At 37.6% G+C, this 72,089-nt stretch overlaps 4 protein-coding genes and 4 pseudogenes across 10 annotated transcripts; 4 read left to right on the top strand and 4 right to left on the bottom strand.

Annotated features, from left to right (window-relative positions):
• Positions 1 to 7,590: 7,590 nt before the first annotated feature.
• On the top strand, positions 7,591 to 8,344 carry LOC147479391 (50S ribosomal-like protein). The gene has a single exon (XM_086577192.1). The coding sequence runs from the start codon at positions 7,704 to 7,706 to the stop codon at positions 8,193 to 8,195; it is 492 nt and encodes a 163-aa protein (XP_086433318.1). The 5' UTR covers positions 7,591 to 7,703; the 3' UTR covers positions 8,196 to 8,344.
• A 1,499-nt stretch (positions 8,345 to 9,843) lies between these two features.
• Positions 9,844 to 14,985, bottom strand: LOC147479390 (uncharacterized; annotated as a pseudogene).
• A 5,759-nt stretch (positions 14,986 to 20,744) lies between these two features.
• LOC147479389 (heat shock 70 kDa protein, mitochondrial pseudogene) lies at positions 20,745 to 21,305 on the bottom strand (annotated as a pseudogene).
• Positions 21,306 to 21,330: 25 nt separating this feature from the next.
• LOC147479388 (heat shock 70 kDa protein, mitochondrial pseudogene) lies at positions 21,331 to 21,711 on the bottom strand (annotated as a pseudogene).
• Positions 21,712 to 22,249: 538 nt separating this feature from the next.
• LOC147479387 (uncharacterized) lies at positions 22,250 to 26,882 on the bottom strand. 7 transcript variants are annotated; one of them, XM_086580946.1, is made up of 8 exons: positions 26,216 to 26,331; positions 26,033 to 26,130; positions 25,901 to 25,952; positions 25,677 to 25,801; positions 24,709 to 24,817; positions 22,922 to 23,019; positions 22,541 to 22,666; positions 22,250 to 22,444 (listed from the first exon to the last, which is right to left on the bottom strand). In XM_086580946.1, the coding sequence occupies exons 4-7, from the start codon at positions 25,700 to 25,702 to the stop codon at positions 22,630 to 22,632; spliced, it is 270 nt and encodes an 89-aa protein (XP_086437072.1). In that variant the 5' UTR covers positions 25,703 to 25,801; positions 25,901 to 25,952; positions 26,033 to 26,130; positions 26,216 to 26,331; the 3' UTR covers positions 22,250 to 22,444; positions 22,541 to 22,629. The 7 variants fall into 7 exon arrangements, with proteins under 7 accessions (XP_086437072.1, XP_086437073.1, XP_086437074.1 ...); XM_086580947.1 differs by having other exon boundaries at positions 25,677 to 25,780; XM_086580948.1 differs by having other exon boundaries at positions 25,677 to 25,780; positions 26,056 to 26,130.
• Positions 26,883 to 43,818: 16,936 nt separating this feature from the next.
• Positions 43,819 to 55,143, top strand: LOC147479386 (uncharacterized; annotated as a pseudogene).
• A 10,174-nt stretch (positions 55,144 to 65,317) lies between these two features.
• LOC147479385 (uncharacterized) lies at positions 65,318 to 66,162 on the top strand. Its single transcript, XM_086578407.1, has 2 exons — positions 65,318 to 65,517; positions 65,718 to 66,162. Exons 1-2 carry the CDS (start codon positions 65,318 to 65,320, stop codon positions 66,160 to 66,162), a joined length of 645 nt encoding a protein of 214 aa, XP_086434533.1.
• Positions 66,163 to 66,279: 117 nt separating this feature from the next.
• On the top strand, positions 66,280 to 66,906 carry LOC147479384 (uncharacterized). Its single transcript, XM_086578406.1, has one exon. It carries the CDS (start codon positions 66,280 to 66,282, stop codon positions 66,904 to 66,906), a length of 627 nt encoding a protein of 208 aa, XP_086434532.1.
• Positions 66,907 to 72,089: the final 5,183 nt, after the last annotated feature.

The raw sequence follows: 72,089 nt of genomic DNA, 5'->3' as shown, positions 1-72,089 counted from the left end.
GATGAAAGGTAATTTAGATCTGAAGCAAACAATAGATAAAGAGGCATTGAATTAGTGAATGGTGATGTTTATATCTTGATGTTTCGTGGCTGTCCTTTGTCGAAATTAGATAATTAACATCCTTATTGTTGGTGGAAAGTTAGTATTCGATAATCAAGAGAGCGAATCTTGAAGGAATAAATGTTATACCACTAGTGTGATTCTATTTTCCATTTAGAGCACATAATTTCTAAGGTTGGAAAAAATGACTCCATAATCAATGGAGTAGTTGTGATGGGAGAGAATAAATAGCTAGAGGTTAGCATATGAGGCCATGATCACCAGAGGCACACTCAACTGATTTTTTCCATGGACTCCTTGAAATTGCTTTAGAGCATATATCTTTTTTAGTTCTTCAAATCGGCCTTTGTAATATATGGTTCGCACTCATAAATAAACTAACGGATAAATGTTGCTTCTTGATTGTTCGTGGTTTCAATAATATGAAATTACTTGAGACACATAAGTAGAAAGTTTGCTTAAAAAATTAGAGGAAAACAACTATGTTAACAACTTATGATACACAAAAATTGAATGAACAGGGGTCCTAAAAATATTGAAAGACAACAATAATATACGAGAAGTTACGACATTCCTGTGTGAAGTTCTCATAATAGGTTTGTGAAGTCGTGACATTATCAATGCGATATACTGGAACACCCAAACAAGTGTTCTAAACATTATGCAAGATGAACTTATACTCTTAGGAGCATTACGTGAAAGAGCCATATAACTTACATATTCTCCATCAAACCACACAAAAATTGATTTATCCAAGTGAGTAGTGTTGGTGTCTCAACGTCAAGACATGAACTATAATCAAGTTGGTGTTATTTGATTGAATTAATGATCATTCACCAAGAATTTCATCATGTGAAACTGCTAGCTTGAATGACACCTCGATTTCAAAAGTGCTTCGGAAGGGGACACATACTACATTGCTAGAGTATACGCATTGAAGTATAGAACACACTTGATCTTAATAAATACATAAATGCGTGGTTTTCTAATAGAAGAAAGTTCAATCTGCTCTGTGCTGCCCACGTGGCACATGAGAAGGAAACATGGTTTTGGAGTCTAACTATAAGAGAAAACCTTTTTTTTTCAAAGAGTTGTATGTTATTTAATAGAAAGTGTTTTAGTACATAAACAATGTTTGGATATTGCAATTTTAATACGCAAAGTACCTAAAAAACCCCGGGCGTATGCCCGGATCCAAAATCTAGTTAGATACCTATAATAGAGTCCATGGTATTGGACAATGATAGTACACTAGAAAATATCTTTATCTTAACAAGGGCTCCTAATAAGTGATTAAAGAGGATAATGGAAGGTAAGGGTTGAACCTTAATAAGATTATTGAACAAACATAATGCCTCGTCAACCTTAAGGGTCCCTGACTTGCAACGTTCTATTATTAAATTATCGTCCACGTCTTCATGTTATTGGGTTGTTCTAGTGGTGCTAGTACTAAGAGCATCTTTAGGTGAGACACTATCCTAGTATCAAATACCAAATTTTCAATAATTTGGTGTTTTTTCTTTTTCAGGAGAGACACATGTTGATGAAAACACCAAAAAAATACTAAAGCAAATACCAATTCAGCCAAAATTTGGTGTTTATTTTGGTACTGTTTCAAATCTCTCTCGCGGTTTTTTGAACACCGTATGAGCTTGGGCTAGAGTGTGGGCTTCAATCACGTGGTTTTGTGAAAACCACGCTAGAGATTTGAAAAGAGAAGAAAAAAGAAAGTTGATGTGCGACACATCGTGCGGTTTCTGGAAAACTGCGTGGGCTTGAGCTTCTATGGTGGGCTTCGTGGCGGGGTTTTGTGAAAGCTGCGTAGGCTATACGGCGCGGTTTATCCAAAACCGCGTGATTTGATGTCAACTATTTGATATCGCTCCTGAAATTGGTTTGTGTTTTTTTGGTTTGGTATTTAGTTTGGTTCAAATATTTAGTGTTTTCTTGGTTTTGTTGGAGTTATCCCTCACATGAGGAGAGAGGCAGCGAGAGAAACGGAATTCGGCCGGATTCGATTCGGCTGAAAGGCCAGCTCGAGTTCCAATACATTAGGCGCGACCACGCTCGGACTCGATATGTTGAAGCGACCAGCTCTCGAAGGCGGGCAGTCTATTTTTCGTGGGCTTCGCTACAGTAACCGCGAAATTTGGTTTTTTGGAGATAAAAACCAAAATCAAGGTTTTGGAAAACCTAACCTAACCAAGTCAGAAAGACTAAGAACCAGACAAAAACAAAGGGAGAGAAACCCAATCTTGAAAGCTATCAAGATTGAGAGATAACCTTTACAGAGATACAACCCTCAGAAAGAGATAAAGAGTGATCTAGTAAGGTGAGACTGTAAGGGAGATTGTAATCTTCCTTCCCACTTTATTAAGAACGGCTCTTGTGGAAGTAGACATCATTAGCGAACCACGGTAAATCTTTGTGTTGTGGTTTTGCTTTTCTTTTTTTACATTATTATCACATTTGTTAATAGTTGTTTAACGAAGTTGGGCATGTTAGTATAGGCTTGTAGTTGATATTTAGATTTTGTCCGGAGTTGAATTGTGTTCAAATACAAGTTATCTGTGTAGTGGGGAACCGATTGGTATTGGTATAATACCCAACAGATTTCTCTCATAAAGATGCTCTAATACTAATTAGTTGTTGTTAGCTTTGGGAGGAGAACACCAGCTTGCTGCAGCTACTATTGTTTTTCTCAACATCCTCAAAAAAGAAAACGGAATTGCAGCGAGTGATGTGTGTGTGACTGACTTCAGTAAAAGTGAATTCAACTAGGGTGCAAAATGAATTATGGTACGTGGACCGACGGGCTAAACTATGAAATTTTGTGATGGGCCTTTTTAATTACTAGGTCCGGTATGTGCCCAAAAGTACTAAGACTATAGCCTATAATCCTATATGTGCATCGTGGCCGGTTCAGTTTTGGACAAACCAATATCCGAACCGATCTTATCAGTTTAGCTGGTATAAAAACCGATCCGAACTGTCACTCTATAGTTAACTGATCCGAACCACTAATTTTTCAATTAACCGACCTTAATCATAACCAAACCAAAAATTATTAAAGAAGAGTACATTCGAAAAAGTTTTAAGTAAAAATAATAATTTTAATAATTTTAGTAGTAATATGATTAATATGATTCGGTTAATTTATATTTGGGTTTTAGTTCTAAAAACCATTAACCAAACAAACCCTATCAGTTTCTAATTTTACTAGTAATATGATTCGGTTAATTTATATTTGGTTTTTAATTCCAAAAACCATTAACCAAACAAACTCTATCGGTTTCTAATTTTTTAAACCGAACCGAATTGATTGAAATAGAATAACCAACCCAACTCACTTAATTCGATTCGGTTGGGTCACGGTTTAGATGGTTTTCTGCACACCCCCAAGTCCCCGACTAAGACTAGCTAAGTAGCTCTATAATCCAAAATCGAAACCAAAACCGAAACCGAAACCAAGCAATGATGTATGAGTTTTTCTACAACAACACGCAATACTGCACGTACACAAAATGAACCGAAATTTCTAAACAAACTGACGTGGCTAAGTGAATCACGTGCAATCCCTTTTCTTTTCTTTTCCTTCTAGTAACACTCGCCTTTTCCTTTTCTCTCAGGTAGAACTTAATTCTCTCCATACTTTTTCTCTAAGAGGTGAGAACACCATGTTTGCTTCGATCTTGTCACGCCCCGAGACCCAACACACATCCCGAAGACGAGGAATGAATCTCGAGGCTGACACTATCCCAATTCTAACGAAATTTCGGCAGAGTTTCCTTTGTTTAATCGACATTTCGTATACAAAAACCTGTCATAACCCCTGGACATCGCATAATTCATCCTTCCAATCATATATATATCCAACAACCATATATACTACTCTTAACTTTAGATACTACAGGGATATGACTGTATATCTACAAAACAAGGAAAACCATTGCCAAATACATCGATTATTACATCAAAATGACCTAGCTCTCTATATATACAACAAAAGAAACTAGTCTCTCTCTATACAACCAAAATCACTTGACTCTGTCTCTCGTCAAGCATAAGGGAAACCACCCAAATCCCCATAACCATCATCCTCGGTGGTAGGGAAAGTCTCCTCTGCAACTGAATCGGTTGAAATGTTAATGTAGGATGATAAAAACAACTATGCCCAGTAGAAACGCACATAACCAATAAATAGTATACTTATAGAAAACATTTAAAACATGCAGGGTTTCCATAATAATATCCAAATATCGTGACTATATAATACATCACTAACTAGTAGAAATCATTTAGACATGCTTCGTTAATATTCAAAATATAGTTTTTCACAATCATCATACAACTATTGTGGCCGCTGCATCCTATTAGAATGGTGAGGTGCGACCGGTACTTCGACCCGATCACATGCATATCTCGGTTCGAAGACTTTCAGGTGTGAACCATGCACCGTTGTTTTCCTGATTTTACTGGCAGGGAGCTGAAATGTCGTTGTTGTGTTTGTACACACAAAATCCCCAAAGCTTTTAGGGCTCAGGTGGGCCCTGTGACCACGACCCCCATACAAAAATCCACCTAACTTACGGTGGTCAACCGTTCGACGACTATTCCAGATCCCGGATCGACACACATCGGGAGTGGACTAAAACTCTCACTCTTCGCGTCTAAACCTCATCGAGATAACATGTAACCTCACACAAGCTAATTAAGCACCATACAGCGTGACACGTACAAGCATGGTTATCTAGAAAAGTAGAAAGGGAATTCCCGGACTACATCCTGTGATGCATCCCTTTAAAGATGGCCCACCACCTCGAAAGGTGTACACCACAGTTGGAATTCTAGAGCAAATTGCCGTCTCTGGTAATGCGACAACAATTCCTTCTTTATAGGAATTTACAATTCCTTTTCTAAATCCCCTCGTGATAAGCATAGTAATATATATATATATATATACTCGTATTACCGGTCATTTCCAAATACTATAAATATATATTTACTTTTTCTTTTAAAACTGTTGGTTCTGTATGTGTGAGTTCCTAGATTTCCAACAATCGAGTAATACAACCTATGACTCCCAAACGGGCCAGTCATAGTAAATGACAACCGATGATTCCCAAACAGCGAATCATCGTAAATAATAACAAATTATATCCATGGAACAATTCAGAACCTCACACATATTTACAAACAACCGGGTAATCCTTACCCACAATACAAAATCCATCTCTCTGTCTCCTTACTGAGACAAGAGACGAGAACCCTTCCCAAAACCAGTTTTACTCTTTTAACAAAGAAAACAATCCCAACTACCCCGATTTCACAAACTCATTTCTGTTCACACAAAAGCTATCCATATACTTAGTTTATATCGAGGAAAACTACAATGCAAAACATGAATATCATATATATATATACATGGTTGACACACAAACAATCTATTACTAATTTAAACAAATCAAATCAAATCAAATCATGCATGAAAATAAGCATGCTATATATTGGTATGTAGGTTCCTACCTTAGCAAGCTCCGTTCTCCTCAAGCCCACTTAACTGAATCGAGCCCACTTAACCGAATTCACTCGTATTTACTCCTATAACATCATATATACACGTTAGTCATTAGAATTTATAACTAACGAGAACTCTTATCTAACTTAAGCCGAGAAGAATCTCAACGCTCTTAATTTGGTCTCGATAAATGTTTTCCTCTAACCATCATCACAAATGGCTTCTGAGGCCATTTCTAGCATCATTACTCAAGGCGGTCTCCGCGGCCTTTATGTCAATACCACTCTTATCAATTCCACTAACGATTAAGATTTTTCCCAACTCCAACTACAAACAAATTCCACTCTTCAATTCACCTTAAATCTAGAAATAATTACGGGGTTGTTCCTTATCAATCATTCATCAATCGACCTAATGCTAAACAAATATATAACTAACATAAACTTCTCTAAAATAGAGTGAATATATATAATTCTTACTGAAATCGGAAGAAACGACTCCTAGCTAGTCAGCTCCACCGATATCGCTAAACTCAATCTTCTCCAAACAAGCTATTGCCGACATTCAACAACCAATTTCAATTATTTTTTTTTCAATACATCACAATCCCATCGAAATCGAGTTTAAACTATTTAATTGAGGCGAAAATAACTCACCTTTCACTTTGATTTTGCTTGGTACGCTGGAATTTCAAGGAGATTCGAATTCTCCCACTTTAGTTTAGTGTTTCTAGGGATTGGGTGTTTGAATTTTGGGTTTGGATCGATTGAATTTGGGCGAATTGACTCTCTCTCTCTTAGGGTTTAAGTGGTTGCGAAATTGGGAAAGAATTTGGGTTTGTGCGATTTTGTTTTACTATTGGTTTGGTTTTTGGTTTGTGCGATATGTTTTTGTCTTTACTTGTTTTGCTAATTAAGTCCCAAGCCCAATATGCCCAAATTAGGCTTAAAGTCCTAATTAAGTTCTAACCACCTACTAATTCGACTTAGCGTCTTAATTAATTTTCCGGCCCAACCAGTTTAATTAATTTCCTACATTCTATCCCAATCAGAGGTATAACAATAACCCAAATGCGTGTAAAATTTGTTAACTTCGTGTCGACCTTGAGAAAAGCCGTAACCAACATTTTTGTCAAATTTTCGTATGTGAGTTATTTACCTAACGTGGCTTATGAGTCGGAGTTAAGTTTCATTAATTTATGTACGTTTGAAATGTAAACCCGACCGACCAATTACATAAATGTCCCTAGATTTGCTATGTAATTTACAAAAATACCCTTAACGAGAATTTGAGTCTTTACAGATCTCCTCTCAAAAGGTGCTAATTCTTGCAATGTTATTAAATGGGGTTACTATTTCTGAGCTTATGTTAGTTGGGTTTTTCTATTTCGTTCCTCTAACTCTTGTGTTATTTCTTATAATCATATTTACTTGGATGAAATTGGTCTCTTTTTTTGCGAACTCTTATTTTCAAAATATGAATAAGAAATCGTTTTTGTTTCAACCCTAGAATTCTAATCATCCATACATAGCCTTAAACTGTAATTGAAATTTTGTTAGGATCCCCTAAAAACTTCTAGCACCAACAACTATATCAATTTCAACAACGATGACTATAAAAATGATGATGTTTTATAAATTGTAACTTCCGATGATAGAGAGATGAAAATAGATTGGGAGGTTCAGGCTTGAAAATTTTAGCAAAGTGAGATTGTGAAAGGGATAACAAGGGACGTGAGTTTTCCATGCCACGTCATTATGTTTGGCCTTCCATCCATGCTATGTGTTACTATTGAATTTTTGATGATTCATTGGATCAAACTTAGGGTAGCCGTCCTAGAACAAGATTGGGTCCAACTATAAAACCTTTCTTTCATATAAGGCATCATCATATGCTGCCACGTGAAAACACGACAAAATCCTCTAAAACAATAATAATTAAAACCCATTCCCCTTCGATATTCACAAAATGCCGTCCTTTCTTTCTTTCGAATATATAAAGCAAACCACACATTATTCCTTTCTTGCCATTTGTGGCTTTACAAAAACAAATGCAAGAAAACCGACACGGCCTTCAAAAGACTCGAAGAAATTGAGATCTAGCTGAAACTGCAGTTTCAACAACTATGGCAACATTACAGAAGTTCAAGCTGTTAGCAACACAATGTGCAATTGCAACAAGTCCAACAAGAATTAGTCCAACTACCAGTCCAGTTTTCCAACTTCGCCCACGTCGAAAAACGTTACGCATGCTTCTATCTAGATCAGGAACTACTCGTCGTATAAATCGACATCAAGAGGAGGAAGTAAATGTTGTTGATGATGATGATTCATTAGAAGAGGAGAAGAAAAGTTTGATTAGTAATAAATTGAAAGACTTGTTTCTTTCTTCGTCTTCGCCGCCTTCGGGGAATGGTAATGGTAATAATAAGGTGGCAGAGAAGATAATTAGAGATAATGGAGAAGTGTTAATTGATCGTGTACGTAAATCGATTGTGAGGAGACATAATGGTAGCGGTTCGTATAGAGGTTTATCGGCTGCGTTTCGGTATCGATTACTTAGAAGACCTTGGAGACCTGTTCTTTTTACTATTCCTGAGTGTAAAGAATCGGTTTGAAATAGAAAAAATATATTTTTATTATAATTCTTTTGAAGGGAATGTTACTTTTATTTTTGAGCTTTTACGATGTATGTATACGGAGTTTTCTTATAGTGAAATCAAATATATTGTTTGTCGGCAGAGAAACTGTTGACAATTATGAATTATGTGCATCAAGTTGTCGATATCATAACATTATTACTTACTAAGATTTCTGGGATCTAAATTTTGAACTTTGGCTAGTGATAATACGGAACTCAATTTTAGGCCATGAGTCAACTGTTAACACTTACAAACGTTCACAGCACACAAAAATGGAAATGAACATGGTGCAACTCATCTAACCAATTGAGACAAACGAGCAACATTATTGTTAAGCGTTCACTGAACGAACTGCATAGCGCATAGTGCAACTTTTTAGATGAGTGAGTTGCTTATTAGCATCTATCTTCCAAATTGCAACAATAACATGGGCTAGCGGTGTATAATGTATACGACTCTACGCTTTAGTGGAACTAAAGGTGTACTCTTCCGTGAATGGAAATTATTCCTTCAACTTTTTGTCGGGTGGTCAAATTTTCTCTTTGTGAATTGAACCTTGGATCCCACCAAAGAAGAAACAGGAAGCTGTTGCTTTCATGACCTTTGATATGGTTTGGTGGTGCAGTTGTGTGGCGGGAAGTGGTGCTGGTGGGTCCAATGGTCCCATTATTAGTGCAGGTTAATAGGTGGTGAGGGTACTAGGGGATACTGGAAGTTTGTTATGCTCGTGCTAGGAAACTCTCAATAGTCAATACCATCCCTAAGGCTTTGGTAGGGTTGTATACTTGTATTGTCTTTATAGAACAAGTGGGAGACATGGATTTTTTTTTTAATAATGAAGATGCTCTAATAATCCTGTTCCCGTCTTCAAGCTAGCTAAACTGCAGATATTCTGATACTGTGCTTTCTATACGATGAAAACATTGTTAAAGAAAATCTATAAATTAAAGAAGAACAATGAATGTAAATTTTTGTTCGCCATAGATGGGAGGTATACATTATTGGGACAAGTTTACAACGTCTAGGCGTCTAGCACAGTTCAGAGTTGTGAAATTTACAATTAGAAAAAACTAAAATAAAATAAATACTGGATAATATTCTAGCATCTTGCTTTTTCTACATCAATGAAACATTTTAAACTAGATTTTGGGTTTAATCTTCTGGTTGATACATAACCAGCATAAAAGCCTCCTCATTATGTACTAACCCATAAAAAATCCCTATTTTTTTTAAAATACCCAAACAGACCAAAATACCCTTGTAAAAACCGGACTGACGTCATCCTATGTAAATTTGTATTTACATATAACAATATAAAATTACACAGTCTTCTTAACCTATTTAAATTTAGATTTTCATATAAAAAAATTTTTCATAAGAAAATTTAAATTTATATTTACATATGAAAATTCATATTTACATAACACGTGTCACTGTCGGTTGTCGGGAAAAAATCTATGAAATTTCATATTTGCATATGTAAATTTGTATGCACATATGTAACTTCATATTTGCATATGTAAATTCATATTTCCATAACCAGCGTCACAGGTTAGAACTCAAATGTCAAAAAAGCGTCTATAAAAATTCGATTAATACGTAAATATAGTTTTACAAAATGTGTCTATATAACATCAAAATGAGCAATCAATGGAGCAGCGCCACCAAGGCCAGCCGGACGACGAGAAAGAGGAGCTTGAACAGGTTCTACAGCAGGTAGAATTTCAGGATTCCTATTTAAACCAGAATCGCGCAATTCCCCAATTGAAGGTGACTCTTTTTTCTTTTGTTTATCCTAAATTTCCAGCACTTCAGGCTCCTTGACCACATTCTGACTACTAGAGCCTTCATCAATGTTCACACTGGCGTCGGGAACATGTAAGTTACGAGAATCTTTTTCTTCGATTCACTACATCGAAGTATCGGGTTGTCCATTCTTAATTTCTCTCTCTATCTCTTCATCAGTGAGAAAAATAGATAGCATTGGTTACATTTTACGTTTTTTAAGAGTCTGAATCTCTTCATTAACAAAGGTATCCACATGAAGCGTGATGCGTCTCAGTTCACATGAGACTAAATGTGCAAGTCTCATGAGCATGAAAGTTGTAGCAACTCACGAACAAGATCTTCCAGGTTTTGTTACATTCGAAAGTTAAACACATTCCTAAATCCTAATGAAATGCACTCTGTCTCGAGAGGGGCGACCATACACCAACGAGCTAATCCTCTATCTATACTATTGCTTGTAAAACAAAATCTTCTTGGGCAATAAACGACTCGACTTGATTGACTCTATCTCAATATAGTTTACATCACACATATTTTCTAGCAAAAAATGTAACGTAGTCACTTGAGACTAGTGATGCATTGCAAGAGTAAAGAAAAAAATTGTTGAAGCGCTAAGAAGCGCATGGAGATTTCAAAAGCTTCAAATTACATCAATGAAGCAACATATTATTAGAAAACAAGAAGTATCCTGAAAAACAAGCTCCATTCTACAACTCTCCAATTATGCTATCATTGAGTTTTGAGGGCATGCCATTATTTCTAAATTAACACGAAAAAGTACATAATAACAAAATTTAACAAAGGCGGAACATGTATAAAATGCCTCGGTAGTACTCACCTCCAATTATTATCAATCTTTGAAACAATGCTCTAAAATCAATTATCCAAGCGACCCAAAGAGCTTCTCTTGAGAATGGGGTTTGCACAAATCCTTCCACCTTAAAATCCTTTGGACAAACTTCGACACTTTGCAAAGCTGCGCCGTCTCTTCATTCCGATCAAACAAGCTATAAATCACAAACTGATAAAAATAAGGTTAGGTGAGTCGTTGAGATCCTCTTTTGCAAGCTCTTCATAACTACTCAAGCGCCTCATCAACATTCTTCAAAGATACTTAATTTGCTTCACATAATCAAGCGAACATTTCTCGCATCATTCTCATACGCTCTTCACGAGCAAGTACCAATTTCTTTCAAGCAATGCAATGCGACTTGTCCTTCTCCACATTGGTCCATCAACAATGCATTTTTGAAACAAAGGCGTCGAAACACAAAGGGTCTTGAACTAATATCTCTTCATAAACCTTCCTCGCTCCGTCCTTTTTGCCCATTTCATTATACAACCTCGCCATTAAAAATTTCCATTCTAACTCCAACGGTTGGGCTGAAATAAAACGTTTCAAAATCTGCAACGCTTCTTTGTGTTCTCCGTCTTCTAGTTTACGTTATAGTAAAGACTTCAATGCATCAATTGCCTCTGAATGTGATTCAAGAAACTCAGAAAGTGGGGATTTCTCGTTTTTCACTTCTTCTTCCAAAAAAGGCTGATCCCCATTTCTTGGTTCTTCTTGGTCGAAATTACAATGAATATGGAAAAAGGGTAAAACGAGTAATAAAATAAAATAGGAAATAGAAATCGGATTGGAATTTCGCTTTATTGGAAAGCAGGGAGTTTTTGTGATATAGGCCGATAAATAGGGAGGTTATGTGGTATGGGCCGATAGGAAGGGATTTACACTCAATTCAAACCAAGGGGCTGAGCCCCATTTCTTGCATTTTAAACAGTCTATACGTGCATTTAACATTTCATAGAGATATGCCGCTGTAGGGCGTTCTTTTGGATTCCCTTTGGTACACTGGTGGAACAGATCAACCAGGAATCTCAAAGTTCCGGTTTCAGCTTCCACTCCAACTGAATCCTTGCAAATTCCACCGTTGCAGACTCATCTCATAAAACTAATCCCTCCCGTTTATTTGTGAGTGGCGGTCTATGTCCCTACTGAAGTAGAGTATCGATATCTAGAGGAGGTAATCCTGCATAAGGGACTTCTAATGTGAGCAGTTCTAGAAGTAGGCACCCATATGACCAGATATCAACTTCTAGCCCATACATCTTCTTTTGTTGTAAGGCCTGAAATACCTCTGGAGCCATCCAGCGAGGCGTTCCAGCACACTCATCAGGGTGAGGTATCCCAAGATGAGCAATGCAGCAAGTATGTGAAGAAGAATGAAGAGGTATTGCTCTGTCAAAATCACAGAGCTTGACAAGAGGAGTTCCATCAGCTCTTTTCTCATCCAAATCGAACAATATATTTTCACTTTTGATATCTCGATGAATGATGAACCAGCGCACACTCAATGTCTCTTGGGCAATAAACAAGGCCAACTCCAACTGGACATGCTTCTCGCCATTTTCAGATACCTTCTTTATGTAACTCTTTAAAGAACCTCCTTTAACATACTCCATCCAGATTGCTGACTCTAATATAAGATGCTCTTTATTTTCATCTCGAGCAGGAACCATCTTAGAAGATATTTGGTGCCCATAAACATCTACAATACAGGAGCTGTTCCTCAATGCCCCTAACATTCTCACTTCTCCTAAACAGGTGTATTCAAAATTCTTGATTTCCTTGTCTGAGATTCCATTTGTATTTAAAGTACGGACCTTTGCCACAGCTTCAACAGATCCAAAAGTATGCCGCATGAGAGAACTCGACGTTGTATCAACTTTCTCAGACAATGATAAAGAAGGAAAGGAATAAGTTGGCTTCTCAATGTTTTCACTTGTAATGGGAACGTTAATCCTATTCGAAGGGATATACCTGCAGAAATACTCTGGATCTCTCTCTTCTCTTATATCAGTTGGACAACAAACATCAACAACCATGCATACACATGAGCCATCCTTCTTGACAGGTATAACGTTCCAGGCATGGGTGTGAAATCATGATATCCCCTTACAAGCTCACAAGGAATTGGAGGAACCATCCTATTACATAGATACTTCATTAGAATTGCTCTGTGCCTACACACACCCCATTGCAAAGTCCCAATTGGTCCAACACTAGAGTTCCTTGCTTGTTTGATAATCCTCAGGGATTTCTCACAGAGATTGTTGAAGTCGAAATTCTCAGCAAAACTTAAAGCCTTCTCAGTGGGCGACGAGCCATGATTATCATTTCCAGTTTCGCAATTACACACAGAAGGCTTCTGATAATTTGAACCAGACCAAGCTTTGTGTGAATTCAGAGAAACGTAACTTCTATCACTGCCTCCAAACCAATTTGATACAAATAGAGCAAGCATAGATGCCCTCTGGAAATCATCGTGAGCCAACTGTTCACCTTGTTTCATTGAAATACTTGGCTGGTTGATACGGGACAGAGACACTTTAGCAGAAGACACAACAACATCCAGTTCAACATCTCTTTCTCTGTCTACAAGGATTACCTCAAGCGAGTCAAGACATAGATTCTGCTCATAACTCTCTAAAGGCATAAACGGATGAAAACGTCCAGCATCGTAGAAGCCATCTGGTAAATGATCGTCTATGCCACAAAATGACTCACGGTTGTACTTCTTAGATATATATGAGTGACCGTCAAATGGCTTCTGTGCTTTTCTCGGTCTCAGATTTTCATTATCTTCGTCAATTTGCCTTTTGGATTTTGTATGACTTTCAGAGGCACTCGTGGATGAGTACCCGTCCTCTTGCTCACGACTCTTACTCAAAGAACTGCCCAAGGAAGCATCAAGCACACTATAACATTCATCGTCACAGCCTTTATTAGCAGTGCTAACAGAACCAGGAAGTGTGCGTTCATCCTTGTCGTCAAGAAAATCTATACTGCTCGATCCACATGACTCCCTTGGAGATTCAGGATCACCATTAGGTACCTGGTGTTTTGCATCCACATTCATATCTTGGTTATAATCAGTACTTTCGTTACTGATGATATTCAACGGCTTGTGACAAACTCTCTTTTCGCGTCGCTTCCACCCCTTTCGTATCCTCATCTCTGCTGCAGAACATCCTTTTGCTAAGGTATCCAATACAACACAGGGTTCAACGCAATCAGAAGCTTTTTCAATGTCCACATCTATTGAAGAGCTGATGCATTCATCACCCAGTTCATCCTTGTCATTTCCTTCCAATTTACAGCTTATCCATGAAGGAATGTCACCAAAATCACCAAGCTTGTTAAACTGAAGATTCAACTTCTTCAATGCTGTCATGGACACGAGATCAATAGCCTATTTTTCAAAAGATCCAAAGTTTCCAACTTCTTTAAACTAGACAAACCTTCAGGTAGTTCTACCAACTTATTATTAGCTACTAGCAACAATCTCAAATCCACCAACGACGCAACCTCATTCGGCAAACACTTCAACTTATTAAATGACAAATCCAACTCCTCCAACATATTCAAACACCCTATTTCCGCAGGAACACATCTAATCTTAAGGTGACAATGCGAGAGTTTCTTCAAACACTTAAGGTTTGCAACATCACTTAATATCGAAATTCGAAAACGAAGAAGATGGCCTCTGGGGCACTTTAAATAATTCCAATTCTTTCAGCCCATTCAACTTTTTCAATGGTAATGCCGAAATACTCGGCGACAGACGATACTTTTACTTGCAAACACTCAAGTTCAACTAACTTCTCTGTTTCTAAAGGAAACAAATTCACTTCGTTTCCAAAAAACTTCAAAGTTTTTAACTGTGAAAATTCTCCAACTGATGATGGGATTAAATTGAATGTGTTCTTGTATATATATAGTCCATTAACCGAATTTTCTGAATTGTTTTCCAAAACAGAAAAGTCCCATATATGTTTTATTTGACACATCTTTAATTGCCTTAAGCTCTTCTTCTACGTCCATAATGTCCTGTACTAGGACTGCAACAATAGAAACCTAATCTAAATACACTATCTTAATCAAACAACCTCTCTGATTAACAGAATACAGAACCTCTTTTCTTTTTTGATATTTTTCTTCTTATATTTTCTATTCCTCTCTTTGTTTTTATACCAGTTTCTCTACATCATATCCAAGAGATTTCCGGTGCTCTATACTATCTACACGTAGCTCTTACTAACAACTCTTGGCCACTCCATACCTAATATAAGTAAAATACTAAAGTACCCATAAACTAAAGAGATCTCCAACCCTAAACCCTACATAACACATAACTTCTTCTATGGACTCACTTTTCTCAAGAACGGGAACAACTTCCATTGTTTTTGTTTCTTGCACACGAAAAGAGACTATGAATAATAATGTATGTGAATTGTGAAACAAGTTTTTAGATGTAAGATTTCAAAGTCGGTTCGGAAAAATTTCGGTACACGGAAAGTCCGTGACAAGTCGATATTTGCGTTCTCACTTACTTGGTAGCGAAGTTACTAACTGTTTCTAAATTGGACGTGGCAAAACTTCAATAAACTGCAAAACTGATATATTCAAAACTTTGGGCACGGAAAAATTCATAAGCGAAGTGCTTCAGGGCAACGGTCATACTTCTGGAGAGAATGAAAAGAAAAGGCATCATATTTGCAACTTAGTAAGCATCGTCACAAAAATCTCTCTTATACAAAAGATTGTAATGTGTCTTAGCCTGATCGAGCGCAGACTTCACTTCATTATGACTATTCTAGTATATGTCTATTTTGGAAGTTTTATTTGTACCAAGTACCGAAAATGAAGCTTTGAAAATCGACATGTGTTAACATAATTAAGGGTAGTTAAATCACAATTAATTAACATATAACTAAGTAAATTCTATTCAATAAGTTCCATTAGTGAGATATCTACTTCAAATTGAAAAATGCCAAAATATTACAGTTCTTCATGTCAGTGGGTGTGTAAGACTGATCATTCTAAGATTCAACTACTACTACAGACCTACAGTACACAACATCAGATTCAAAGCTGAAGCAACAAAAATTTCAGGCACACATGCAACCCTTTTCATCTATATATCTCTATCTAAGTCGTGTAATAAAAAAATCTGAACATACCTGCAACTACTGCAATCCTTCTGTGACTTGAAAGTCCTGGATCTGCACAAGATGTCTGACAGGTTATATTGAGTAAACTATCTGTGAGAAAGAGTAGAATGCCTATGACCATAAATCAGAGCTCTATATTGATGCAATAAAACTATTAGAATATGTCATTATTAGAACATGTCATGTATGTAAAGTCCCACGTTTCTATAAGTGTGGATATCCATATCTAGTAGTTTTTATTATCATGTTTTGGGTTACTTCAGACCTAAGGTAGGTTAATATAAATATATAACTCTAGGTAAAGACTATAACTCTCAAACTCTAACCCTAATCAATCACTCTCTCTCAATCGATCAATCTCTATTATTCTTCATTATTCTTATCCTTGGTTTCTCTCAATATATCAATGTCACAACTCTCCTAGCATCACCACTAACATGCAATTTAATATTCTGGGTCTCATCAATCAAACAATATACTCCTACGTTTATGATAGCCTAATGAAGTAAATAAATATTTATTTAATATTTTAATTAGTACAAAAACAACTGTGCAACTCGGCCTGAATGAAGGCCACATGTTCCTTTTAATTTTTCTGTCTGGAATGGAAAATTTTATTATTAGGATTTTATCTCAACATGTCCTTAATAAATATGGACCTCCACAGCTGTCATCAATGCCTAAAGGAAACTTAATTGAGATACAAATTTTGCAAAGTCTCGATTTGTTAAATTCTATGTTAGTGGTGATGCTAGGAGAGTTGTGACATTGATTGATATATTGAGAGAAACCAAAAAGAAGAACAATGGAGAAGAATAGAGATTGATTAATTGAGAGAGAGAGATTGATTAGGGCTAGAGAGTTCTTGGTTATTGTTCTCTATCCAGAGTTATATATTTATACTAACCTAAAACATGATAATAGAAACTACTAAATATGGATGTCCACACTTATAGAAATGTAGGACTTTACATATATGACATATTCTAATACTCCCCCTCAAGCTGTAATAATGCTGCAAACTTGCAAATTACAACTTAAATAACAGAAAGAAAAGATAAGAATACAACTCCCCCTTTCGCATAGGCCTTTAGTTGAAGAACTCAAACAACTGTTGAGACGAGACGTTCTGGAAAGTAAAACTATCGGTGTAGATAATGGCCTAACCTGAAAACTGAATTTGTACCATAGGCACAAACTGGAAACAAAACACCTGTGTAATGACTACAACCTGAGAGATAAATCTGAATAGTGCAGTGATGACAACCTGAGAGATTAATATTGAGTACACACCACCATGCATAAAAAGGAATCAAAACACGAAAAGAACCATCAACGACAACATATGAGAAGCTCATCAATAAGAAGGCGAAAACATAAATCTGGTGAAACATCATAGAACTCAGAACCATGACATGAAAGAGAGTCAAACCCTTATAAAGGAAAGAACTTATCAACCAACCAATAATTAGGAATTCTACCAAATCATATTAGTTAAGACAAGGAGAAACTGCTGAAGAATACAAAAAATTGGACTTGAGATACAGAGACGAACACCCCAGAGCGCGTGCGCGCCTAGCAGAAGGCTGAAACCGCGCACGTGCACGCCTTCCACTAGACGAACTTTGAATACTGAAGAGGACGTGCGCGCTTGTACGAAGACAATCTTGAGCGCGTGTGCGCCTTGATCAATATGGAGACAGAGAGATTACCTGACTTTTGAACCATGGAGAATAATGAGACAGAGAGATTGCAGAACCTTGAAAAGTGCCTTGAACATGACGATGAACAGTAACGATGAATAGTAGTTATAAACAGTGACATTGAACAACACCGTGAACAGGAACGATGAACAATACTGGTGAATAGTGCCAGTGAACAGTAAATCCATCCAGAGAAAGATTGAAACTTGAATTGAATACTGAAAATTGAAAAAAATTGATTTTGATTTTGATTTTTTGGATATTGATTTTGAGAGATTCCTCTCCTAGTATACCACTTAACTTTGATTTGAACTGGCCACTCACGATACCATGTTAAATTCTATGTTAGTGGTGATGCTATGAGAGTTGTGACATTGATATATTGAGAGAAACCAAGAAGAAGAACAATGGAGAATAATAGAGATTGATTAATTGAGAGAGAGATTGATTAGGGTTAGAGAGTTCTTGGTTATTGTTCTCTACCCAGAGTTACATATTTATACTAACCTAAAATATGATAATAGAAACTACTATATATGGATGTCCACACTTATAGAAATGTGGGACTTTACATATATGACATATTCTAATATTGGCATATTCTAATACGATTGTGTAGTTATGAAGTTGAAGGAAGGAAGGAAGGAAAGAAAGATAAAGATACAGTAATATAATAAATTAATAATAAGAAAAGGACACATCTCGCAAAGAGGGAGCATGGTATTTCCAACTTGAGTAGTTGTTAAAATGTGAACTCGTTGTTGAAGCTTCAGCGAGTGATCATTATGATTTCACAAAGAACAATTTAAGGAGCTGAAAAGTTTCTAGAATTTGAAAGTAATTCAAGGCGAAAAGGAAACTTACATATTAGACACCTAAAGCCTCCCAAATATCTCCACCACCAAAACAACCAGCTTCAGGACGTGACACCCATGTAGCAAGTGCTTCATCGAGTTTACCCTTTGCTAATTGGACTCTTCCCAAATATCTCAGTAACAACTTTTTGTATTTTGGGAACCCTTGCCATCCCTCCAACTAGAAGAACCTCATCCACATCCATGGAAGTTATAGCAGCTTCTTGTAAACAATTTTCACATAGGTATCTGATCCTCTCAATTATATTAATTAAGTAGTTTACCTGACACTCAAATTCGTGTTAATGGTGATGCTAGGAGAGTTGTGATATTGATATATTGAGAAAAACTAAGAAAAAGAATAATGGAGAAGAATATAGATTGATTAATTGATTAAGAGAGAGAGTTAGGTTGGAGATTGATTAGGGTCAGAGAGTTATTGTTCTCTACCCAGAGTTACATATTTATACTAACCTACCTTAAGTGTGAAGTAACCCAAAACATGAGAATGATAACTACTAGATACGGATGAGTTTGACTTATAGTCTACACTTATAGAAACATGGGACTTTACATATGTCCACTACGTATAGGGGAGCGCACACCCTCAAACCAAGAGAAAACAAGGGGAGCACGCCCTCATATTCTAATACTCCCCCTCAAGATGTAATGCCGCAATCTATGCAAATTACAGCTTGTATTGCAGAAAGAAAAGATAAGAATACATCTCCCCCTTTCGTAGAGAACTATTTTTAGTTGAAGAACGCGAACAACTGTTGAGACGTTCGGGAAAGTAGAACTGTCGGCGTAAGCAATGACCTAACTTGAATACTGAAGTTATACCACAAACATAAACTGAAAACATAACACCTGTTTGATGAATACGTAGTACAGTGATGATATGACTGTAACCTAAGAGATTAATACTAGCTGAATAGTGTAGTTATGATGTGATTGCAACCTGAGAGATTAATATTAAATAGTGTAGTGATGATGTGACTGCAACCTGAGAGATGAATAGAAATCTCATGCTTTCCAGCCAAAGAGCTCAACAAGAGATAGTAAGAGTTAATGAAACACCTGAGTAACGGGCACCACTGAGCATAAAAAGAATCAAAACCTGAAAAGCTGAACCATCAATGATAATAGCATATAATAAGCTTCTCAATAAGAGGCTAAAACATAAAGCCGGTGAAACACCATAGAACTCAGAACCATGACATTAAAGGGAGTCAAACCCTTACAAACGAAAGAACTTATCAACCAACCAATAATCAAGAATTTGACCAAATCATATTAGTTGAGACGAGGAGAAATTGTTGCAGAATATACAAAAACTGGACTGGTAGTACTGAAGGGGGGGGGCAGCCCTCGACTTGCCTTTTAGGAAGAACACCCCTCGGATTAGAACTAGCGGTTGAATTATGTGAAAAGTACCAGTGAACAATCACGATGAAGCGATCTTGGTGAATAGTCCGGTGAAACGATTGCCATGAAACGATGCGATTAATAGTAACGATGAGCGATCTTGGTGAGCAAGACGATGAACAATGCTTGTGAACAGTAAACCCTAGAACATAAGAATAGAATCAACAAGAACACCACCAGATCTGCTCACCGAAAAAGAAAATCTCCAACAGAGAAAGAAAAGACTAGATCAACAAACATCAGTAGAAACAAACTTTTTCATACAGATGAATGCAACCTATGATTCAAAACAGAAGAACTTCTTCTTGTGAAAATTATTGAAACTTGAATTAAATATTGAAAATTGAAAAAGAATTGATTTTGATTTTTCTTGGATATTGAATTTGAGAGATTCCTCTCTTAGCATACCATTAAACTTTGATTTGAACCTGATGCTCTGATACCATGTTAAATTCGTGTTAATGGTGATATAAGAGAGTTGTGACATTGATATATTGAGAGAACCCAAGAAGAAGAACAATGGAAAAGAATAGAGATTGATTAATTGATTGAGTGATTTGGGTTGGAAATTGATTAGGGTTAGAGAGTTATTGTTCTCTACCCAGAGTTACATATTTATACTAACCTACCTTGGGTGTGAAGTAACCCAAAACATGAGAATAGAAACTACTAGATACGGATGAGTTTGACTTATAGTCTACAATTATAGAAACGTGGGACTTTACATATGTCAACTACGTATAGGGGGAGCACGCCCTCAAACCAAGAGCAAACAAGGGGCGCACGCCATCATATTCTAATACTTCTTGTAAACAGTTTTCATATAGGTATATGATCCTCTCAATTAAGTGGTTTACCAGACACTCAAACTTGGATCTAGTAAGGGTGATATTTAAATCTTTTGTGCATGATGCATCAGAGGTAATAGAAGGCAGGTTGATCTCAGTTTCACATGAAGATGAGAGTTCAATCTTAGCCTTCTCAGCTGCTTCACGAAGCCTAGAAAGGGCTAACCTGTCCTTTGTAAGATCGATCTCATCAGTTTTTATGAATTCGCTCATCAAATAGTCTAGTAAGGCGTTGTCAAAGTCCTCCCCACCCAAGAAAATGTCATCTTTGCTTGCCTTTACTTTGGAAATAAGGTAGGAGTCGAAGAGTTCCAGTATGCTGACCTCGAAAGTCCTAGCACCAAAAATTACGACTGCAAGAGGACCTTTGTTGTTAATCAACCCAGAGGAAACCTGCAGCAACCGCGTACTCTTGATTCCTACAAGAAAAAAATCTACACTTGCCATGGTTTTCGCCGTTGCTAACAAGCGATCACCATGAGAACAACATTATAAACAAGGCTCTAGAAAGCGGCATTTTGATGTAAGCCTCCACCATCTTCTTGGCGTTAGTCACAATGAACTCCAAAAATTCGGATGGGGAATAAAACTGTCCATAAGAAGTTTTAACCCATGCATCACCATTGGGGGCCCTGACTATGTCGTATGGAACCATTTTCATTAATTTCTGCATCTGGGGATCATCAAACTTTGAGCATATCAGACGGTGGATCCCAAAAAATGCATTTGTTGGATCTTTCAGCGCCCAGCTCCTAGCAGTAGTTCCCAAAAAATGATTACAAGTTTCATTGACCTTGTTGAAGGCAACCAGTGATGGAGAGTTGTCAATAACCTTTACACTCGCTCCCTCCATAATTGCAATACGTGTATTGGCATTGCCAATATGGATACTGATGTAATGCTTTGAGTTTGAGCAGGTAATTCTTGCCACTCTATGAGAAGATGATGAGAAACCTTGATCATGGTGGTCCCCGCACCTTATATGAACCCTCCTAGGAAGTATTGTAAGATGATCTTGTTAGGAATTAGAGATCATAGTAATCCCGACTATCGATAATTATCCTCAAGATCTTGGAATCAATGACAAAACAAAAGCACCAATACAACCACTAAAGCAATAATGAAATAACAAAGAATAAATGAACACAAAGAACTTATGTGGTTTGGTAATTGCCTACATCCACATGCACACCAAAATCCACTATAATCAAAGAGTTGTTTACAATGTCACGAGCCTCACACAAACACCAATCTCTCTCTCACCGCTTTTATACTTTTGGCACTCACAAATTTATGCTATTACACTATCATAATGCACTCTCACAAATTTGGCTATTGCCTTAGGTTTTACAAAACCTTCTAAAAAACAAAGTGAAAAACAAACAGGGAATCTCAAATTTTGGCAATTTTGGGACGCTACGTTTGGGATATATGAATATATCGATATACCTTGTCCCTTAGCCCATATGGCTAATCCATTGGCATGCTATAAAACATAGAGTAGAGCACATTACACAGACTATTTGGAAGAGACATCCACCAGCATAAGTGTAATTGTCCAGACACATCACCATTCTCTTGCCCATCTGTTCACAAAACAACTAGTGATAAGTGTCTCTTTAACTCTATAGTACGTCTATTTATCTTAATAAAATCTGAAGTTTATATAGACGATCTTTTACCATCCAAGTGATACTAGAAGCTAACATAGATCAAAGTTGTAGATAGAAGATCCTCAGAGTGCTCCTTCTTCCCTATCTATCAATACCCGTCAAGGCAGAACAAGCAAATTGGACCTTTTTTGAGACCTGCAGAAGGTGAAACAGAAACTTCAGATACCACATGGGGAGATGTTGAACATTTATTTGAAGGATATGATGACCAGCAGAAAGCTGCTATCCAAAGAGAGAGGGCTAGGAGGATAGAAGAACAGAACACACTTCTTAATTTCTGCGCTAATCATTAAAAGCTGCACGTCGGGTATTTTCAGTGCGCAGGTATCAGGAACTAGTATAGATGCAAAATAAAACAATGTGACTTGTAACAAAGTAACTGGGACTTACTCATCCTTCAATTTCTGGATCTTCTCTGGATCTGTCTCGTGCATGTGTTTTTTAAATTGCTGCCTCACCATATCCACTACAAGCTCCGTATTGTGTTGCTACATATTTTGAAAACAACGTCATCACTCAATTTGCTGCATAGTTTACATAAGTTAATAGAAAATTGAATGAGTAACTGATAATATTTGTGACTACGTACATAAAAATGGAAAGCTAGATGATAGTTTGATGCTGATCAAAACATATCAACTCAAGGAATTTATAAGTCCATGCAAGCCAAGGAACTCCAACTTTGTATAAAGCCAACTAATATGGAAAGTAAGAAAATGAAACCACAAAATTGTTGGAATAGAAAGATGAGAATGGAGAACAACACAATACATTTATTAATCAAAGATCTTCAAAATGCATGCATAGTCTGACATAGCAGAGAAACTTAGTTCTCTACAACCAGAATGAACTTCTATTAACTGAACAAGCATAGTGGGCACTCCCGCTATCTTAATTAGTACCTGAACCCATACACCTAGACACACTAACTACTCTAACCACGCAGCAATAGGTCTTTTCACAATGAGATCTACAACTGAGTCAACACATTAAACTAAAGAGGGACACATGGCTGTACGACCCAGCCTAAATACTAGACAATAACATAGCGTATGCATTTGTATCATATCTCATCCCTCCCCCATGATGCAAAATTGCAAATATAAGAAACACCAAGACAGGATCTGAACTTCACAAACTTGCGAAATGAAAGAACCTTAGTAAACCCATCTGCAACTTGGTCATTGAAATCGCTGACTTGCTGTCACAGTAGATTACGGTAGCATCTCTGAGTCTGGTGCACATCTTCTAAAAACCTTCGCATCCTATTAGCCTGACAGCTGCTGATAAAGCTGTAACATATTGAGCATCAGAGGACGACATTTCAACAGTGTCCTGGTTCTTTGAACACCATGAGATTGGTCCCAAACCAAGGCTAAAAACAAATCCATACTCTTCCTGTCGTCTACAAAACCAGCCCAATCGCTATCAGTATAACCAAGCAGACTAAAATCAGAAACTGGTTTATACCAAATTTCATAATGACCAGTCCCTTGGATGTGGCGCAAAATTCGCTTTGCAGCTCCAAGATGATGAATAGAAGAATTGTGCATGATGAACAGAACACACTTCTTAATTATGTTAATTCTGCTAAGGTATTATGATTTAACTATCCAGAGAAAAGAAATGGAAAACCATTTATTATTCTAGTCAAAAGGTAGTGCTTGCTATATAAGATTAGTTTTTTATATAAGAACATAAACAAGCTAACGATAATCTTATTCTAATACCCTGAACAAGATTTTTACCCGATTAGCTAGTGCCTTATCAAAATAAAGAAAAGGAAAAAAAAAAAGGTGAAAGTTAGCTTGTGCATGACTGCTAGAGGGTAGTAGAACTTAAAGGCTAAAGTGATGTAAGGACCAACTATCTTTTCTATTCATCTTCCTGGCATAAATAATTGCGAGTTTGATTGCTCAAAAAATGATTTCCAGAAATAAATTGAACAAATGAGAATGCAATCTATATTTTATTATCCCACCTAAAAAAAGAAAAGAAAAATCTGAACCAGAATTTTCCCATCAACTATAAAAAGTTAAAAACCATAAAGGTTATTGTTGGGAAAATGGTGCAGAGGTGTCTTGACGAGTTTTCTCTTTTTCTTAATTTATTTTATTTGTCCATGAGGAGTTAAACTGAGCTAGATGGAAAAGGAAAACACATCGACGCAGCCTGACCTGTTCATCCAAAAAGTAGAATGCATTATAAGCTGAGAATCTGGTGCAGCTTTTCAACTCAGAATCTCCACATGTGGCAAACAAGCACAACTTGGCAAGTCCTGCTGCCCTGATGCAAGTAATCCACAAATAAAATGGAGAAACTACTATTAGTATGTGATGAAGTACAACTTTTATCATAAACAATTGGAATTTAATCCTAAACTCATTCGACCTTGAATGCCGCAGTTAACATGCTATCTATGGCATAAAAATAAGAAATCTAAGTTCAACAAAGAATCATATGAGTGTCCTCCCACTAAGTTTTCTTATGAGATGGAGGAAAATGATCTACAAATTATATGAAGAAGGCCCTGCTAGTCCACTAGTGAATCCCACATGAGAAAACAACAAGGAAAAACAAAAAACCACGGAAGAAAAAAGAAAAACCATGGGTATGTGGACGAAGCCAGGAATTTGAACTTTCCTAGAGAAAGTAATTTTCAATAAGCGGTAATTGTTGTTTAGTATCAGTTTCTATTGGACACTAAGTTTCTTTTTGTTTCCTGTTACTTTACCTTAGGCTAGCAAGCTTTATGAGCTCCATCTTTATACAATGGGGAACAAGCTGTATGCCACAAAGATGGCAGAAGTGCTTGACCCCTCTGGGGTGTGGTTTGCTAGGCGAGTTATTTCAAAGGGAGATGATGGGAACCCTTTTGATGGCGACGAAAAGATACCAAAGAGTAAGGACTTGGAAGGGGTTATGGTATGGAATCATCAGTAGTGATCGTAGATGATTCTGTAAAAGTATGGCCACACAACAAACTAAATTTGATACTTGTAGAAAGGTAACAGGCTCAACACCTCCTTGTAGATTTTCCATTTTCTTTTAGTGTATTACAACTTTGGTGTATTTCAACTAGAGTATGAGATGCACAAATACAAGTAGGCAAAAGATAGAAGATCTATTTCAAATGTAGACAGACCTGTCCATTAAGTTTTTCCTTCCCATGATCTCGCCACCGGTTTGGTTTGTAAATGAGGTTTCTCCAAGAGCTCTCCACAGACTCTCTATCTTTCACCCCATTCACTGAAAAAACAAATAGAACTTCTGCTCGGTGTAAGTCACTAAGTCATTCGAGAAGAGTATAAGTTGAATTAAAATGATAAACAGCGTAGGTTAATTTGTCCTAGAAAGCTATAACTCTACCACTTTTCTGACTCTTCTGCACTATCCCACTCATCCAGCCATAACTTTTCCCCTGTAATGAAGCAAATAGCACAGTTTTGAGTTAGAGGAGGAGAGGAAGAGATATTAGGGGAATAATGCTGCTTACTGTACCAAAGTAACCAATAACCCATAACTTCTTCTTCCTCCCTTAGCTTCCGCTTCGTGCAACAGCGCATCCAGTAATCCCCAATACTGTTGTAATCCACCACCTCGATGCCAACCAAACTTTACTTAGTGAACTTGAAATTTTAAAAAGAGTGAGATGTAAATATTTCAAAGTAGAATAGCGCATACCTATGTTTCAACATTCCTTCAAGTCGCCACCCTTTTCCCCCCTCCTTTATTCGGGCTTGGGACCAACAATGCAAATAAATTGGCGGAGTTAAAAAGGGGTTAGTACAATTGAGTAGAGTCCACCACCTAAATATCAAACACATACATACATATGCAAGTTCCACAATGAAAAAATAAAAATAAATAGATGAATAAGATAAACTATTCTATCTAACAAAATTATCCATAGAAAGACAAAGTCTGCACAAAATGAAGCTTACATGTCTAATAAAGTACCTTAAGCTAATTACATGGAACTCAAAATGAACCTTACATGTCTAATAAAGTACTTAAGCTTACATGGAACTCAAAATGAAGCTTACATGTCTAATACAAGTTAAAACTAGTTCAAGTTTGCTTCCTAACAACGAGGAGGGAGAAAATTGAGAAATGCTTTAGGCCATATAACATTTCCCTGCCCAATTTGTCCAAGGGTTTGAAAGTGGTTATATGGTTCAGGTATCTCACATGAGCTTTCGATAATAGCTTCAATGCAGACCAGGAAATTGCCCTCCCCTATGGTTCTTCTATCAATTTTATGTCCCGGATCAACATTTATCACCCTCCCAGATGCAACTGTTCTCAAAGGCCAATGAGCTCTAACATCCACTTCAACATTAATGTAATTGCTTTCCTGAAAAAACAGTGCAAGAAACATTACTAGCCGAAGTCGGTTTGTTTCATTAAGAACATAAAAAAGATTAAATAGATTCATACATTGGAAACCTAGCGTTATGTGAAGAGAATCCGTAAGAAGATGGTCCATGGGAAGATGGTCCATTAGGGGTACTAGGCGGATTGGTATCATACGGGAGAGAATCCAGACTTTGTTTGAGTCACCGATCTACTTGTCCTTGAAATTTGTTAGTCACGATCAAGTTTCTTTTCAAACAAGGTAGCTAAGTCCTAAGTCGCCTTTCACTTGTTTCGATTCCTCTTGACATAAGGAGACGAAGTTCTTCAATTTTGATTTTGGAGCAACCCGATCCCATCAACCGCATCGTCCCTCTACCATCCTTGCCAAGAACCTATTTAATTGGAAAATTTTAATTTATGTTTATAACTAATATTCTAGACTAATTTACCTTTTGAAATTAAAAAATAAAAAAATAAAAAATTTCAAACCTCTGCCACAACATCACAAGTCGGGTCTGATTGAGGATTGGAGGCAGAATGTGCACCAATCTTATTCTATTGACAGATAAACATACCAACTCCGGGTATCAATACCATATATGTATACAAATCAAAAAATCACAAAAGGTACCATATAAAGACTTACCACCAAATCTTGTCTTTGCGGAAGTTTGTTTTTCCCATGGCTATGCATGCCTAGGTACAGGTCACCACGGAAAACTTCTACATCTGGCACACCTCTTTCCTTTGCAATCTCATGGCGAACAAGTTGCGCCGATGTCCTTCCCCGAAAGCAATTGGTTACGCTTTGCTTCAGCGATTAATTTTATTTTTCACACTTTTTGCCTACATGTCATTGATAAAATATTATCAGACAACATATTATCAAATAGGTAATGTAAAATGATTGGATATTTCTAATTGAATTTCTAAGTTTGCCCCTACATATGAATTTCTAGTTGAATTATTTAGCAACCAAGGAAGCAATAAGCTCAAGTGCAAGACAAGTATATGTGGATATATACCATGTCAAGCCATGATACATTGTAAATAATAAACAAACGCATCTCCGACCAATTGGACCCCAAACAATATGTGAGCTTCGAAAACACTAGGCTTCATGGAGCAAAAGACAGTGAGGACTTAGTGCACTTGGCTTGGCTCGAGCTGAATTAGAAAGCAAAGAATTCACCATTTTGACTCGACACGTGGCAATCTTTCAGCCTTTAAACTTTCAAGATCCTGTGGTTGTCTGGATAAGTGATTTTGTATGTCAAACATATATGTCCCTAGAATCCGTTAAAGTGTAAAAAATCCTCGGTAAATAGATATAACTTTGAGTTATCAATTAATCAAAAGTTTTGTATGCATGCAATATTTTCTAACAAGCAAACACACCTAACATGCAGAGTTTGGTAAAAAATAAATAAAAAATAAAAATAAAAATGAAAAATGAAAGGGCAAAAGGGGCTGCAAATGATGCAACTTTCATCTGAACCATGCATATGGTAATAACTAAACTAGTGCACAGGGAAGCTCATGAACAGGAAATGAGAATCTCTAGTAGCATTGCCGAATCAGATAACAATTTAACAATTCTTTTCAGACTTCCCAAAACATATCAATTGTCTTCCATGACAATAACTTAGGCAGTAAAATGTTGAATATAAAACAGACATTGGTTATACCTTTTGGAAAGCTTTGCGGCTTCTTCACATTTAAGTAACTCTGCATACAAGCTATCGATGGCAAATAGTTCCTCATGGGTACCCATTTCAACAAGCTGTCCTTCCTCCATCACGGCTATATAGTCAGCATTTCTTATTAGGCTAAGACGTCGAGCTATGATAATAGTTGATCGCCCCAACCTGAGAATATCTAGAGGCTCGGAACGCTTCAAAGTCAAGGCCACCAACACCTCATCAAGAAGAAGAATAAATGTATTTGAAAGCACTGCTTTCCGGGCAATGTAAAGTTTAATCTTTTGTTCTTCCGTTAATGCCAACCCAGACTATGCCCACCTAAAATGCATAAAAATAGAGGAATATCAACAAAAGAATAATTCTTCCATTAATAACTTAATACCAAGCATTAAGATACATGACTTTGCTATGATAATAGTCATTGTTTAAGAGCTCCCCACTCTCGGAGGTTCCGGGGTATTCTTTAAGCAGAGTTTTCGAAGTTTTTGGATTGCACTCTTAAATCGAGACGGGAATATCTATAATTCTAGGACTTCACAAGTTGATACTTTGTATATTGTCAAGATGAAAAATGAGTCGTGGGTTGCATCTTTACTTTTCAAATATAGTTATACAAGAATTCAATGAATGCCTTTACTTGTATAATTTTCACCAAGGTTGAAAAAAATTTGAACAGAAGAAAATATCACATATATTCTACCTGTGTTTCATTGCCCTTCTCAAAGGAGTTGATAAATGTATGTGCATGCATTGTTTTAGCAGCTTCCTCGATCTGATTGGGCATGGCACATCGTCCGTACGCAATGTTATCTCTAATGCTCAAACTAAGTAAAGCAGGTTCATGTGTGACCAGTCCTATTTGGCTTCTTAACCATTCAAAGACTCTTAATATTCTCACCATCCAACAGGACTTCTCCTGAAAGCAGGCCAAAATGCATTCAATATCAAGTCTGACAGATGATATCGATGAAACATAACTAAAAATTCATAATAATAAAAATTAAATATTAAATCAATAAAAAAAAAAAACATACCAACAGTGTATGAGAAAATGTTCATCCAAATATCCCTAATATAGGATCATAAAAGTTCTCCATGAGAGGAATTATACTGCTTTTTCCTTAACCATTGTGACCAACTAGTGCTACAATTTTTTTAGCAGGCACAGTCAAGTAAAACCCATTTAAGATGGGAATTTCAGGATGAGAGAGGTATAAAAACTCAAGTGTAGATGAAAACATTAAAAGTAACAGGCCAGCGAGACTTCCAACTCACTCGACATATCTTTTAATATTATTTGCACAAGACATCTTCTGACCACTCATTCTCAACTAGATCTTGCACACATTTATAGACAAAAAAAAAAAGGACACCTAAAATGGAAAATAAAAGGTCAGATCATATGAAGTGTTTATAAGAAAATAAGGAAAATTTCACAGCTACTCCATCAAGATATAATAACAATGTACTAAAGAGTCACTCATGCAGATGAATAATTTTCTTTTACTCATAAGAATTTCTAAATGCTTGAGGAGAGATTTTATGTTATATTTTTCTTGTTATTTTTAACTTTGGGTCATTATTTTTTTTCGACTTTTAATTTTCTTGATAACACAAAGACAAACATGCAACCAACTTGAAGTATATGAATGACTAATTCTAGTAAATATGGTCTTGACATTCAAGAGGTAGAAGTTAAGGTTGAGAAAGAATCGCTGCTGTGTTTCTGTGTTACCCTTTTCCCCCCTATGTGAGAAACTTATTCACCCGTTCATGTTATTAAACATGAGTGGCTGAGAATCCTATGCACTGATACACCCCGCGCACCATAGCTTTTCTATTGGTATATAATAGAATACTTTGTTTTGAATGAAAAGACTCTACTAGTACTAAAGCTATTCTATGAGACGAAGTTTTAATGTAATACACTGCTAACATTTGTCTATAAAATGCAGAGAGCTCAGAGCTAAAGTTGGAGTGTGGAACAAAGTGTGGAACCACCATATTCATCACAAATATGCTTTTACTACCTAGAAGTATAAAAATCAGACAGAACATGCAAATCTTGCGGCTAAAAGCATAAGTGTCATTGTGTCAAAATAGCATTGAGCTGAAATGTCCTTGTTGCTAGCAAGATATGGAGCCTCTTATGGGAATGTAAATTTGCTAATAAAATATGGGATGGCTATTGAAATGGTTCAAGAATCTGGCAATACTTCACCAATTTCAACGAGGCATCCTGAACTAAACAAATTATGAAAAGCAGTTGTCTTCCATTCAATGGTGGTGCGATGGAAACGTAAGAATTCAATTATTTTTTCAGTAAGAAATTAAATGTTCAATTGAGTTTTGCCAGAGAATGATTTAATCTCTGCTAATGAGTAGAGTTTTCCTAGTTAAGGGGCATTCCTACAACTTGCTTATACACCGAGTTATAAGTCAAAGCTTGAGTGATATTAGGACAACTAGTAGAGCACCTATGCCCACAAATACTATCGGTGACCTCCAATCCAATGATAAGTTAAGTTTAAACTTTGACGGCGTATTGAGAAAAATTATTGAATTATTGGTTAAGGTATATATTAGTTTAAGATTATAATATAATTTCATATTGGTTATCCAAACAAAAATTAAAGAGATAGTAAATTCGTTCAAGCATCTTAAACATTCAAAAAGGATGATCCTTGTAATATAACCTATTACAAATCCATACTTAAAACAATAGAAACCACCAACAGGCATTTCGAATGCAGTTTCTCTATATCAGTGCAAAGCACATTAAATAAGCTTGATCAATAATAATTACAAATCAACTCACTCAACATATCCTCTATTCTACTATATTCATTTTTTTGGGTGTGTATACACTCATTTGTTAAAGCTTTTCCAAATATTCATTATTTTTATTTAATTATGCATCAAATAGTCGCATTCTAAATAGTCGAAGTTTCGAATAATTAATCAAATTAATACTGACTAGCCATACCAATTCAAAAAAAAAAAAGATGAAATCAACTAACCTGAAACACTAAATCACGAAATACTCCATAGTTCTTCCAACCATCCAATAGTTCTACCATCTAAAGAAGAAGAGGAAGAAGAAATTTCTGCATTACTTTACCAGACGCAAATCAAAGAGAAAATTCCCACTATAACATTGTTATTCTCCTTGTATGATTTTCTGAAGTCATCCTGCGATAAGAAAGGGCAAAGTTTAGGAAGTGGGACGTGGGAGTATATCATATCTAATTCTTTCTTTTTTTGGGCTAATAATAATCCGGAGTGATATACCATTTTTACCCCTTCAATGGACACCTAAACAACCGGTTGCAAGTGGTAAAATGAGTGGCCCAAAAACGTGCGTAGCAATACATCTCGCGCACTGAAGAAGCCCTCATAATTAATTGCTTTCTTTATCGGGTTTTCTTTCCATATCTTTGTTTAATCGATTTTGATGCATAAGCTCTACTAGCTACATATAAGATTTCAACAAAATTTTGTTTTGTGCTTAATTTTATTTGACAATATGAGTATTCTAAGCTTAAATACTAAAAAATTAGTATTCTAAGGTTGGTTCCCTTTTGTAGTTTTTTAGAATAAGGGAAAAACAAACTTAGATTAAAACCAATTGTGGCTTCTCATATATGAAAATCTCATTTTAATATGTCGTTTACAAGTATAAGTGGAAGCAAAGAGGTATAATTAATTGGTTTCTTTAGTGAGTCTAAATGTTGCCGTTATTGGGGTTAGAAGCAGCAAATGCTATAAGGAAATGCCACTGGAGCTCCTTTGTGCCAGTCTTCCCCACACTGATGACCAATAGCGCAAGTTTTTACTTTTTAATGGATTTTCAGCTATTGGGGTTAGAAGCAGCAAGTGCTATAAGGAAATGCCAGTGGAGCTTAATTTACTGTATGAGTTTCAATATAGTTTGGAAGTAAAATTTTTGATACATAATAATAAAATGAAAAATATTATATAAAAACGGTCCCTGTTTGTTGAACAGGTCCAAAAATCTAGTCTCAAACAAATAACACAGACTTTCAAATTTGTGTGAAAAAACAATTTTGCACAACAAAATAACTTTGTAGAAAAATCATTGTGTAAATAAATTTTCATAGAAAAACAATATGTAAAAATAACTTTGCATGGTAAAATTTCTATGATTTTTTTTTACATAGTGATCGGATTTGTAGTAAAAATTACTGTGAAAAAATAAATTTGCACAATAAACTTTTATGCTAAAACAAATTTTCATAGCGACGAAAACTAGATTTTTTCAAAATAGGATAAGTAGAAGAAGAATAGATAAATAAAAAATCACAATGTTAATAAACTTTTATAGGAAAATCACTGTTTTAAAATTAACTATGTAAAACTAAACTTGCATACAAAAGTCATTATGTAAAGTTAAATTTGCGTAGTGGAATTGCTATGCAAAAACAAATAGTGATGGGAACCTTATTTGTTAAAAGCAGAACAACAAGAAGAAAAAGAAATACAACACCACTGATGATTAAGAACAGTTGAGGGAGTAATAAAATTTTCATGGTACAATCTTATTTCTTCATGAAACTTTGTTTCTTCATTGTTAAACATAATTTTTTCATCTTCGAACCTTATTTTCTTGTTGTCAAACCTTATTCCTTCAATTTCCATGTTGAATCATTTTATCGAGACTGAATCAACATTATTTTTGGTTGAAAGGAGTCAAAGGATGATGAATCTGGCATTTTAGGTGGGGAGACCCTAATTTCCCATTTAGAGGGGGAAAGGAATCCTAATTGACTCATCTGGGGGGTAATACTTGTTAACCTAAAAATATATGCAAAATATTGTTTAAGAATAACGAACAAAGCTACAACTGGTAACTAATAAATCGTGCATAAAACTAGGTTCAAAACCCTGATTCCGGTCTTTATTAGCCTAAAACCCATTGACTTTATGAATTATAGCTAAAGCTCACCCAGTTTTTCAAAATATGAAATAAAGGTTCCAGTTTCGGTAAGTTTAGAGTTGAAGTCTTTTATTTGTGTTTCATTTGTTCAGAATACCCATTTTAACCTTTTTGGGTTTTTTCTCACAAACACCTCCCCTTTCAAAATACATCTTCCTCATCGCACTCCAACGCACACTAGATGCCGACCTTCGCATCTCCCACAATCAAAGTAATCTCCTTGCCTCTTCATCTTCTTTTCTCTCCATTCTTTTTTCCCCTCTAATCATTCCAAAAAATGGGTGTTTTTATTATTAGTTTTATTATTTATTATTTTTGTTTTCAAAATAACCTTTGAAATTTGGCATTGATTGACCTTTATTTGGATTTCATATTTTGAATTTCATATGTGATCTGTGTCCACACGGGATCTGTGTAGTAACAATTCAAATGAAACACTCATGAGATTATAGAACAACCTTTGAGTTTTGTAATGTTTCTTTTGTCTTCTAGGAGCTAAATGAGTGGAGAATATGAGATCGAGTTCATGGCTGGTCTTGTCTAGCCGCAAAAAAATTCCAGACAAAGGTCCTTCGTTGCCCCTTGCCCCCCTCCCCTCTGTTAAAAACTCTGTATAGATTATAGATATGTTTGTTTTTTGGTAAATTATAGACACGGATTGGAAATAAGTATATGAGACTTCATTAGTTCATTCATGAACGACCAGAATGCTTGGTACTTCTTGTTCATGAAAAGGACTTGCATTGGTTTGATCAAAAGCTATTTCCCAAAATAGTTAGAATGTCTCATGTTTGGATCCATTAATAGTGCAACTAATTCTATCGTTGTTTTAATCAATATCTTTGCAACTAATTTGTCTACTCATTATATATGCTCATTAGTGCGTGAGTATAATAAAATGATCCATATGCTCAAAATGGAAGAACACTCATTAAGTTTGAGGGTGATGGTTCGAATCCATCTGGATCAAATTACTATTAGTTCTGGATTAATAAGAAATATGGTTTTGATGGTAGTATATATATGTACAATTGATAACATTTGTACAACACTTGGGTGAGTCTAATTGATTTTGTATCTAGTGTAGTTATGTTTGAGAACCAAGTAAGTTGATGGAGGAAAGGGAGAGCCTTTGGAGGAAGGTGATTGTGTCTAGGTTTGGAGAACATGGTTTGGGGTGGAAGAGTGGTCATATGGCCATACCTTATGGCTGTGGTATTTGGAAAGGTGTTCAGAGAGTGGGAGAGGCATTCTACAAACATATTAGATTTGCTTTAGGCAAAGGTGATAGCATCCGATCCGCTTTTAGGAGGATATATGGCTAGACGAGAGGCCTCTGTCACACGTTTTCCCTAGATTATATGATGTTTCTGACTTAAGAAACCTGCCAGTTCGATCATTCTTGAGGGAACACAATGGTTGTATTGTTTGGGACCTGGGTATTCATATTGCTCTCTCTGATAGGGATATAGTGAGTGTGGCTTCTTTCACGATGATGTTAGACTCTATTCCTTCCGTGAGACCGGACAAAGAAAAGAGGTTTTGGTCTATTGACAAGAAAGGGAGATTTTCTTCTAGATCTTTTTACTTTAAGTTTCGTTCACTAATCTCTCGTCATGATCTTAATGCCCTTCCTAAATTTCCTAGTCATATTATCTGGGGTTCTAAAGTTTCATCAAAAGTTGCCCTTTTTTTTTGGTGTGCATCTCTTTGTAAAATCTTGACTATTGACAATCTCAGAAAAAGACGTGTCAAAGAAGTTCTTGTTAACTTTTGTCCGTTGTGTTTAAGGGATGTGGAGTTTATGAATCATATTCTTTTGCTTTGTCCTTTTTCATGGCGGGTTTAGTGTCATTTTATTCTTGAGTCGGGGGTTTCTTGGATTTGTCCGGTTTCGGTGACGATGTTATTAGCCTCATGGGACTTGAAAGTCCACTATGAGAAGGGGAGACGACTTTGGAGCATGTTGCCTTTTGCGATTCTATGTGGGGCATTTGGTTGGAGAGCAATCATAGACACTTTGAGGGAGCAACAATGCCTATGGAGAAAGTTGTGTTGGCAACCAAAGCGATTTTATGTTTCTGGTCAAATTAAAGGTGCATATTGAGACACGAGACATACCTTTTGAGGCGTTTGTGTTTTGATGGGAGTCCATAATGAGATGATCGGGCTAAGAGACTTGTCACTTTATGTTTTTTCATTTCTTTTCTTTTTCTATATGTATGTAATTGAGGATATCTCATCCTTATATATCTATCTTTAATTATGCTAATAAAATTATACTTTACCGATAAAAAAAAAATCTCATGCATAGTTCTTGTTTAATATCGCCCTGCAACATGAATGTTACACTGTGAATTGCGACTGCAACATGGATGTTGCACTGTGAACTCTACTGTTGCACTATGAATTACGACTGCAACATGACTGCAACATGAATGTTGCATTGTCAACTTTACTGCAACATGGATGTTGCACCATCAATTACTACTTACCCGCAAACATTTGTACAATACTTGCATATGTTTAACTGGGCATGATTTTGTATTTAGTGCAGTTATGTTTGAGAACAAGTTAAGTCTCATGCATAGTTCTTGTCTAATATCACACTTTACTGACATGGACGTTGCCTTTGTGGTTACGACGCAAACATGGATCTTTGCATTGTCAACTCAACTTTATTTAACATGGATGTTGCACTGTCAATTACTACTTACCCAAGCATTTGTAGAACACTTGTGTAAGTCTAACTGATTTTGTATCTTAGTGTAATTATGTTTGAGAACAAGGTAAGTTGATCTTATACATAGTTCTTGTCTAATATCCCACTACAACATGTATGAATGTTGCACTGTGAATTACTACTGCAACATGAATATTGCACAGTCAACTCTACTGCAACATAAATGTTGCACTGTGGTTTACTATTGCAACACAACATCCATGTTACAATGTCAATTACTACTGCAAGTATGCAACAACCATTGTTAACTCCCACTGATTGTAAGCACACAGTACACCTGATAAACAATATTACAACAATAATACTATATACACATATAAAAGAATCTTAGTGGATTTGAACCACCATCCTCTTGGGATTCTTCTCCCAAGTGCTCTACCTTTTTGAGCAAAAGATCCATTCTTTTTATGTTAACTTCATCACGACAATACTTAGAGTACATTTGAATCAAAAGTAAAAAGTGCACTTTCTATTGTGTATAACCATTAAGTTCTTTAACATTCATATATGAGTGCATGTAATCTCAATTATTTGATGTCAATGTAACAGTGCAACATCCATGTTGCAGTAGAGGTGACAGTGCAACATCCATATTGCAGTGGTAATTGACAGTGTAACATTCATGTTGCAGTGGTAATTGACAGCGCAATATTCATGTTACAGTAGGAGTTGACAATGGTTGTTGCAGTAGTAATTGACTATGCAACATCCATGTTGTAGTGGTAATTGACAGTGCAACATCCATGTTGCAATAGGAGTTGACTGTGGTTGTTGGAATGGTAATTGATTGTGGTACATCCATGTTGCAATGGTAATTGACATATAATGCAACACCTATGTTGCAGTAGGAGTTGACAATTGAAAACAATATGTAAAATCAAACAACAAGCATCAACATTTAAGCTTCATATTCATCTAAGCAAAAAGCAAGTTCATTCAACCAAAACACAAAATAAAACTGAAATTAAACATATATATGGAGATTTTAAATTTAGTTTCTCACTTTTGTAGTAGTTGGTTGTTTTTTGTTTCTAGTAGATCTCGGTTTTTATTGTACAAAATCGGTGGAATCGCCATTAATTCGAATTTCGAATTTCCATGTTACACTTTTCAGACTTTCAGTTCAATTTGGGGGAACTAGGGTTTGTTTTTTTGTTTTCAAACTATTTAGATTTCTGTTTGGGGAAGATGGGGTGAGGGACAAATTTGTAATATTACCAAAAAATTGACTGGGTGGGCTTTTGACATAATTACAAAAGTCTATGTCTTTTATCCGAAATTAAATTAGAATGGTGGGCTTCATGCCCAATCTCAGTAAATCTTGATTACTTTTCATCTAAATCCCTCAAGCAGAGGCATTGCTTTGCATTGGCATTGGAACCTCGAAAAGTTTTTCAGATGCTTCATTAGGCAGCATGTTGAAAACTTCAGCAGACGTATTATTACTTTGCATTGGCAAATTATTAAGCTCTTGGGGTGCAACATCTTTCCAAATTTACGTCTCATGGACCATTGGACCTTATTAGGCAAAGATGACCTTGGCTTCACTAAGTGCATGAGTTCGTTCTTCTTCAAAATTTCTTCTTGATGATATTCATTCCTTCCGCCAAACCCGAATAAAATCCCAAGTCCTAGTGCCGACTTGAAAGCGGCCTTGCCAGCTTCACTCCGCCATCCACATAAGTCTAACTGTAGCTGCAGAAGTGATAATTGAATTCCACAGGTTTTCTTTCTGCTAGATATAGACGGTATAACAGTCGCAAACGGAGAAAACACCGGCCCACATGGCAAATCTGCCTGCTGTACCAGGAGCATTCATGTGCAGAATTTTGAATAGTTTACGCATGAAAGCTTTAAGTTTTCTTCTTGTCATTTTGTTTGGGCTGATGATATGGCATTCGATTCAAGTACTAGGTGTCTAGGATCTTGTTCCTTTAGATCCAACTAGATTTTGGACCCGGGCATACGCCCGGGATCTATTAAATATTTTGTGTGCTGAAAAGGCTTTACGAAATGTCTCGCACAAATTATCGAATCAGAATATATTTTTATTGAAAATAAATCGAAATACGTTAATGACCAATGATTATGGTATATAAGAACTTGGAAACTAAGGGATCAAATTGAGATAGCATCTTCACTTTGTGGTTTAGGATATTAATCCGTAATTTTCAAATAGAATTATCTTAAACTTCGATCTAGCTTATATAATAGTTTTCTTAGATTTATGGTGATTTAGCGACAAATTTTCGAATCGAGAATATATTTTTATTGAAAATAAACCGAAATATGTTAATGAGCAGCGATTATGGTGCATAAGTACTTGGAAACTAAGAGATCAAATTGAGATAGCCTATTCACTTTGTGGTTTAGGATATTAATCCATAATTTTCAAATAGAATTATCTTAAACTCGATCTAGCTTGTATAATAGTTTTCTTAGATTTATGGTGATTTAGCGGCAAATTTTTGAATAAGAATATATTTTTATTGAAAATAAACCGAAATACGTTAATGAGCAACAATTATGGTGCATAAGTACTTGGAAACTAAGGGATCAAATTGAGATACCCTCTTCACTTTGTGGTTTATAATATTAATCCATAATTTTCAAATTATCTTAAACTCGATCTAGCTTGTATAATAGTTTTATTAGATTTATAGTGATTTAGCGGTAAATCATCACCGTTCGGCTTACTAATGTGTACAAATCACTGAAACAGATTGATTATTTTCATATCCTCAAAGAATACACTACTCTCACTTAAAAAGATTATCACATGAACGTGTCCTACGAACGGGTGCCGTTATATTAAATTATTCTAAAAAATATTAGTAACTATGCATAGCTATGAGATATGAAAATTATATTAATTACTCATTTAAATTTCTTGCACCACTCTCTATAAAAAAGAAGCACCAAAACTTGATAAAACTCATCGACTTCTTTTTATTGTTAGGTTTAATAATAGAAGTTTGATTGAAGTTTTGTGAGAATACCTAATGTGGCGAAGATAATATTGAAGCTACTTGAATAGCAAGGCATTCCCAATCACAATAAAAGAATTATAATAAACACTACTTAAAATGCAAAAATATATTTGTTGAGACATTTATTCCCCTTACATATAATACAAATATGTTTTAGGGTTATTAGTTCAATGCATTTGCATCAAGTTTCTGATTTTCCATTAATTATTATTTGAGGTTAGTTTAATGTAGTATACGTTGCATCCAGTTTCAATTTCTCATTAATTATTCTTTGAGATTAGTTCAATGCAGTTTGCATCAAGTTTATAATTTCTCATTAATTATTATTTGAAGTTAATTCATGCAATTGTATCCACTTTATGATTTCCCCGTTAGTTATTCATTAAGGTTAATTCAAGATGCTGATTGCATCCAGGTTTTCGATGTTTCGTTAATTAGTCTTTGAGATTAGTTCATAGCATTTGCATCCAGATTCCAATCACCCGTTAATTACTTTTTGAGGTTAGTTCAATACATCTGCATCCAGTTTCTGATTTTTCGTTAATTGTTGGTTAGTTCGATAGTTTACAATTTCTATACAATTTGTATACATGTAAGAGTCTGTTTTTATAAACTCACTTTCGTTTTTGGTTCATAATTATTCGTAATTACTCATGTGAGAAGGCTAAAAAAGTGGACATTTATGCTTTGATCGAGGTCAATGCGATGTAGTTACATCCGACTTCCGATTTCTAGTTAACTATTTTTTTAAGTTATTTCAATGCATTTGCATCCAATTTCTGATTTCCCACTACTTAATCTCTGATTTTAGTTTAATGCAGTTGCATCCAGTTTTTGGTTTTCCGTTAATTATTCTTTGAGGTTAGTTCAATGCAGTTGCATCCAACTTCCGATTTTATGTTAATTGTTCTCTGAGGTTAGTTCAATGCATTTGCATCAAGTTTCTGATTTACCGTTAATTATTTTTTTAGGTTAGTTCAATGCAGTTACATCAAATTTATATTTTCCCGTTAATTATTAATTTAGGTTAGTTCAGTGCAATTTCATCCATTTTTCAATGTTTCGTTAATGAGTCTTTGAGATTAGTTCATTGCATTTGGATCCAGTTTTCGATTTCCCATTAATAAATCTTTAAAGTTAGTTCAATACATCTGCATCTAGTTTCTGATTATTTATACTTCGAGGTTAGTTCGATACAATTCTATCCGGTTTCTGATTTCCCGCTAACTATTCTTTGAGGTTTTTCAATGCATTTGCATTTAATTTTTTGATTTCCACCAATTATTCTATGAGGTTAGTTCAATCGCAGTTGCATTCGGTTTTTGATTTTATGTTAATTATTTTTTGAGTAAAGTTCAATGCATTTGCATCCAGTTTCCGGTTTCCCATTAATTATTATTTGAGATTTGTTTGATGTATTTGCATACCGTTTCCGATTTTCCGTTAAATATTTTTCAATGATTTGCATCCAATTCATAATTTCCCGTTAATTATTATTTGTCGTTAGTTTAATGCAATTTATATAAAGTTTCCGATTTCCCGTTAATCACTCTTTGAGCTCAGTTATGTATTTGAATCCAATTTCTAATTTCATTATAATTATCCAATATGGTATGTAATACCAATTTCTACTTATTCATCTGTAGTGTCATTACAAACATGACATAAAAAGTAAATTATGCTTAATTTACTATGTGAGATCATCGAAGATTATCCAGTTCCCAATTTCTCACTAATTATTCTTTAAATTATGCATGACTCACTATGTGGAATCTTCAAAGATTATCTACGAACGGGTGTTGTTATATTAATTATTCTGAAAAATATTTGCAAATATGCAGAACTATTATATATATTAACATTATATTAATCACTCAACCAGATTTCTTATAACGTGAAAACCTCACTCTCCATTAAAAAAAAATGAACTCACCTTTGATAAAACTCTTCAACTTCATTTTGTTGTTTAATAATAGAAATTTGATTGAAGTTTTGTGATATTGCCTAATAAGGTGAAGTTCATATATATTGGACTACTTTGAAATTTGAATAGCAAGGAGTTCCCAATCATACGGAAAGAGATAAGATAAACACCATTTTAAGTGTAAAACTATACTTATCGAGACATTCCCACAACATATAACCCAACTATGTTTTGAGGTTAGTTCAACGTATTTGCATCCAATTTCTGATTTTCCGTTATTTATATTTTGAGGTTAGTTCAATGCAGTTGCATCTAATTTCCAATTCCCGTTATTTATTTTTTGATATCAGTTCAATGCAGTTGCATCCAGTTTATGATTTCTCGTTAATTATTCTTTTCGGTAGTTCAATACATTTGCATCCAATTTCCAATTTCTTGGTAATTGTTCTTCGAGGTTAGTTCAATGCATTTGCATCCCTGTTTTACGATTTCCGTTAATTATTATGTGAGATTAGTTTAATGCATTTGCATCCAGTTTTAGATTTCTCGTTTATTATTTGATAAAGTTGCATTTGCATATAGTTTCCGATTTCCCGTTAATTATTGTTTGAAGTTAGTTCAATGAATTTGCAACCAGTTTCCGATTTCTTGTTAATTATTTCTTGAGGTTTTGTATCCAGTGTATTTTTTTAGATTAGTTCAGTGCAGTTGCAACCGGCTTCCGATTTCCCGTTAATTATTTTTTAACATTAGTTCCACGCATTTGCATTATGTTTCCAATTTATAAATAATTTTTCTTTGAGGTTAGTTCAATGCAGTCGCATCCCGTTCCCGATTTCCCGTTAATTTAATCTTTGAGGGTTAGCTCAATGCATTTGCATCCAGTTTCCGATTTTCCGACAATTATTTTTTGATGCTAGTTTGATGTATTTGCATCCACATTTTGATTTTCCGTTAATTATTCTTTGAGGTTAGTTTAATGCAGTTGTATCTATATTTCGATTTTCTATTAATTACTTTTTAAGATTAGTATAAAACTTGCATTTGCATCCAGTTTCCGATTTTCCGTTAAATATTATTTGAGGTTAATTCGATACATTTGCATCCAGTTTTCGGTTTTCCATTAATTGTTTTTTGACGTTAGTTTCATTCAGTATTATACATATTTTAAAATATTTGTCATTATTACTTTACCGTTATTTTTTTTCATTTGCTATTATATATTTTGTGATGTTATTTTTTGTATAATTGTTTTTAACTATATTTTGAGGCCGTTTTAAGGATATATTCAAAATAAGTCGGTACTTTATCATAGACACTAAAACTGTATGATTTGTAATAGGGAATTAGTTTATACAAATCACCTATTTTTTAGCAATTTTTTTTTATTTGATCTAATATATAAGAATTGGAACACTAAAAGTGTTTGATTCGTAATAGGAATTACCAATTTTTTAGCAATTTTTTTTTTATTTGATCAAATATATAAGAATTGGAAATACTCTCAAACTCTCCAAATATAAGAATTATAAATACACTTAAACTCTTCAAAGAGGTTCCATGTACGTGGGACTATTAGAAAATACTATCTTTCATATTAGAGTGCAACAGGATAGAAAAAAGACCAACTCTCATATTAGAGTGCCACATAGGAGAGAGAAAATCCTCCTTTAAAGGTCTCTACTTTAGTATATAGGGAATTAGTTTATACAAATCACCTATTTTTTAGCAATTTTTTTTTTATTTGATCTAATATATAAGAATTGGAACACTAAAAGTGTTTGATTCGTAATAGGAATCACCAATTTTTTAGCAATTTTCTTTTTTATTTGATCAAATATATAAGAATTGGAAATACTCTCAAACTCTCCAAATATAAGAATTATAAATACACTTAAACTCTTCAAAGAGGTTCCATGTACGTGGGACTATTAGAAAATACTATTTTTCATATTAGAGTGCCACATGATAGAAAAAAGGCTAACTCTCATATTAGAATGCCACATAGGAGAGAGAAAATCCTCCTTTAAAGGTCTCTGCTTTAGTATATAGATAGTAGATAGTAGATACCTCCACACAAACCAGATATTGTTGACTAGTCTACTTCATACTTCATAGAGCAAATCACCGAATCACGGAAATTTCAATTGACAGCCAAGTAAAAAGTTTGCAATTTGGTAACAGGCCTTCTATAAGTAACTTTTATTATATTATAGTTTAAAGAACATATTTCATTTCATCATAATCTTTGTGCAGACTTCAACATAGGCATATAGCTAGACAGAGAGTTCAAAAGGAAACATAGGATCCACCAACATTTCTATTCTTATTATATATGTTCACTCCAAAATATGCTGTAGAATGAACCTATGCCATGGATGTGCTCCCCCCTTGTCAAGTCTAGCAATTGGGATAAGGTACACCACATCTGCTAAGAAGTAGTCGAGTGTTGGGAGAATTGACATAATTGCGCAGGCTTGGATTTCTCTGGTACTGGCAAAGGCATGGTCTCTGGCTCCTTAAACGAGTACAACATATTGCAGATGGGTAACTGTCGGACTTAGTAGGACCCAAGCAAGGGTTCAGCAGTAACGGATTACAAATTTGTGCCATGGAGACATTTGCAACGCTCAATACTGAGAAGAGCACGAAGAAAACAGCCAAGTTGGATACCTTCATCTTAAACTTCTTCCATGCAACAATGAGTGAGCGAGTGAGTGAGAGAACGCTTAGGGATGGGTGCATTAAGGTAGGTACCTTGTCTATTTATAGATGAATGAGTGTGAGGAAAACCCAATAAACAGGAAAAAAAGATAATTTAGATGCATGATTAATGATTTACCCGATTAATCATATTTTTCTCGTGTGAGGGCTAAGGCTCAATAAACATGACACGCCATACTGTGATTACTAGTATGCAAACCGTGCTTCGCATTGGTTTTGGAAATTAAGTAACGCCGTCCACACACAACAACATCACCAACAACACACTAACAATAGATAACTCCACAACTCTTTCTGTAATTTTAACACTGGAAATTATACTACATTAAATAACTTGTTAACACAACAAAATCTTCTAGCTAGCTAGGCAGAATTGAATCTCGGAGGAATAGACTTGCGCAGGTGTCAATCAACAACTTAATGCTCACAGATCATTCTAAGTTGATACCAAGCAAGTTGGCCTTCAGAGCTTCACAAATGCATGCAACTTGACCTAAATCATGTAAACCATCAAACAATGTGCAACATTGGCTAAAAGGTTGAGCTTCAACAACCAAGTTAAGTAAGCTACTCATTAATTAGTAAATCATACTAAAGACAGCTTGTAGTAGAATATGGAACAATGGGCTGAACACAATCTCAAAGAATACAGGTAAAGCAACACCACTATAAGAATGGTTCTAACCATGGAAATATAACCAACATAGAATAAGATATATTAGTTGAACATCCAGTCGAAAAAGCCTAAAGTTTTTTACTTCATGAGTCATCACACTAAGTTTTTTGCAATACCTTCTAAATAATACATTAGCATGTTAATCTTGAAAGATATACTACCAATAGAATACACGAACTTTTTAACCTGAAACCTAATAAATCTTCAAGCAACAGTGAATACTACATGAAGTAAGCCTTATAATAAAAATGAAACTACATGTATCCAAAGATTCCATTCACATTTTCATAAGAGTAATTGATTAACATTACTACATATGCATAAGTGGTATCAGGTACATACATAGAGTACACAACAGTCATAGACATCAATAAAAGTAATTTAACAGATTGGTAATGATGAAATTACCATTTTTATTTAATCCATAAATATAACAACTGAATAGAAAATCATATTATTAGTAAAAGCGACCATCTTTCAAATAAGCTCACAAAAACTGAAATAAAATTATTGCTTATGGAATGAGTACATTGGTAATATGGAAAACAAATAACATATCAAACCTACGCCCAACTATTACTAACGAAAAAAGGCTATATTAGCATTCAAAATTTAACAACTTGAATCAAATAGTATTATTAAAGCATTCACCACTTTGTCTAGAAACTACCAACAATAATGTCTACAAAAGTTGGAAATTAAAGGTAATTAAAAATATTGATATTAATTAAATTAACAAAAAAGTTTAATTACTCCTGATGTCTATTGTCTATCAATCCAATACCCACTCCATCTAGCAATTAAAACAACAACATCACCACCACCATGAATGAAAAAGGCAACTTCAACAAATTGAACGATACAAATAACAATACTATCTTCTTTAGAGAAAATTGTGTGATTGCAATTGAATAAAATTATTTAAACATCGGCATCATTATCAAGCACGTTATAAGCAAATGACTTAAATAAAGAGATTTACGTACAAAGCAATAATGAAACTTTACGAGCAGTCAATTACTGATGGAGATGAACATTATCTTCTATAAAATTTGCAAAAAGAAAATTGTTGGTGGTTAATGTGCGGCAAGTCTAATAACTAATACAAAGATCCTTCATTGAAAACCAAAGACTATCAATTACTTGAGATCAATCAAGTAACAACAACAATTACTTAAAATCGAGATTAATAAAAAAACGATAAAGTGAAGTACCTTTAAAAATAGATTGTTGTTCATCGGATATACAAATAAATTGATGTGGAAAGTTAATTCAATTTAGAAGACATTATTAGGGAAGGAAACGTAGGTGTTTGCAATTTCTAATTGAGAAAGAGTAGGAGACTGCCGGTTGAATTAGAAAGATATTATTAGGGGGGTATCTGTAAATATTTTATAGTTGTTTTATAAATTTTAAAATCATAAAGGAGGAAAGGCTAAATTATCAAAAAAGGAGATCTAAATTAGCCTACTCTATAGTGGGAAGGGGTTCCTCAAAACCCAGCTATCATATAGTGTAAAGGTGAAGGTTTCTGACTTTATCAACACTTGATTGTCCTCAATAATTCACCTGATATATTGGTCCATCAGGTTAGCCTTTCTGTATAACGAATCTTGATTTTCTTATCAGTGCAATACACATGTAGCATACCTGCCAATACTGCTACTAGCTAGTTAGGTTGGTCATTGGTGGCTCTTGCACTAGGCCTAAATTTGATCTGTACAGTTTGTTCAGTGCTCTGATCTCTACACATGTATATTACGAATACGATACTATGAGTCTACAATACACAATTAATACACTCAGGAAAAAAAATTACCTAAAGGAACCTCGATAAAAAAATAGTTGAATTTTCCAACCATCATTAAGAGCATCTTTAGGAGAGATACTTTCCTAGCATCAAACACCAATTTTCCAACAATTTGGTGGTTTTTCATCTTGGAGAGTCACATGTTGATGAAAACACCAAAAAAATACCAAACCAAACACCAAATCGACCAAAATATGGTTCTAACTTTGGTGCTGTATCAAATCTCTCACGCGGTTTTGGAAAAACCGCATGGGCTTGGGCTTCTAAGTGGGCTTATATGGCGTGGTTTTGCCAAAACCGCGTGAGAGATTTGGAAAGAAAATAAATAAGAAAGTTAATGTGCGACACATCGCGCGGTTTTTCCAAAACCGCGTGTGCTTGGGCTTTTAAGATGGGATTCAGTGCGCGGTGTTGAGAAAACCGCGTGGGCTATATGGCGCGGTTTATCCAAAACCGCGTCATTTGATGTTGCTCTTAAAGTTGGTTGGTGTTTTTTTGGTTTAGTGTTTGGTTTGGTTAAAAAATTTGATATTTTTTTCGTTTCTCTCCTAAAGATGCTTTAACGAAACCAAAAAGAAGTTTCCATCCAGCATTAAAGATACTTTGGCCTCATTTCAAAAAGAGATGTGAAACATCGTTGGTCTTGAAAGGTTGTAGATCTGACATGAAAGGTTGTAGATCTGGTTTTATAACAATTTGAAGATGATATTATTTGAAAAAACTTGTTCCAATCTTGATTTCGAGATTCAAACATTCTTATCTCAAACAAATAACACAGACTTTCAAATTTGTGTGAAAAAAACAATTTTGCACAACAAAATAACTTTGTAGAAAAATCATTGTGTAAATAAATTTTCATAGAAAAACAATATGTAAAAATAACTTTGCATGGTAAAATTTCTATGATTTTTTTTTACAGAGTGATCGGATTTGCAGTAAAAATTACTATGAAAAAATAAATTTGCACAATAAATTTTTATGCAAAAACAAATTTTCATAGCGACGAAAACTAGATTTTTTCAAAATAGGATAAGTAGAAGAAGAATAGATAAATAAAAAATCACAATGTTAATAAACTTTTATAGGAAAATCACTATTTTAAAATTAACTATGTAAAATTAAACTTGCATACAAAGTCATTATGTAAAGTTAAATTTGCGTAGTAGAATTGCTATGCAAAAACAAATAGTGATGGGAACCTTATTTGTTAAAAACAGAACAACAACAAGAAGAAGAAATACAACACCACTGATGATTAACAACAGGTGAGGGAGTAATAAAATTTTCATGGTACAATCTTATTTCTTCATGAAACTTTGTTTCTTCATTGTTAAACATAATTTTTTCCTAATAAAATTTTCATGGTACAATCTTATTTCTTCATGAAACTTTGTTTCTTCATTGTTAAACATAATTTTTTTCATCTTCGAACCTTATTTCCTCGTTGTCAAACCTTATTTCTTCAATTTCCATGATGAATCATTTTATCGAGACTGAATCAACATTATTTTTGGTTGAAAGGAGTCAAAGGATGATGAATCTGGCATTTTAGGTGGGGAGACCCTAATTTCCCATTTAGAGGGGGAAAGAAATCCTAATTGGCTCATTTGGGGGTAATACTAGTTAACCCAAAAATATATGCAAAATATTGTTTAAGAATAACGAACAAAGCTACAACGGGTAACTAATAAATCTTGATTACTTTTCATCTAAACCCCTCCAGCAGAGGCATTGCTTTGCATTGGCATTGGAACCTCAAAAAGTTTTTCAGATGCTTCATTAGGCAGCATGTTGAAAACTTCAGCAAACGTATTATTACTTTGCATTGGCAAATTACTAAGCTCTTGGGGTGCAACATCTTTCCAAATTTCTGTCTCATGGACCATTGGACCTTGTTAGGCAGCACGACCGTGGCTTCACTAAGTGCACGAGTTCGTTCTTCTAAAAATTTCTTCTTGATGATATTCATTCCTTCCGCCAAACCGAATAAAATCCCAAGTCCTAGTGTCGACTTGGAAGAGGCACGCAGTTCACTCCGCATCGACATAATTCTACCTGTAGCTGCGGAAGCGATAATTGAATTCCACGGGTCTTCTTTCTGCTGGACATAGACGGTAGAACAGTCGCAAACGGAGAAAACAACTGCCAACATGGCAAAGCTGCCTTCTGTACGAGCACTCATGCGCAGAATTTTGAATAGTTTACGTATGAAAGCTTTAAGTTTTCTTCTTGTCATTGTAAGATTCAAGAAGAGAAAGATAAAATTAGCAAAGCTCTTTCTTATACCATTAATGGTGTTTACACTATTCACCCTTTCTCTCTCTCTGTGTTTACACGTGAGAAAATAGAAAAAGTCAAGAGGGAGAAATGAATCTGGTCCCTCTCTCTTTTGTCTTCACTCCTTTTATAGTTGCTCTACATGTGTCCATCCAATAGCTTCTTGACATGTGTCCATCCTTGTTTCTCTCCCTTTGTACCTGAAATTTATCATGAATATATCGGCCCTCAGGCCGATATTGTATTAGAACTTTATTGAAATAATGTCGAATATCGGTATGTACGATATTTGGGCACCACATCGCCCCTCTCGAAATTTTCAAATTTTAGTAATAAAAATTTGAAGATTTCGAGAAGCAATAAACTTTTTTTTTACTGTTCATCGACACTGTTCATCCGAGATGGAAATTTTTGTAAGTGAATTTTTGAAATTCGAGATAGCATTTTTCAAAATTCGAGATGACAGTTTTCAAAATCCGAGATGATAATTTTTGTAATTATATATAATGCTTGATACCGCTCATCCCTGTCGATACCAGGGCTTTTCACTAGTAGAAAAAAGGGTTTTTGTGACTGTTTTAAAATGTTATTTGTGATCGTTTCTTACATCAAACGGTCACAAATGGCAGAAAAGTGTTTTTGTGACTGTTTTAAAAAGTTTTTGGTGACGGTCGAATCAGAAACTGTCACAAATGTTTTTTTTTTTCTAAGTAAGAGCATATGTGTGGAGTAATATTTGTGACCATTCTACTAAAACAGGTTACATATTCCCTCCTTTTATGTGATGACCATCCATTTTTGGTCCCCGCCCACAACTCCATACCATTAAAAACTACTTCGAAAACACGCCCACGTTCACTCTCACTCACTCTTCGTGCCTCTTATGAACACCCAAAAAAAAATAACCTCAATCTCTCACGACTCTCTTTTCACTCACCCTCCATCAGTGAAGCATTCTCTAGTCCACGATCTACATTCTCAAAAATGTTCACTCACCACTCTCAAAACCGAACAGAAACTGCTCTCAATCCAAAAACTGTATCATCACATCTTTAATTGATCCCTCATTTTTACTCCCCAACCAAAGAAGAACTATCATCATCTTCAGGTGACACTACACCATAACATGATATTTGTAACACACATCTTTTTTGTTTTGTAACACTCTTTTGTGGTTGGTAAGCGTCTACGCTAGTTGAGTGTTACTTTAATTCGGTTGATTTTCTAAAATTAATTTGTAACACTTATTAATTGCACCAAACCGTGTGGAAAGGGTTGCAAATCCAAAAACCCATAACAACTTCGAAATTTCGGGAGAACACAAAATCGCGCTCTATTAATTATTTTCTTCGGACCAGATCTCTTTCTCACACTTCTTCTTCTAAACTTAGGTTTCCTTCTCAATGGTCTCTTTTGCGGACGCTGTTCAATCTTCTCTCTCACTGCCGATTTAGTAAGTACCTATTCGAATCTTCAACTTTCACTTTCGAATTATGTTTTCCGTATCCTAGGGATTCCATTGCTAAACTAGGGTTGATGCCAATTCGATTTTAATTTTCTTGCTTCAAAGGTGCAATTTTTTATTTTGAATTTACTTGGTACTGCCTTCATTCTATTAGTAATTAAGAGTCCTTTTGTCTGATTCAAGCTAGAACAAAAGGAAATATTTAACTATACCCAAAATATATTGAATGTAACCATAACTAATTCTTGGGGGTTCAAGTGGTGATGCTGGATCCATCCTCACTCGTGATTATGAGCTTCACTATAGAAGTTACGAGGATCATTTAGTTCCTTGGGGTATATTCCAGACTCCAAATTTGCTTCCGGATTAAAATGGTAAGCCTTCCTTCTATGGTTGCACTTTCAGCCTGGAGGACTACCAAACCGATGGAATTCGCTCATACAGTTTTGTGGTTCCAAATGAGGTTGGAACAGCGCGATCCATCTAGGATCGGGTAACGACCCGATATCAATTGGAGTTTGATTCCTTTGCAAAGCCATCCTACACTGCTCACACCTACTACCATTCCCTTTGAAACCATTCTGAGGGTGACCAAGATTAACTGGAAAACCACCACTCTCACTAGGTATTGTTCCAAATTGGAACCCGGACCACATTATCGACAAAAAGGTGACCGATTATCAAATTGTGGTCGTGGTTGATGACTAAATGACTGCCTCCCATACTCCTCATTTGAAGCCCTATCGGTAAACTCCCCAAATCCCATACGATATCGACCGGAAGACGGAGAAAGTTGAAACTCAGTATTCCGCCTTCGCATCATGGCCCACCATGATGCCTAGCTTAATAATACCGGGACTCGAAGGAGCTTCCATTTCACTATACCTCGACTATGAGGTTGTTGAATTTGCCCGCACCATAAATCACGGAATCCTAAGCTGCCGTAAATTAAACTAAGGCATTAGGAAACAATTTAGCTAGTCACTTGCTATGGGTGTATTACGAAATAGATTAACCTACCATTTGAGAATAGGGAAACAAAAATAATACAAAAATGAAAGAGGTAAAATATGAAAAAATAAGTCTTTATCATCACTATTCCAAGTTACTAGCTTGTTAGATTTTCTTGCAACATGGTTTATAATTTATTCTGACTTTCTAAGGGTCTAGCTTTTTTACTCGTAACTGGAGCTAAACTCTTTTATTGGTTCAAAGGGTGTATATCTTTGTTTATGTACTGCGCAGACCAAATTAGAGGGTACTATAATAAATTCAAATTCTACCAAGGAGAATACAGTCTGTGACTGTAATAGTTACATTGTAGGCATATGGTCTGATATAGGGAATCTGAACTAGCTTTTCGTGGCCTTTTTGGGCTCTTTGTCTTGTTCATATCCTTCATGCCTTTATCATGTTGCTGGCACTTGCATTCTTGACACTATTTTTTCCAAATGAACCTGATTATTGCTACCTTTGTCTCCCTCGTCTATATCTTTATCATGCCTAAAGTTGCAATGAGAAATAAGCACCAGCTTTGATTCAAGTTTCATTTCCCTGATTACTTTAAGAGATCTCTCATTGGTGACCCATTAATTAAGTTTGACCTGGTTCATGAATGTGCCTGAATTGGGCAATCAAAATTCTGTAAAACATATAAGTTCAAGGAGGAAAGTGATGGAGAGAGTTTGGTGCAATGACTAATTCGTTGCTACCACAACCTTTTATCTGTGCATGCGGCTTTTCTTAGGATCATGCCATTTGGCACCCTAGTTCGTCTATTGGTGTTCCTAAGACAAACACAAGAAGTTGAATTTGTTGAAGTAAAATGAAGTGTTAGCAGGAAAACCTTGGAAAGGATGGGAGGTTTGAATCACAGACACGATAAGCAGAGATGTATAATTTGTTACCCTGCTCTGTATATTTTGTTGTTCGATCCATTGTCAGTTTAAAGAAGAGATGTTTCTGGCTTCCTTCCCGTTTATTGGCTCATGACTTTGGATTCTGATCTCACTTTCTAGGTCGCCATTTGTTCATATTTCATTTACCTAATTTAGTAAATATATTAACAAGGACTTATGTTGGGTGCAACAACGATATAAGTAGCAATGTAGCCAAATCGTAGTTCTGAAAACCCAACTGCAGTGTTATGTTTACCTCTACCGTGTACATTTTATTTTTTTATTTCTTTTAATTATTTGTTGTTATTCATATCTTAGCATAGATTAATTGGTGTTAAGGATGCAAATTGAATGGACTTCGATAATTTGATACACATTACATTCATAAGAAAGTCTAATAGAGGAACCTGTAATTTATGAAGACATTAAGGGCTGTATTTACATTTTCGTAACAATTCTTTTTGGGAATGAAAATATTGATCTATTTCTTTGTAAAGTCTCTTCTTTTGCATGCCTTTTTGAGTATCTTTTCATTGTGCTCACATTATTTGACTTACTATTAAGTACAATACAATTGTTTTGAGTAGCTTCTCTTTGTATTATGTTAGTTTTAAAAAAGTTAGTACTACCTTTTTGTTCAACCGACAGTTCCTCGAGCATCGGCTAGTCTTTGTGTCATTTGGGATGGGACTGTTTCAAGGGAAGGGAAGTTTAGGACCGGGATTGACATTGAGCTTTTCCTGTAATTAGTGAGAGTCGAGCAAGTGATACATTGCTTAGGTTTTTTGATACTTGTGCAAGCTACAAGGTACACAGTTTAGAGTAATTTCTTTTTTGGTGAGAGTGATTACATTCTAATTTAATATAAGCAAATTGGCTCTAAATTCATTTGTTTAACCTAATCACATAATTGCAGGATTACAGGAAAAACCAGGAACCTGCAGTTGAAAAACTGAAGGAACCTATTCTAGATGAAGTTACCTCAGCTTTAGCGAAGCGGTACCCACTTAATATTACAAGACATGAGACTTCTTCACTGTGGTTTCTGTGCAAGCAAGTGAGTTAACATATACGTATAGGTCTAGATATTTACGACTTTCATTAGCAAAAATTGTGCAAAACGGATGTCTTATTTTTCTTCTTCTGAATCTAGGTAAATGAACTATCATATTTCTAGGCTTCGTTGTAATGTGCCATACTAACCCTTCTGTTTCTCCTTTGACAGGAAGCATCTTTGTTGAACACAACTGATCGAGCTTGTGGACTGTTTTCCCCTTATGAGGTATCTGTATTTGACAAGGATATTTATTTCCATTTTGTGTACCACTTGTTTTTTTATCTTTTTGTTTGTTTGTTTATTTGTTTGTTACTTTATGTTTCTTTTTCTTTGTTGTCATACACTTTGCTCGAATGAGCATCTGAATCGAGTCTATTGTTTTCAAAGCTTGGTGCGTATCACCTAATATTGCATTGAGACTGTCATTTGGCGAGCCCTTTTTAAGTCTCTAGGTTCGCTACATGGTGAATTCGTGGTCTTTTCAATTTTTCCAGAATCTACCTAGCTCATGCAACTTGGTGTATTACCTTAGTCCTATTTTTTGGTCAAGCTTCGAGATTTCATCTGTACCTATAAACCAGCTACATTTTCAGTTGTCTACTTCAAGTATATATACTATAGTTTTGCAATTGTGCTAGATTGTGTCATTGAAAATAGGGCTTCATTCGGTGGATTCTTCTTTGATTCTTTGACTATTTTGTTATGTTCCTTTTGTTGCCATGTTGAGAGGCTCTCACCCTCTTTGAAAGGGCGGATCGTGGAAACCCTCCCTCTCTTTCTATTATCAAATAATTTTTGTCTTAATATTGTTTTTCTTTTCATGAAAATGTTTGTGCATAAAAATGGCATGATAGTAAGCTCATTCAGTCCAGTATCGTCAAAAATATATTTATTCATTCAATAATGTATTTAAGTGAATGGGGTTAAAATCGTCATCGTAACGTTGGTTATTTAGTATTCATTTGATAGAGGCAAGACCCTGACATGAGCATTTATGTGCTGTTGTTCATGCATTTTGGTTCAACTATTGAATATCACTATTCTTTCTTTTGCTTCTCATGTCTCATTTATTGCTCCTTTTTTTGTTTAGTTTTGTATGGGCGATGCTTAGTTTAATTGTTTTGAATATTTTTTCTTGCTTTTAGTATATTGCTGATGAGAATTCCGATGAATATACATATTTCTCTATTGGAGTGGACGGATGACTTGGAAGTATTTATATTGAAGGGTTATGGGAAATCAATAAACTACCACATGGGATTACCATTGCTTCAAGATGTCGTTCAGTCCATGGGGCAAGCTATAAAGGCTAAAGAAGGTATTGTATGTTGTCGCAGTTGTACCTGATTATCTTAATAGGAAATTGGATAACAACTTTCCCCACTTTTTGCAATTTTAAATGACATACCCAAGTGTAGTGTTGCGTTAAAAGGCGTGTTTAGGCATCATAGTACCATGATCTTGTACTTTGTTTTTTGTGTACATTTGTTTATCCACAACGATAGAAGAATTGCTCATAGCTGTTTTCCTTTTCTTGTTTTTTGTAGAACACCATACTCCGGGATCTTATGAAAAGGCTAGACTTTGATTTGCTCATCTTTGAAACTGTTGTACCTTTCTCTTGTGCCTTTGGCCTCTTTCTTGATGGAGCTGGTGAGCTTTTATCATGTTTGGCTTCTCATGTGTTCTGTTTGTGCATGCGTAGAAAACATGTTGACACATGCATGGTTAAGACTTGCATCTCCTCTGCATCTACTACTGCAGTCTTGAAAATGAGATTTAGTTATAGTTTCTCTAGAAGTATAAATTTCTTCCTATACTGATGTATACTTTTTGAGTTCAGAATTTGCACAAATACAACGGGATGAGGCTCTGGAATTACCATTAAAGCCTCCACACAAAAGAAATTGGAGGGGAAGCACTGTGGCACCTTTTGCTGGGAATAATATACTTGTTCTGTAATTAGCAATATATATGAGTGTTACTTGAAATTTAATGGATTATATTCAGATATGTAGTTTATGAGTGTTTGCAGGGCCCCAATTTTGGAGGTTTTTATATATATTCACGTATTTTTTTTTTCTTTTTTTAATAAAAGAAAACAATATATACATATCACTGTTTTATCCAAACCGTCATGACTAATTGTGCTTTTTATGACCGTTAGAAAAGATGAATGCGTAACCGTTTATTTAAAACCGTCACAAATTATATGATTTGTTGTGACGGTTTTTTAAAGCGATTGTTACCGTTTTTATGGTAGAGAGGCTAGTCTAGAACAAATATTTGTGACGGTTTTGGAAAAAAAATAAATGACTCTCACTCCGTCACGGTTTTGGGGAAAAAAAAAACAGTGACAAAAGACTTTTTGTGACTGTTTTTAACAGTGATATAAAGCCTTTTTTCTTGTAGTGTTTATATATAGTGTCTGATCCCGCTCATCCCTGTCGATACCAGGGCTTTTATATATAGTGCCTGGTCCCGCTCATCCCTGTCGATACTAGGGCTTTTATATATAGTGCCTGATACCGCTCATCCCTATCGATACCAGGGCTTTTATATATAGTGCCTGATATCGCTCATCTCTGTGGATACCAGGGCTTTTGATAACTTAATTTTTTTGAATTTGGAATAGGATTTGATAATTATTTTTTTTTTTGAATTTGGAATAAAATTTGATAGATTTTGAATTTTGAATTTTGAATTTGAAGTAGAATTTTGATATAAAGAACTTTTGAATCTGAATTTTGACAATATAAAGTTTTGAATTTAGAATAAAATTTGATAAATTGAAAATTTTGAATTTTGAGATAAAATTTTTGAAATCAAAATAGGATTTGATAAATGAAATTTTGGATAAAAGAAAATTTTGAGCTCTTCATCCCATCTCTAAATGATCGATCCATATTCATTAAAAAGTCTCCCCAAGCAATAATTTCATATTGGCATTCCTTAAATCATCAATGAAATATCTGAAAATATGGTCCCCGAGGTGAGTAGCCTTACATCAGCAATAAAAGTTTTTTGTCCTCAAGTGATGAATATATGCCGCCCCCAAGTGTGGTTTATATTGGTTCAAACAATTAAATGATATAATATCCCGCTCCAAAATGATTTTTCGATATCAACCCTCAACTTATTCTTCTGAAACACGGCATCTCGCCCCCAGTGATTAATTTCGATACCCAGTATCGACATATCCATGCAAGTATCTAGCATTCTAGCCTGAAGTGATTTATCATATGTCGGCAGGGAGGTGTCACCCCCAAGTGCTTATCTGGTCCACCCATGTGAGCCCATCTCTATATCGGCCTTAAGCCTTGACTTCATATCCAGTATCGAAACCATCTCTTACTTCTTCCCTTTTAAAAATCAATCAGATTTCTCAAATTCTCAAATAAATTCTTATCTTTTCTTCCTCTAGGAAACAAACAGATGAAGCCAACCTTAGATGTCAAACTCTAAAATTAACAAAAAACCCCAATTCACTAACACCAAATATATCGGCTTTCATCAAATTCACCAAATATTTATCTGTATCTTATTTCTTCAAACCAACCATCACAATCCATCCGATATCACAAAAATTTCAAAAACGTGTTAACCCCTTAAACATCATGTACCAAGAAACCCCATAAGTCAATTGATAGAATGGAATTGCAATTTGTAGAAAATAGTTTGGGGTTGTTTAAATGAAACTGAATTTAAGGAGTTGAAGAAACTTATCTCGACAGCTCGATATCGGTTATGAAATAAAGAGGTTGCTACTACATTGATCCCATCTTTGGACTGCTGTTGATATCAGTATCGGCATCCTTCTTGGTCTTTCTGAACATCAACCATGGCAAGTCGCCCCCAGTACCAGTATCATCTGAATTTTTTATGTCGTCCCAGGTTTTTATCTGTATCGGTATCAAAAGTGGGAATGGGTGCTTGATATCGAACTTCAGTTGTTAGAATTGATTGGTTTGGTTTTTGGCGAGGGCATTTCAGTAATTGCACGGATTTGATCAGGATTAGCTTCAATGCCTCGTTTGGTCATAAGATATCTAAGAAATTTTCCCGATGCTAACCCAAATGCGCATTTTGATGGATTTAGACGCATTCGAATATGCATCAGCCGATCAAAATATTTTTGCAAGTGATGAAGGTGTGATGACTCTTCATGCGACTTGATGACCATATCGTCAATATAAGCTTCCATAAACTTGCCTAAGAAGTCTGAAAATGATGTATTAATGAATTTTTGATATGTTGCCGGTGCATTTTTTAGACCGAAAGGCATTACCTTATAGCAAAATAAGCCTTGGTCTGTTATGAAAGTTGTAAGTTCTTGTTCATCTTCGGCTAATGCAATTTGATAAAATCCCATTGAGGCATCCATAAAAGAAATTCGTTTAAACCCTGAAGTGACATCAACCATTTCAGAAATACGAGGCAAGGGATACGGGTGAACAGGACATTTTTTATTGACATCAGTAAAATCAACACAGATTCTAAGTTTCCCATTTTTCTTAGGGACTGCTACTACATTTGATATCCATTTCGGATATAGTATAGGCCTAATAAAATTAACACTTAGAAGCTTGTCGATCTCTTCTTTCACTTTGAGCTTTCGATCGGGAGCCATTCGGCGAGGCTTCTGACGCACTGGCTTTTGTGTTTTGTCGATATCCAGCCTGTGACATGCAAGTGAAGGATCAATCCCAGGCATTTGTTCGACCGTCCACGCAAACACTGTGCAATTTTTCTTCAACAGCTCAATGAGATCATCCTGTTCCTTCTTGGAAATTTCCGCAGAAATAAAAGTGGTTTCTTCTTCCTTGTTGTCGATCTGTACTTCGAGGAGTCTGTCGATGGTCGGGGGGCCACCTAAACGCAACTCCATAGCGTTTACCCGGCCAATGGAATTCTGTAATTGCTACTTTTTCCCATCGACATTTAGGATGGTGTTACCTTTGACTTCCGAATCTTTATAATCTTCGAGTACAGACTCATGGCACTTCAAAGCTGCTATCTGATCACTTCGAACTTTGCATACCATACCATCACACCAGAACTTGATAGCCTGATGGAAAGTAGAAACGACAGCTCCCATTGAGTGAATCCAATCTCTTCCCAAAATGACATTGTAGGAGGAGTTACAATCCAAGAGAAGAAAATCAATTGTAACTTCCTTGTTCATTAATGTCACCGGAAGAGAGCATCTACCAACTGATGTTGTTGCTGTCCCATCGAAGCCAATGATAGGATTTGGATCGGGAACTATCATTTTCTCGGAGAGGTTGAGTCCTTTGTAACAACGCTTGTAGATCACACTTGCCGAACTACCTGTATCGATCATGATTTTCTGCACACGATGAAGTCCAACAAAAGCTTGTATTACAACGGCATCATAATGAGGATGGTGCACTCCTATCAGGTCATTGTCAGTCCAACAGAGAGGTCCTTCCTCATTAGTTTCAGTACCCATTCCGTGGAGAAAATCATATCCACTATAAACATAGTGGTGGCTGAGATCAGTGATCTTGAAGTGATTGAAATTCTTGCGCTGGGTGTTAGACATTGAATCAACTCTGGCATGACCGACTTTGATTACATTGTGTGCGGTTACGACTAAAGCTTGTTTCGTTTTACCCAGCACGTAATCCTGGAGCATACCCTTCTCGATCAAACCTTGGATTCTACCCCTTAGAGATCGGCATTGTTCAGTTTCATGACCAAAATCATCGTGAAATTTGCACCACAAGGATTTGTCACATGTAGCCTTGGTATCTTCGGAGAGAGGAAAAGGTGGAGATAAGATATTCTTTCCCTTAATCTTCTCATAGATAACAGCATACCTCTCGTTGAGGGCGGTAAGCTTTAACTCTGGAAGTTTCTTTTGTTCTTTGCCGTTCCATTGTTGTGGCCTACCATCACTCTTGAACTTTTGATCGGTTGTTTGTTGAAACTTCGGTTTTTGACTCTGTTCCTGCGGCTTGCTTATTCGATCCCTATCTCTGTGAACCCGTGCCGATGCATCATCTTCAACTCGAATAAACTGTTGAGTTTGAGAAAAAGTTCATAATCGAGTTGTTGGGGCGCCTTTTACAATAGAGTTGTAAATACCGTCCCTATCATAATTAATGCCTTCCTTGAAGGCATAAATAACAAGAATATCGGATGCATCCGGGATTTCAACGGCCGCTTTCAAAATCTCGCAACAAACTTCATCGAGCTTTTCTTCTTTTGTTGTTTAATCTTGAATAGAGAATCAATATGTTTCGGTTCTTTCCAACCAGGACGAAAATGCTCGGCAAACTTGTAAGCCGATCGAAGAAAATTGTGGATGGATCTTTACGAATCATGTTAAACCATCTCATCGACTCAATTCCAATGAGTGTGGACGGGAATAACTTGCAAAGAAGAGAATCGTCGAAAGTCCATAAGATCATCTTGTTTCGTAATTAACAAGATGCATCAAAGGATCTCCATCAATCTTATCATACTTTTCAATTCGGGCGCTTGAAGTCCTTGTGATGAACGGTTGTTTGGATTCGAGAGAGAAGGAGAATCGATACCACTTTCTATAGCGAGATTTCGAATTTTGTTTTCTCGACTCCTTATCATTAACAGCCTTCATCATCTCATGGAGACGCGTCGTTCGAAAATGGAACATTCTCTCGACGATGGTCCCGACCGAACTGCGGGGCGTTTTGGCCAAGATTTCTTCGGGAGGGGGGAGTGAGTTCGTCGATCCATCCATCCATGTGAAGGTGGACCGAGCCAATGTAGTGGAGATCGGTTCCTTCTTCTCCTATGGTGAACATCGGAGAATACGGGACGAGTCTTTGAAATTTTGTCGAGAACCATTTTCTTGACCTGTTGCAAGTGAGTCTCCATCTCCATCGCTACCATTGTCAACATACTTTGGCCGACAATGAGCTCTTGGATTAGGACTACAACTTGAGCGATTAGGTTGTGAACTGGAACTGCCTGGTGAATAGTGCTGCTGTTGAGATCGGCGCATATTGCTATTGCGACGAGGACTTGCACTAGCTTGCCTACCCCTCCTAGAGTTTGGGGTAGGAACTTCATTGGTTTTTCGTTGGTTAGGTAGTCTATCTTGCCGACCTATATGGATATTTTGCCGATCTCTCTTAGCACGGTTCGAATCGGCAAAACCGGTTTTTGTCATGAGATCTTTTGTGAGTTGGTGATCCCTCACGTGGTGGTCCGGTGCATCTAGGTCGGCGAGAGGAGTTTGTGGATTAAACTACGATTACACTAGAAAGTGTAGGCTTTTCTGTTGCACATTTTGTTTGCGCGAAACCATTAAATGTAGTTTAACTTCGCATACGGTTTCTCTTGGTGCGTGGAGTTTGTACTTTCGAGTCTTTGACAGAGATGCTTCGTTGTTCAAACGATCCCAAACACTTTTGCCGTGGAGCCCGAATCATCTTTGAGAAGATGACGCACTGTTTTTCTTCGTGATTGTTATTCTTGCTCTCCAATTGTTCCGAGAGGCGGCCGGTCTACCCGAGTTGATGGATCCGCATGCGTGAATACCCACTCTTCGGTCGCTTGAGATGGCGAGGACCATCGGACTTGGAAAATGAATTCGCAGCGAAGGTGAATGCCGAACTTGTGCGGTAAAAGGATACTTTCACCGTTGTTTGTTTTTCGAGAAGCCATTGGACGTAACTTTTGTTTTGTGGTTGAGGTAGAGAACACGGCGCCAAAATATGTTTCAAAGAAGATTTGCCAAAACACACCATTGAGGGTTGGAAGTAATGTTTTTGGAGATGGTGAAGGAGATGGTGATTAGGGAAAGATGAGACTGGACTTCGATTTTGAAGTTGCCTACGCATCCCAAAGATATTGCTTGGGATCAAGTCTCGATTAAATAGTTCTCGAAAAATGGCGAAGGTTGGATTTTATAGGTAGCATTGGTGATAGTTACTTCCTCGTTCTCCAATATTCCAATCGTGAGAAGAAGTTGGAGAACTGGCGGGAGAACTGTCAGCTCGTGGGATGAAGTTGGAGAACTGGCGAGACATCTGTCAGCTCGTAGGATGAAGTTGGAGAACTGGCGGGAGAACTGTCCAATCATGGGATGAAGTTGGAGAGTGGCGGGCAACCGCCGGCTCGGGATGAAGTTGAGAACCGGGCGGGACATATGTCACTCGTGGGATGAAGTTGGAGAACTGGCGGGACATATGTCACTTCGTGGAATGAAGTTGAGAATCTGGCGGAGAACTGTCGGCTCGTGGGATGAAGTTGGAGAATCGGCGGAGAACCTGTCGAGTTAAATTGGGATGAAGTTGGAGAACCGGGACATCCGGCCGGCTCGTGGATTGAAGTTGGGAGAACCGGAGAGAACCGGCCTCGTGGATTGAAGTTGGAGAACCGGCGGGAGAACCGTTTCGTGGAATATAGGCTTTGAGCATGGGCTTTTTCATAGATAAGCTCTGAGCATGGGCTCTGAGCGTGGGCTTGTTTATAGTTGGGCTTTGAGCGTGGGCTTGTTTATAGTTGGGCTCTGAGCGTGGGCTTGTTTATAGTTGGGCTCTGAGCATGGGCTTGTATTGAATTGGGCTTATATTGGGCCACATTTGTGGGGGCCGGAACAGGTATCAAAAGTGGGAATGGGTGCTTGATATCGAACTTCAGTTGTTAGAATTGATTGGTATCGATATCAAAAATGGGTTGTTGACTACGTTCTGTTGGGTTGGTTGGTCTCGATATCGAAAATTTGGTATCGATCTCGGTTTGTTCTTGTCATTCTCTGTATCGGTATCAAATTTGGTTGTTGGGGGTTGATTCAGTATCGAAATTGGGTGTTGCTGTTTTTGTGAGTTTGAGATTTAGATCAAGGAAGAATCGAAGTCGGCTATCAGAATTGACGCCCCTAGTATCTGTATCGACCATGGCAAGTCGCCCCAGCATCGGTATCGAAGTGGAAGTCGGGTATCGGTATCGAAGTTTAAGTATTGGGTATCGAAATTGGGTTGTTGGGTATTGGATTCGGTTGGTCTCTGTTGTCACAGTCGACCTCGGTATCTCAGTATCAAAATTGGTCTTAATATGAGTATCGAAGTTGGTCTGTCAGTATCCATCTTCTCAACCAAAACCTCCACTTTTTCTTTCAACTCATAATTCCTTTGTACCAAAATCCCAGGCTCTGTACATCGACAAGAATCACCAATGTATCAACATTCTTCAAAATCTGATCAGAAATAGAAAATGGGATGATAATGTTATCGATAAGAATCAGATGCTGAAAAACAAAATTGATTGGTTCTGGTTTTGGTAGTTTTATATTACAGATCAGGGAGGAAAATGAGAAGAAGTTGTTGGTTTCCCACTTGATAAATCCGATGCCCAGTATCGGGGTATCGGTCCTTTTGAAAACCTCTTTCTTGTTTTAACTCAAAACATTTTATTAGTAAATTCTAAGTTTACTTCAACTAAACAAAAACCAAATTCAAAAATCGAAGCTCTTTATCTTAAAAATTTTAGCCGATGTGAAAATAATCAAAACACCATTTAAAATATCAAAATCTACGTCTAAAACATTAAAATTAGGTGTCAGAACTTATCTCGACAGGCTGGGTATTTGGCTGTGGGTATCGGTATCGGCCTCATCTTAAATATTCGTTTCCAGTATTTGAGAAACTTCTTAACCAAGATTCATCATCACAATATTTCTATATTGAGCCGCAAATCGGCTTTTCCTCTTCATTCACCAACACAGTACCCATCTTCTCAACCAAGATTCATTACCACTTGCTCCACACTTGAGATCTAGATGCATCATCACTCACTTCTTCGACTGTTTGAAGCTTTTTCATGAAGTTTTAATGGTGGAGAATAAGAAAGAAAAAACTCAATTGACAAATCCATCTTTTTTTTTTTAGATTCGATCTTCAAAGAGAAGAAAAGGAAACAATACTAAAATTCTCTCCTGATCCTTGAGTAACTCTTTCCAATTCCTTCACACTAGATTCGCAAACTTCAAAGAAACCAAGAAAAGAACGCTCTTTCTTGATCCTTAATTCCACACTGATCTTACCATCAGTTTGTCTTTCTCACCAAGATTTCAATCAATGGATTCGATCAAAGAAAAAGAAAACGAAAAACAAAACAATCGATCTTTGTCTTTGAACCCAGATGGCACCAATGTAAGATTCAAGAAGAAAAAGATAAAATTAATACTCTTTCTTATTCCATTAATGGTGTTTACACTATTTATCCTTTCTCTCTCTGTTTACATGTGAGAAAATAGAAAAAGTCAAGGGGGAGAAATGAATCTGGTCCCTCTCTCTTTTGTCTTCACTCCTTTTATAGTTGCTCCACATGTGTCAATCCAATAGCTTCTTGACATGTGTCCCATTGTCTCTTTCCCTTTGTACCTAAAATTTATCATGAATATATCAGCCCTCAGACCAATATTGTATTAGAACTTTATTGAAATAATATCGAATATCGGTTTGTACGATATTTGGGAACCATAGTCATTCTGTTTGGGCTGATGATATGGCATTCGATTTAAGTACTAGGTGTCTAGGATCTTGTTCCTTTAGATCCAATACCTCCACACAAACCAGATATTGTTGACTAGTCTACTTCATACTTCATAGTGCAAATCACCGAATCGCGGAAATTTCAATTGACAGCCAAATAAAAAGTTTGCAATTTGATAACAGACCTTTTATAAGTAATTTTTATTATATTATATTTTAAAGAACATATTTCATTTCATCATAATATTTGTGCAAACTTCAACATAGGCATATAGCTAGACAGAGAGTTCAAAAGGAAACATAGGATCCACCAACATTTCTATTCTTATTATATATGTTCAATCCAAAATATGCTGTAGAATGAACCTATGCCATGGATGTGCTCCCCCCTTGTCAAGTCTAGCAATTGGGATAAGGTACACCACATCTGCTAAGAAGTAGTCGAGTGTTGGGAGAATTGACATAATTGCGCAGGCTAGGATTCTCTGGCTCCTTAAACGAGTACAACATACTTGGGGATGGGTAACTGCCGGGACGTAATAGGACCCAAGCAAGGGTTCAAAGAGTAATGGATTACAAATTTGTGCCATGGAGACATTTGCAACGCTCAATACTGAGAAGAGCTCGGAGAAAACAGCCAAGTTGGATACCTTCATCTTAAACTTCTTCCACGCAATAATGAGTGAGCGAGTGAGTGAGAGAACGCTTAAGGATGGGTGCATTAAGGTAGGGTATTGTATGGGCTCAATTGAGAAAATGATGCCAGGTCAGCGGACATCATGGAGGAGGCAGGATAGTGTGATAGAGCAAGAGCACATGAATTGAGCCTAGAAAAGGACCAGGTCAGCGGGGCACCGAATGGGGGGTAGCTTAGTGAGGCCAACCGAGAGGTAGGCGATCATAGCCGGGAAACCCTAGAGCGCGGACGTGTCAGGGGTACGGCAGAAAGGGTAATGGTTGGATGGGAGGACAGCTGGACGGTCAGAAAGTGAGACGAAGGGGTATAAAAAGAATGAGAGAGGAAAGAAAAAGGGAGGCCGCACAGTAAAAGGGCGAGAAGAGAGAAAAAGAGAGAAAAAGGAGAGGAGAAAGAGAATAGGAAGTCGATCCTTTTGGACTTATAAGAGGAGGAGTTTTTAGGTCAATACATTTGGCGCCGTCTGTAGGGACAAAACAAAAGCGAAGTAGAGATGGCACCGAAGAGACAAGTAGGTAGACCAAGGAGAGTACCAATGTGGGAAACGACACTAGAGGCGGGGGTAGAGGAAGAAGGAGGCAGGAGAGCAGATCTGGAGACAGAGGAGATGCGGCTTATGAGGGAGGAGATCGGGAGGCTAAGGGAGGAGAACGATGGGTTGAGGAGAGAGAAGGAAAGAGAAGAGGAAGGACTGGACGAAGAAGCAAATGATAGCTCTGGGGAGGAAGGAGAGGAGCCCAACCTTGTGGAAAATCTGGTGGCCGGCTTGACAATCGAATAGGTGCAAGATATGATAGACAAGGATAGAGAAGCAAACCAACAGAAGGGGGAAAAGTCATGGAGGAGCGGCTAGCCAGGTGGTGGTGGGGCTCAACCGCAACCCTTTGGCGGACAGGATTTGGGCTTCTGAGGTCCCAAAACGCTTTAACTAACCTCGATTCGAGAGGTACGATGGGAAAGGAGACCCAGCGGATCATATCCACCACTTTAGGCAACAAATGTCGTTATGGCAGGAATCGCGGTATGATGGATTGCGATGCATGATGTTCCCGGCCAGTTTGAAAGACGGGGCGTCGGATTGGTACTATCGGTTGCCGGTGGGGAGCATAAGGAATTTCCAAGAGTTGGAACAAGCCTTTGTAGATCATTTCATACACCAGAAGAAGCGGGCAAAGTGGACATCGCGCCCTGCTTCAATGTGAGACAAAAGTCCGCAGAGACGAAGGGAGTATCTATGCGGTTTTAAGGTCGAACAATCGTCGAGAATTTGGATGAGAGGACCGCGGTAATCGCCTTTGAGCGAGGGCTGCGGCCGAGGACGGGAGTGCACCAGTCGGTCGCAAAGAATGAAATTGCAACGTTGCACGAGCTATATCCACGGGTAGAGAAATACATCAGGTATGAGGATACTTTACCGAGGGAATCTAAGAGATCAGGGAAAGCTGTTTTGTCTTTGGATAAGGATAGGGAGCACCGCAAAGAAAGGGCTTTGGAGAAGGGAAGCGGTGGATACCGCGGTTACCCACCGAGGGTCGAAAGAGCACGGGAAGGAATTCGATGGGAGAATAGAGAAAGGAAGCCATACCGGGAGATAGAGGTGACGCCGCTGAACAAACCGTTGAGAGAAATATTGCCTTTGATTAAAAACTTGCAGGGGTATGAAGGTCCACGGAATACACCAATAGAGCTGCCAGATAAACCGTTCTGCGCATATCACCAGATGCGAAACCATGAGACGGATGACTGTTATGCTTTGAAGTGGATGGTTCAGAGATTGGTGGAGAAGGGCAAGATGATGGAGTTTGTGAGGGAAGCACAGAATGATGAGCGCCTGCCACGATAGGATCAGTTGTTGGGGACTATACATGTGATTTTCAGTGGAGAGGTACTAAGTAATAATGCACATAGAGATAAGGTGAGGAGGACTGCGAGCATCTAACAGATCAATGACAGGACTGCTATGCCGCGACCAAGGGTGGGGTCAGCCGAGGATAGAGACATAATCGTCTTCAGCAAGGCGGACTTGCAGGCAGTGGACTCCCCACATGAGGGCGCGTTGGTGATCACGGTGGCAATGAGCAATTACCTAGTGAAGAGGGTGTTAGTGGATTGTGGTAGTGCGGTGGATCTGTTGTTCAAAGGAGCTTTAGAAGAAATGGAAGTGGATCCTAGGCAATTGAGGCCTCCCCGCACTAATTTATACGGATTCAATGGAAGTATGACAGAGCCTATGGGGGAACTCTTGTTGCCGGTAACCACGGGTCCTGTGATGGTATTCGCGCGGTTCATGGTGGTGGATTCTGCCCCCCAATACAACGCTATCTTGGGGAGGAGGTGGATTCATGAGATGAAGGTCGTCCCGTCTACCTACTATCAAGTGATACGGTTCCCAACTCCAACGGGGACATATGAAGTCCGCGGTGATCAGGTGACAGCCAAGAACAATCATAGGGGGATAGTGAAGCGATTGGTGCACGGAACAGAAGAATTGAAGAAAGCTCCCATCCAAGGAAAAGGCAGGCATAGCAGTTACAGAGCGCCTCCGCGGAGAGTAAGGGGGAACCTGTGGAGGGTCCGAAGACACTAGATGAAATTGAAGTGGTGAATATAGGGGATGGAGAGGAAGAGAGGTTCACATCGGTAGGATCCAGTCTGCCGAATGATTGGAAGAATAAGTTGATACAATTCTTGTCAGAAAATAGGGATGTGTTTGCATGGATGATTGAGGACGTTACGGGATTAGACCTAGAATTTGCATGCCATAGGTTGCACATGAAGGAAGATGCCAAGCCGGTGAGGCAGAGGATTCGGAGTATTAGACCAAAGTATGCGGAGAGCATCCGCGAAGAGGTGTCATGGTTGAAGGGAGTTGGCATAATACGGGAGACAGAATTCACCGAGTGGTTGTCCAATGTAGTCGCGGTACCTAAAAAGAATGGCAAAGTGCGTATGTGCGTCGATTTCACGGATGTGAATAAGGAGTGCCCGAAAGATAGTTACCCTATGTCGCGAGTAGATGAGTTGGTAGATAGGACCGCGGTGTACAAGGTGTTCTCGTTCATGGACGCATCTATGGGGTACAATCAGGTGGCGATGTATGGGCCAGATCAAGAGAAAACAACATTTGTGGTAGAAGGCGGCACCTATTGCTATACAAGGATGCCATTCGGTCTGAAGAATGCCGGAGCCACATTCCAAAGATTGGGGGAGAAAATGTTTGAAAGCAAGATTCGAAAAGGGATTGAAATATACATAGATGATATGGTGGAAAAGAGCATGTCGGAGGAAGAGCATTTGGAGGGCTTACGGGAGACATTCAGTATATTGCGAAAGTATAATTTGAAGTTGAATCCAGAGAAGTGTACCTTCGGAGTGACCACGGGTAAGTTCTTGGGCTACATCGTGACACATCGAGGAATAGAGGCCAACCCTGAGCAGATAAGAGCCTTGATAGAAATACCATCCCCGCAAAATGTAAAGGAGGTACGACGGCTAGCAGGAAGGGTGGCGGCTTTGACCAGGTTCATTTCCAAATCATCGGATAAATGCAGACCGCTGTATCGACTGTTGAGAAGTACTCCAGATTTATTGTGGACAGCAGAGTGCGAAGAGGCATTTCAAGAGTTGAAGGGGTATTTGGGCAAAGCACCTTTGTTATCCCGGCCGGAAGAAGGGGAGAGGTTGTGTCAGAAATACGTGGGGCAATAGGATGTCAGAGACACATGGGGCAATTGAGTGTTCCCAGCAAGTGTAAGAGATTGAGCGAGCCGCGGGGAGGGATGAGCCCCTCGCAGATCAGAGATGTCAGAGACACGTGGGGCAATAGAGTGTTCCAAGCAAGTGTAAGAGACTGAGCGAGTCGCAGGGCGGGATGAACCCCTCGCGGATCAGAGATGTCAGAGACACGTGAGGCAATAGAGTGTTCCCAGCAAGTGTAAGAGATCGAGCGGCCGCTGGAGCGGATGAAAGCCTGCGGATCGAGATGTTAGAGACACGTGGGGCAATAGGGTGTTCCCAGCAAGTGTAGGAGACGGAGCGAGCCGCGGGGCAGGATGAGCCCCTCGCGGACCATAGATGTCAGAGACACGTGGGGCAAAAGAGTGGTCCCAGCAAATGTAAGAGCCGGGGTGAGCCGCGGGGCGGGATGAGCCCCTCACGGACCAGAGATGTCAGAGACACGTGGGGCAATAGAGTGGTCCCAGCAAGTGTAAGAGACTGAGCGAGCCGCGGGGCGGCATGAGCCCCTCGCGGATCAGAGATGTCAGAGACACGTGGGGTAATAGAGTGTTCCCAGCAAGTGTAAGAGACTAAGCGAGCCGCGGGGCGGGATGAGCCCCTCGTGGATCAGAGATGTCAGAGACACGTGGGGCAATAGAGTGTTCTCAGCAAGTGTAAGAGACTGAGCGAGCCGCGGGGCGGGATGAGCCCCTCGCAGATCAGAGATGTCAAAGACACGTGGGGCAATAGAGTGTTCCTAGCAATTGTAAGAGACTGAGCGAGCCGCGGGGCGGGATGAGCCCCTCACGGATCAGAGATGTCAGAGACACGTGGGGCAATAGAGCGTTCCCAGCAAGTGTAAGAGACGGAGCAAGTCGCGGGGCAGGATGAGCCCCTCGCAGACCAGAGATGTCTGGCGCAAGAGCCTTATTCGTCCCGTGGACCAACCCACAAGAAACACGGGGGCAAAGAGAATGTCCCCGACCTATTTCAGCACATCTCAGTAGATGAGGCGGCGGAGGGGGTGAGCCCTTCGCTGGCGCTAGAGAGGAAGATAACGCGGAAGAGACTCAGGAAAATAGCAGAGATTTGGATGAAGGAAAAAGTGTAGATGAAAAGTACAAGTAACCTCAAATGATAGAGAGACAATAGTAAAACATATGAAACCCAAAAGATCATGTTAAAAGGGAAGTATGACCAACAGCAAGGCCAGGAAAGTAAAAATGTCTTATTACAAAACAATGGTCACTAAATCGTATCAAAAGCGGGCTCGTTGACAGGCAGCACATCGGGAGGTGATTGGGCGAAAGTGGCAAAGAATGACATCTCCGGCGGCCTTCTTCGAGGAGCTAGCTGGAGGGACCTCTGGGGCCGACAAAACGTCCCCAGTGATATCAGGAGGGTCAGCCGCGGAAGTGGCAGGCATTTCAGGGAGGAGGCGGCCCTCCTGGATGAGTCTATCCATTGCTTCTTGAAGTTTCTTGGCTACCCTCTTGTCAGCCAGAAGTTTGAAGCGGTCACGGAGTATGTTCATGTCCGATAGGTTCTTTTTATGACTTCGGCGCAATCGGCCTCTTCATACTTCTGTTTAAGTGCCTCCGTGAGCCTCCGATGCTTCGGGCCGCGGATTCCAAGCAAGGTGGTGATGGTCTTTGGAGAAGTGAGTCCCGCTATCGGGTTTAGACGGTCATTGACTTTGTCCATGTACTTTTGATGGGAGTGCTCAGCAGTCTGGAGCTCATCTTGGGCCTGGAGCTTAGCCAAGTTGGCGGCCACCAACTCGGATTGAAGGCCGCATAGGCCGCTCTCAGGCCCAGGGGTCCATCTAGCTCCCTCTCCAAGGTAGACAATTTGTTTCGGGCACTAAGCAGGCCGCGAATCATAAAAGAGATATCCAAGCTGACCTGAGACACAAGGGAGAAGATTAAAAAAAAAAATGTACCCTTTCCCAGTTAAGTGCGATGCGAATCGAACGAGCCACCGTCTGCATACGCGATGTCGCGGGGTAAATGAGAGTTGTAAAATAAGGAGGAGGCAACCGCGGCATTGTCCAGAGCCGAGTCGTCAATATTTACTCGGCGGTTGCGCACCTTGAAGACTGGGTGAAATTCTTCTATAGCGGCAAGGGAGGATGCCGGGGCATCTGTGGGTAGGGGCGCAGAAGTAGGTCCCTTGCCAGCCCGGTGAGAGGGGGGCGATGAAACGGCAGGGAGCCGGGTAGCAGGGTTGGGGGCGGGGTCACCAAAAGCAGAGTCCTGTTGTGTGGAGAGCTCAGGCTCAACAGAACCTGAGGTCCGCTACTTCTTGGAGGGCGGTTGTTCAGTGGAAGTCCGTACCTCGGCGGATGGAACCTCTATAACCACCTCATCATTAGAGTTGCTGTCAAACAACTTCTGCGTGTGTACATCCATGTCATTGGTAGGAGAGTTGTGGTATTGATCGTCCCAGTCAGAGATGGAGCAGAATGAATGGACGCCTTCTGGAGCAGAGGAGGTGGGATTATCTTGGGATCTGCGGGAGAGGGGTGTAGGGGTAGCGGACCGCGGTTGCGGCGTGGGGCGTGGGAGCGGGACCTTTTCTTGGGGGAGGCTCGGGGTTTGCGTTCTTTGGGAGGGGGAGGGCGGTAAAAAGGGGCAGAAAAACTACCTATGTGTTGGAGTTCAGGAACTTGCAGAAGTGGGGTCGCAGTGGTAGGGTGAATACCTAGGTAGGCGGCTTGGTCAGATCCGAGGTCGCGGAGTAGTTGGAAGATAGGACTGGAAATGCCAGAGTAGATTTGGGACTTGGAATCTGGTCGCCACCCTGTACAAGGAAGAGAAACCACAGTTAGGAAAAAGCGAAATAATACATCAGGAGAGAAAGGGAGAGTCGAGATACGCACTGCGGGATTTGAAGGGGAGATGGTTAAGAGTCAAATCATCGGGAAGATCCGCGGATAGAAATTGGCCCGACACATACAACGGGTAGTGGTGCCATACTTTATCCGAGGTGGTAACATGAAGTAGGAAGGTCTTCTTTCGAGGACGCACACAGAAAGACTGGTACCCAACCCCGACATCTTTGGTGCTTTTTTTGATATAATACTGAGAAAAGATGTCGCGGCTCATGATTTTGGGGTCCCCGATCTTATTATAAGAGTTCGCAACATACATAATTCTCCAAAAATTTCCTATGCATTGGCAGGGAGGAATGTTGAAATGGTTACATACCTCGACATCTAACAAAGTAAGAGGTAGTCGCAAGCTGGCTACAATTTGGCCCACCGTGACTACAAGATTCCCCGGACGTCGGGGAATCAGATGAGGGTAATGAGTGATAGAGGGCACATGCTCTAAAACTATGTCGGCCGGAATACCATAGGCAGCCCTAATTGCGGTCAAATTAGGTTTACGGTATCGAGAAGGGGGCGGCAGTAAAGTGGCTGGACGGCCAGAGGTGGAAGGGACCGTAGCCGGAACAGGAGGGGGCGGAGACGCTACCCGATTGGGAGGACGAGGAGTTAGAGGGTTCAGAGACCGACATCGAAGGAAGATGAACAGGTTCGAGAAGGTGATTATTTCAAATAAAAGCGGAAATTAAAGAGATTCAAGCACAGAGAAACTTACCAAAGAAGAGTGTAGCCCAAGTGGAATGCTCAAGAAGGAAGAAGTTCACCGAAAAAAGAGGGGAAGGGTGGTCACTAGCTGGAGGTTGGCCGGAGTGAATAAAGAGAGCAGTGAGAAAAAAGAGAGAAGCTGGAGAGAGAGGAGGAAGATGAAGTGGGAGAGGAAGAAGAAGGAGACAGGATTATATAGGGGAGGGGTAAAGGCGTCATTTGGAAGAGTTGGGAAAAACGAAGGGACTGGGGGTAGAAGAGTAATTGCAAGGAATGAGAAAACCGAGGCGACAAGACAGTGAGCCAGCCTAAAGGAGACACATGGCAGCACAAGGTACGAGAGGCGGCGGAGAACGTGTGTGATGAGTGCAATCTTTCTCACATGCACCCAAGGAGTGCGCATAAAGGTGCACAGAGAATGAAGAGAAATGGGTTCTCGACCCCGGGTCCATAAATAG

This window comes from Coptis chinensis, chromosome 8, assembly GCF_015680905.1.
Source record: "Coptis chinensis isolate HL-2020 chromosome 8, ASM1568090v1, whole genome shotgun sequence".
Lineage (NCBI taxonomy): Eukaryota > Viridiplantae > Streptophyta > Magnoliopsida > Ranunculales > Ranunculaceae > Coptis > Coptis chinensis.
Note: the sequence above shows the minus strand (reverse complement) of the source record. Positions and strands in the feature narration are given on the sequence as shown.

Coding starts and splice junctions, on each gene's coding strand:
- LOC147479391 (XM_086577192.1), top strand. CDS start 7,704: ATGGCAACATTACAGAAGTTCAAGCTGTTAGCAACACAATGTGCAATT.
- LOC147479387 (XM_086580944.1), bottom strand. CDS start 25,702: ATGGGAAGGAAAAACTTAATGGACAG. Junction 24,818..25,676: donor AGGAAAAACTTAATGGACAG/GTCTGTCTACAT, acceptor TACTTGCATCAG/GGCAGCAGGACTTGCCAAGT. Junction 23,020..24,708: donor TCTACTTTTTGGATGAACAG/GTCAGGCTGCGT, acceptor CAAAATATGTAG/CAACACAATACGGAGCTTGT.
- LOC147479385 (XM_086578407.1), top strand. CDS start 65,318: ATGTCGTTATGGCAGGAATCGCGGTATGATGGATTGCGATGCATGATG. Junction 65,518..65,717: donor ACATCGCGCCCTGCTTCAAT/GTGAGACAAAAG, acceptor GAAATACATCAG/GTATGAGGATACTTTACCGA.
- LOC147479384 (XM_086578406.1), top strand. CDS start 66,280: ATGCCGCGACCAAGGGTGGGGTCAGCCGAGGATAGAGACATAATCGTC.